This window comes from Gobio gobio (assembly GCF_949357685.1).
Source record: "Gobio gobio genome assembly, chromosome: 7".
Lineage (NCBI taxonomy): Eukaryota > Metazoa > Chordata > Actinopteri > Cypriniformes > Gobionidae > Gobio > Gobio gobio.
In genome coordinates, this window is record NC_137103.1 from 8,634,983 (window position 1) to 8,707,071 (window position 72,089).

Here is a 72,089-nt window from a genome sequence, read left to right on the forward strand (position 1 = left end):
TAGGGACAGGTGTGGTGGTATGGGTAAGTTTAAGGGTAGGGTTAGGGACAGGTGTGGTGGTATGGGTAAGTTTAAGGGTAGGGTTAGGTGTAAGGGAAGTGTCAAAAGTGTAATTACAAATATAACTACAGATGTAATTACATGCAGGTATCTTTAAAAATGTAAGTACAATGTAAAGACATGTATGTACACAATAAGTGCATTATATCAAATGATTAATTAAAATGTTAGTACATAGTAGATAAGGCCACCTAATATAAAGTGTGTCCATGGAAAATGGAGCGTAGCTGGAAGAAAACAAAACTAGAGGTATTTCCCATTGCGTGGAAGGATAGTGTTTCGGCCTACAGAAAGACTGCTAGTTCTGCTTACTATGTGCCTTTCTTATAAGAAAACAATTTATTTGAAACAGTGGCAAAATGAATGAGTCAAGTCAGCTTTATTTATATAGTGCTTTTTACAATGCCGTTGTTTCAAAGCAGCTTCACAGTGTTAACAGGAAAATAATGCAACAGAATTTGATTTGGCTGTACAGCCACTCTGGAAAAAACAGTAATGTCATCAGCTCAGTTGAGTTCTCATATAGTGTCAATGCTGGTGAATCAGTAATACAATTGAATATTTAGTGTCCCCAACTAAGCAAGCCAAAGGCAAAAGGCAAAAGGCAAAAGAGGCGATGGTGGCAATGAGAAATAAAGCTTAGACATTTTCCAACACCACAGCAGCAATGACTATGAATTTATTTACTTGCAAGATTGATACAGAGAGAAAATTATAACCATGCAAGAATTGTCTAAACTTGTTAAAACATTTAAATAAACAACATGTTAGACCCTATACCAAATAAGCTACTGAAAGAGATACTTCTAGGAAACATCTTCTTCCTAATATTATTAATTCATTCTTGTCATTAGGATACGTCTCAAAAACGTTCAAGCTGGCTGTTAAGCCTCTCATTATAAAAACACAACTTGATCCTAGAGAATTAGTTAACTACAGATCTTGAATCTCCCTTTTCTGTCAACAATACTAGAAAAGGCAGTATCCTCACAACTATGCTCCTTTTTAGAAAGAAATGGTATCTGTGAAGATTTCCAGTCAGGATTTAGACTGTACCATAGTACTGAGACTGCTCTCATCAGAGTTACAAATGATTTGCTCTTATCATCTGATCGTGGTTGTATCTCTCTATTGAACTCTAGTAGTGATAGTATCTCATTTGATACTATCGACCACAACATTCTTTTGAATAGACATGAAAATTATGTTGGCATTAGTGGAATTGCATTGGCATGATTCAAATCATACTTATCTGACCATTATTAATTTGTAGCTTTAAATTATGAGATGATATGTCAATCTCAAGTTCAATGTATGGAGTACCGCAAGGATCAGTACTAGGACTGTTGCTTTTTACCCTGTTCATGCTACCTGCTATCATTATAAACTATGGCGTTAGTTTGCACCCTGATGATACTCAGCTTTATATTTCTTTGTGGCCTAGCGAAACATACCAATTCACAAAACATAACAGAATGTATAGTCAATATAAAATATTGAATGACTAGTAATTTCCTATTACCAAATTAGGAAAAAAAAAAACCAGAGGTTTTAATTATTGGACCGAATGCCTCTGCACGTAATAACCTAGAATACTGTCTAACACTTGATGGATGTTCGTTCAAGTCTTCGTCATCAATTAGGATTGTGGATGTGCTCTTTGATACCAATCTTTCATTTGAAAGCTACATTTATAGAATCTGTTGAACCGCATTAATATATATATATATATATATATATATATATATATATATATATATATATATATATATATATATATATATATATATATATATATATATATATATATATATATATATATATATATACACACACTCTGGGTAACACTTTATTGTAAGGCTTACCATATAAATAACAATGAATTATGCATAATTACAAGTAACTAACCCTAAACCAAAGCCTTACCCTAACCGTAACTCTATAGTAAGATTATAGACAGTATAGTAATTAATATTTCTCAGTACTTATTTGAGTAACTATGTCTCCTTAAAATAAAGTGTAACTATACTTTGTAATAAACTGTTTATACTTATAATCAATGACAATCACAAGTCTTTTTTTTTTTTTTACCTTTATACTGTTTCATTTTATTTATAAAATATTTTAAAGGTGTAATTGGGTTTGTGATTCACCTTAGGACTGGTTGGTTTGGTTCATGGCTTAAAAACTTTATTGAGCAATTTATTGAAAGCCCTAAGGAGAAAATGAATGGGGAAAAAACTTCTGAAACCACAGCTGTTGAAAAAGTAACACACAAATAAGAGCATTAACCCAGGGTGTAGGAGCGTACAGTAGAGCTTTGTCACAGGGTGTTTTGGTGTTAGTTCATGTTTCATGTTTTTAGTTCATGTTTACTGTCATGTTTCTAAGTTTGTCTTCTTCTGTCAGCTTCCTGGTTTTGTCATGTGTTTCATTGTCATGTGACTCCCATGCCCTCACGTGATCTTGTGTCTTGTCCTGTCATTGGTTCATTGTTTAATCACTGTTCACAGGTGTCACTTGTCTTGTCATTAGTGTGTGTATTTAAGCCCTCATGTTTGCCATGTGTCTTTGTCGAGTATTACTATGTGTAACCGCTGTTGGTGAGTGTCTGTCATGTTTTTTAGTCAAGTCTGTTTCAGTTCAAGTCATGTCACATCAAGTCAAAGTCACCATTGGATTCTGTGTGTCACCTTGTAAATAAACTGCACTTGGGTTCTCAACTTGCCTCCAGTGGATCCGTTACAGAATACTTGACCGTCAACCATGAACCCAGCAGTTTCTCTGCTACGTCTACGCCAAGACCAGCGTCCCATTGAGGACTATGTTGTGGACTTTTGTGGACTCTGCCATGAGGTAGATTTTAATGATGTGGCCCTCAAGGACATTTTTAGATTTGGGCTTAATGAACCCATCCGATCACAGATGCCAGGGGGGAAGATCCATTTTACCCTGGCCCAATATATGGACCAGGCCCTTTTGTTGGGCGGCTCTGCCTTTACTGTGGGAACAGTGGATGAGGAGCTCCACTGTCCCACAGTACTCTCCACTCCAGCCCACGTCCAGGCTCCAGCCCACGGCCACGTCCAGGCTCCAGCCCACGGCCACGTCCAGGCCCCAGCCCACGAGCCCGCTCCAGCCCACGAGCCCGCTCCAGCCCACGAGCCCGCTGTCCCGCCCAAGAAAATTTTTTTGGGGGGGGGGCAAGGGGTACATGGAGGCCACGAAGGCCACGCCTCTGTGGCCCCCTGAACCGCCATTACCGCCATGGCCTGTCGAACTGCCGTTACCGCCATGGCCTATCGAACTGCCGTTGCCGCCATGGCCATCCACGGCTCCTGAGGGTCCAGGTCCTCCCACGCCTGAGGGTCCAGGTCCTCCCACGCCTGAGGGTCCAGGTCCTCCCACGCCTGAGGGTCCAGGTCCTCCCACGCCTGAGGGTCCAGGTCCTCCCACGCCTGAGGGTCCAGGTCCTCCCACGCCTGAGGGTCCAGGTCCTCCCACCCCTGCACGGGCCTGGCCCACCATCCCTCCCCCAAGACCGCCCCCCAAGACTTTTTGTTGAGACTCTCTGTTGTTAGGCCATTGGTGTTGTGGTATTGTTTGGGCGTCAGGGGCCGCCCATAGAGGGGGGGATCTGTCACAGGGTGTTTTGGTGTTAGTTCATGTTTCATGTTTTTAGTTCATGTTTACTGTCATGTTTCTAAGTTTGTCTTCTTCTGTCAGCTTCCTGGTTTTGTCATGTGTTTCATTGTCATGTGACTCCCATGCCCTCACGTGATCTTGTGTCTTGTCCTGTCATTGGTTCATTGTTTAACCACTGTTCACAGGTGTCACTTGTCTTGTCATTAGTGTGTGTATTTAAGCCCTCATGTTTGCCATGTGTCTTTGTCGAGTATTACTATGTGTAACTGCTGTTGGTGAGTGTCTGTCATGTTTTTTAGTCAAGTCTGTTTCAGTTCAAGTCATGTCACATCAAGTCAAAGTCACCATTGGATTCTGTGTGTCACCTTGTAAATAAACTGCACTTGGGTTCTCAACTTGCCTCCAGTGGATCCGTTACAAGCTTTTCACACTTGAAGTAAAAACTTCTAAATTATAAGTGTGAAACGTTCCTTTACCCGGGATTAAAAGCAAGGTTTAGAACGACAATAACCTGGGGTTAAGTGCAGTGTGAAAAGCCCTAGTTTGAAGCGTCAGTTGATGAATACCCAGGATTAATTGTTAACCCCGGGATCAATTTAGCCATGTGAATCGTGAAACTGGATAACCCAGGATTCTGTTAAGCCTGAGTTTACAATGACCCAGTTTTGACTATTTCAAGTGTGACAAGCCCTAAAGAGTGGAATTGTAATGCAACCTTGGCATTGAGGCCCAAATTTCCCCATTTTTATTAATGATGTCCTTATACACCACAATTCACCAAGCTTTACAAAGGACAAACGATTGTCAGTGAATAACAAATGTATGGGGTATATATTTGTCCTATTTAGAGTTTGAAGCTGAATATAGAAAGTAATACAGGTTTTGAACAACACAATATTGAGTAAATGATGACTTTTGGGTGAAAATTAGTTAGATTTATTCTGATGGAAATCACTTTTTGCAGGTTTTGCAGGCTTATAGCTTCTATTTATTGTTTAGTTTTGTGGAACTAATTGTATTTAGACTTTATTCCTAAACACTATAGGAAGAAACCTGCTCTTTGACCCTGTTATGGCAGCAGAGGGCGGCTGTGTTACCGCCCCGCTACACCCATATGATAAAGAGTCCTGATGGACTGACTAACACAAGTGTGAACAGCAGTCAGGAAGCAGCAGCCACAGTCATGGAAGTGAAAGGATTAAAGGTACTGTGTGTTTGTGTGTGAAAGAGAGTTTTCTGGTTGTTGATAGTTGTTGACAGCATAGTCCTGATGTCAGACGAATGGGGGATTTTTAAAAAAAAAACAGTCGTAGGAAGACTCTTGAAGTGTGTGAGGTTAATATTTGGGAAAGTTGTTGTAAAACATTGTTTGGGCATTGCATAGGCATTGATTACAGAACACTGAACCTGCAGAAATGTTGTAGAAGTAAATTAATTTGAGTGTTACTGCTGTAAAGGTTTGTTCCTCTATAATGTCAGTCCCACCCAAATGTGTGCCTTTTTCTTCCCAGAGTCACATAACATCTGATGGTCAAAGTGCCACTGTTATTGGAAAGGCAGTGACTGTGGTCATTGTAAATGATGTGTGTGAGATTAGATTAGCTATGTATGTGTCCTGATTCAGCACAAGCTGCATTAACATTTATGGAGTCATAATGTGCTTGTCACTGGCCTGTGCTAAGATTCCTTTTTGTCAAAACATTAATTTAACAACCACTGCCTCCATTAGAGAGGTATCCCTTTGCCCCTTATACTTTATCAGGCTAGATGCTGCCAAATTTGTGAAGCGTTTGACAACTTGAGCCACAAAAATGTTTGAAACTCCATTCAACTTTTTTTCCAGTGTGTAGTAATGCCTTTGGGAATGCAGAATGCACCTGCCATGTTCCAGCACTTCATGTGATTCACGAGACTTACTTGGATGACATTGTGATTAATTCTGACTGTTAAAATGAACATCTGGTAACTGTATCGTGTTTGAATGCCTCTCTCATGCCGAACCTTTGTTTCATTGGCCCTGTGCATTTCTCAATATCTAATAGATATATAAATAACAACGTTTTCAGAATTCTTCAGGCAGTCAGTAAAACAAGGGCAAAAATCAGACATACCAAGAGATTTTTCTTCAGTTGTATTGCCAGAGATGGACATGAGAACTGTGTGATGAAGATGAGAACTTTTGACCTTTTCAAGTCAAGCAGGTTGAGTTAACTAGCATTGCTGTTTCCTTATCTTTGCCAACTGTATGTTTAAAGATATGCTAAATTGCCAAAGGTATTGGGACACCGCTCCAAATCGGAGGCGCACAGTGTGCAGAAGTCGGCAACTTTCTGCAGAGTCAAGAACTTCAGACCTCCAAACTTCGTGTGTCCTTCAGATGAGCTCAAGATCAGTGTGTAGAGCTTCATGGAATGGGTTTCCATGGCCGAGCAGCTCATCCAAGCCTTACATCACCAAGTGCAATGCAAAGTGTGGGATGCAGTGGGGTAAAGTGCGCCGCCACTGGACTCTAGAGCAGTGGATACGTGTTCTCTGGAGTGACTTGGCTTGGCCCCTTAGTTCCAGTGAAAGGAACTCTTAATGCTTCACCAAGACATTTTGGACAATTTCATGCTCCAAACTTTGAAGGAACGGTTTGGGGACGGCCCCTTCCTGTCCCAACATGACTGACCAGAGCACAAAGCGTCTCCATAAAGACATGATGAGTGAGTTTGGTGTGGAGGAACTTGACTGGCCTGCACAGAGTCCTGACCTCAACCCGATAGAACAGCTTTGGGATGGATTAGAGCAGAGACTGAGAGCCAGGCCTTCTCGTCCAACATCAGTGCCTGACCTCACAAATGCACTTCTAGAAGAATCCCCATAAACACACTCCTAAACCTTGAGGAAAGCCTTCCGAGAAGAGCTGAAGCTGTTAGAGCTGCAAAGGGTGGGCCGACTCCATATTAAACCCTATGGATTAAGAATGGGATGTCATTGAAGTTCATGTGCATGTAAAGGCAGGTGTACCAAAACTTTTGGCAATACAGTGTATGTTGTATCGATATGTGTAGACACTTGTTTTTGTTTTAGCTTTTTGTATGTTGGACTTTCTCTATTGTAAAAAGACAAGAAGCATATTACACAATATGGGGTTTACTTTTTTCCTGTGTGTGGAAAAGTGCAGCATTTGTGATTCCATAAATAGTTTTCAACTACAAAACTACCCACTTTTTTTCTTTTCTTTTGTAGAATATTGACCCGGAGAAGCTGTTCACCAAGCTTGAGCGGATCGGGAAGGGGTCGTTTGGAGAGGTCTTCAAAGGCATTAACAATCACACACAACAGTTGGTTGCTATAAAGATCATCGACCTGGAGGAGGCTGAAGATGAAGTGGAGGACATCCAACAGGAGATTACAGTCCTCAGCCAGTGTGACAGTCCCTTCATTACCAAATACTATGGCTCTTATCTGAAGGTGAGTCCCATGCACTGCTAGCGTGGAGCGGTTTAATGTGTGTCAGGCAGCTTGTGGTGACTGTTTAAGCTGTATTATGTAATGTTGTTATGTGACCAAGCAGATGATCACTTCATGCGTGTTGGTGATTTGAACTGCTCTTCAATGGTATTTACACATAAATGTGTATCTGCAAAATGGTTATAAATGTCCTCCCCCACACAAAACTAAGTTCCCTATGAGAGCAGTACAGTGGTTCAGTGGGTAGCACTGTTGCCTCAAAGCTAGAAGGTCCCTGGTTTGAATCTGTGTGGGCTTTGCATGTTCTCGCTGTGTCAACGTGGGTACTCTGGTTTCCCCCACAGTCCAAAGACATGCAAGATAGGTGAATTGGAGAAACAAAAATTGTCCGTAGCATGAGTGAGAGTATTAATGTGAGTGTGTCTGGTGTGTGAGACCTGTGATGTCCCTACCTGCGGCCCAAGATGATGGGATAGGCTCCAGCCTCCCGTGACCCTAGAGAGGATAAGCTGTGATTCTAACTTTGGGCTGTGATATTTTCCTTTTATTCAATCAGTCAATGTAAATAGTTCATGAGGCTCTTCCATATGCCAGGGATCCCATTATTCCTGAATTCCCTTTTTGTGGTCTGATACCCTTTACAGCTAATGGGAACATTTGGACGGATGAGAGACATTTCATAACATTTTAAATTACAGGATTGGTACATAGTCTTAGAGCTTTTAAAAAATCTATGCTGCTTATCAGATAAAAAGACAAGACTCTCAAGTAATAAGTCAGTTCAAGTGGAAATATATGATGTCTCTTCCAGGACACAAAACTATGGATCATCATGGAATATTTAGGAGGGGGCTCAGCTCTGGATTTGGTAAGAATTTTAATTTCCTTAACTTAACAAGGGTTCATACGGTCACCTTGGTATTTAAAAACTAAAATGTGTAATTTAAAACCAGAAATATAAAAAACGTATATATTTTTGCTGTTAACACACCTATCGGACACATCTAATTCATTCAGTCTTTACTAATGAGCTGATGAGTTGAAACAGGTCTGTTGGAAGAGGTAGACATCCAAAATGTGTAGTTATTCTGCAATCAAGACCAGGACAAGTTTGGGAAACTGTGATTTCACTAAGTACAGCATATTCCTGGATCAACATCTTTCAAACTAAAATTCCAATTAATTAATCAGATTTGAGGGACAAGTTTACTCTTTATATCAATTTTAGGCTCACAACATCAGTGTTTTTCACCTATCATTTCCCTCTGATTTTAGGGATAATTTATTGGTAGGGTTAGGTTTAGGGGTACGGATAGGGACCCATGTGTAAATGGCCCCTTCAACCATAAAGGTTCAGCTGACAAAGACCCCTGGTCTAAGGCCCCGTATTTTAAGGTATTTTATATGTTAAACTTTTGTACCGTATCAGTGTTTCGTCCACACGGATCCGGCGTTGTGGAAGCATGAAACTTTTTTAAACTAGGCCCCAAAATGGATAAATCTGAAAACGACACCCATTAGTTTTCGTGTGAGATTTTGCCTCACTTCCTACCATTGCTATACCCCTTCAAGCCACAACTCCACAACGCAACTTCTATCCCTTCTAACAACTCTTCTTCTCCGTTTTAAGTGTATTTCTGTGGCAGAATTAAAGTGCCACATACTGGCCTGGCATGTATACTACATCGTTTTGAGTTGGTTTCAGTGCTCTCATGTGTATGTTTCTTGAAACGAGGGGAAAAAAAGAATGGGTAGGGAAAGCTCTGGCTTCGTGTGGACGGGGCCTAAATTAGTGCTTTTTTCAAACCTGTCCTCTACCATTGCACATTTTGGATGTCCCACTCATCTAACACACCTGATTCAACTCATCAGCTCATTATAGAGACTGCAAGTCCCGAAATGGGTGTGTTGTTGGGGCTCTCCAGGGGAGGTTTGAAAGGCACTGCTCTAAAGAACATATTTTGAGTTTTAGGACTTGAGTTTCCATTTTAGCAGATTCTAGTTCAGATGACATATATGGATGGTGTCTTTTCTATAATGCACTATGACAGGTGTAGCCTACCCTACTCCAGGAGGACTACCTTCCTGCAGTCTTCAATTCAACCCTGCTCCAACACACCTGCATGTTATTAGTTATTAATCCTGAATATCTTAATTAACTGCTTGAGGTGTTTTGATTGAAATTGGAAGTAAACTCTGGAGCAGCAGGGTTGGCTACCCCTAGAAATTAGTCAAGGGCTCAAAGTTGTGTTTGTCCAGAGGTTGGTTAGAGTTGGTTTAGAGTCCTACAAATGTTTATTAAGATTCTCTAACAGGTTCTTTGATCTACAGCTGGGACCTGGAGCTCTTGATGAGTCTCATATTGCCACCATCCTCCGAGAGATCCTGAAGGGTCTGGAATACCTACACTCAGAGAAGAAAATTCACAGAGATATTAAAGGTACCTGTGAATGATCATGCACAGTCATGCAAGTCTATAAGTCCAAGATGGAACTTCTGTTCTGAAAGCTCAAATCAACATGGCGGATGTGTGTTTGTGTGTTCCTCTAGCTGCTAACGTCCTGTTGTCAGAGCAGGGTGAAGTGAAGCTAGCTGATTTTGGTGTGGCTGGGCAGCTCACAGACACGCAGATCAAGAGGAACACATTTGTGGGCACTCCGTTCTGGATGGCACCAGAGGTCATTAAACAGTCAGAGTATGACTCAAAGGTCAGATCCAATCACCATGTAATGCATGTCCCAAAGTTTTAGTCATAGCCAGGCTTGGATTAGCATTTAAGGGGATTTCACACCGGAGGAACCTTTTCATAGTCTTTTCATCTGGAAGTTGGCGTGTTCGCACCACAGGAACTGGGAATGATTTTATTTCTAGGAACTTATTTTGGGGGACTAAAATAGCTCCTACATCAGAGTAGGGTCTAACCCATCACTATAGGAACTACCAGTGATATAAGTGTACACCAAACGCACACGAAACACCAGCACCCGCCATTTTTTTACACACACAGATTATAGCTAAGCGAAACATGATTATGTATTTCTGCTCAGCTAGCAACATTGGACTTCAATCACACGCCGAATGTTTCATATACTCATGGCCGTAGCCAGCTATGAGGTCACCGAGGTCCGGACCTCTGTATTTTCACGAGGTCTATATAATAAATGTTGTGAAATATATGCCTAATGTAGTATTAACACTACTTTACTTTAGTGCTGCAAGGATATAGCACAGCACCAAGTGCTTCTCATCGGAGCTGCCTCACCGCTCGTCAATGTCAAAATATTATATTTGAGATGACCAATCAAATCAAAGTAGGCGGGCTTTACATTCACAGAAGATGCTTAGTGCAAATTCCAGCTCAATGCTTCTTAATTTAAATTAATTTAACTAGTCTAAGGAAATTATTAATAAAACATAGGGTCAACTGATATTTAGCCTATATGTTTTCTTTCTTTACGGACACAGAGGAAAATGAAAAGACTACAGTCAAAGCTCAGCTTTAGGGGGGTATTGACAAATAATCTACTGCCCACTGGTTTTGAAAACTATTTCTTATGAATTTTTTGGCCTTCAAACGTCTTAAAAATGCACACACGTAGAGCAGAGAAATAAACATTTTCTCGGGGTAGCTACGGAGATGGAGAATGGGAGCGCTGTGAGCTCAGGCACTGGTATTCTCAGCGCTGTCAAAATAAAAGTCACAACAACAAGAGTGGCCAAAGGCCTCTTTAGACCAGAGGTAGCCAACCCTGCTCCTGGAGGGATTACCTTCCTGCAGACTTCAGTTCAACCCAGCTCCAACACACCTGCCTGTTATTTCCTAGTAGTACTGAAGACCTTGATTGGTTGGTTCAGGTGTGTTTGATTGGGGTTGAGGCTAAACTCTGCCTGTTCGTAGATCATCTGTTCTCAACAAGGTTCACAATTTGTGTACCATTGTGTATCTGGTCCACGCCCCAGAAATGCTGCACTGTACAGCACTATTTGTATTATTGTTAATGATATTAAGAGTTCATGATTTCCAGTTATAAGCCTCATTTGTAGCTTATTCTGTCCCAGATCCGCCCCCTTAGATAATGAGAATGACATGTAGCATAGTCAGGCACATGTAATGTATAGTTCATTCAGGTGTGTGCGTGTTTTGCAGGCAGATATCTGGTCATTGGGCATAACTGCAATTGAGCTGGCAAAAGGAGAGCCACCCCACTCTGATCTTCATCCCATGAAGGTGCTATTTCTCATCCCTAAGGAAAATTCACCCACACTGGAAGGAAACTACAATAAAGCTCTCAAAGAGTTTGTAGATGTCTGTCTCAATAAAGACCCCAACTTTGTAAGTGGTGCCAAACTAGATCACAGGGGTATCCTATCCTGTTTCTGTTTCTCTGCAGAGTTTAGCTCCGACCTGCTCCAACAGACCTGCCTGGATTTTTCCAGGGACTAGCTGATTCAAGTGTATTTGGACCTAAACTCTGCTGGAAGGTGGCCCTCCAGGAGCAAGATTGGGCATTCCTGATATAGCAGGGTTCTTCAAATCCGGCACTGGAGGGCTACTGCTCTGCAGAGTTAAGCTCAAACCATGATCAATCTCACCTACCTGTTATGTTCTAGTAAGGCGGGCCACACACTTGAAGATTTTAAGCCCGATTTTGGCCCTGATTTGCTACCCCTAACGATCTGTGGGGTGTGGCCTGATTCAAGGCTTCTCGCAACCAACCTTTTGTTCAAAAAATTGTGTGGTGTCATTACAATCATTTTACTGTTCCTGATCCCACATGATCCTAAATCTTGATCGGGCAGCCTCTGACGTGATACCCGCGATAGCCAATGAGAGCGAGCAAGCTTCACTTACCGGATGAGGTGTGCTTATATTGCTGAAACTTAGCAGCCACAAACATGCCACGAAAGTAGAGTATTGAGAAAGAAGATCACCCATATTATTATTTTCTTTGTTTTTCTTCCTGTAAAACAAGATTCACCCCAGGGGAACCAGCTGACCACATCAATCGTCCTCCAATTGTCTTTCAAGTCACGTTTGATCTCGTGAGTCTCCGTGAGATCTCATCTCACTGTGGAAATGTTACAGGAGTGTGGTCTCGCAGACCGGACGAATCTTCTAGTGTGAGCATTCAGAGAATTATAATGATGAAAATTGGTGCCCTTATGTCTGTGGTCTCTCACAGTTTTAAAATCGGTTTAGATTTGAAAATCGTCTAGGGTGTCCCAGGCATAACTCTGAAGACCTTGATTAGTTTGCTCAAGTGTCTTTGATTAGGGTTGGAGATAAACTCTGCAGAGCAGTGGCCCAACAGGGCCAGATTTGAGTAACCCTGCTATATAGTCTCTGGATTTCTGCATCTGTAGAAGGGATGGGAAACTGTGTCCCATGAGGGCCATTGTCCTGCCGAGTTGGGCTCCAAACCTAATCTAACACATCTGCCTATAAATGTCAAGTAATCCTAAAGTAGTTTAGGTGTGTTTGATTAGGATTGGAGCTAAACTCTGCAGGACAGTTACCCTTGAGGGCCAGAGAAGCCCAACCCTATAGTCATGTATAATCAAAAGACAATGTTTGTGTTGTCTCTGCCAGAGGCCAACAGCTAAAGAGCTTTTGAAACACAAATTTATTCGATATGCCAAGAAGCCATCATACCTGGCAGATCTCATAGACAAGTACAAGAGATGGAAAGTAAAACAGGCCCGTGATGAGTCCAGCTCAGATTCAGACTCGTAAGCATGAAACGTGCATCGGCACATTCAGTTATAATATTATCATTATTTATTCACTGAGAAAATATTGTGTGTACATGTTCTCAGAGATGATGGTGAAGCATCTGGAGAATCTGTGAATGACGACTGGATCTTCAACACTATCACAGACAAAGAGCCCAAACCGAAACCTAACGAAGTCATGAATGAAGAACTCAACCACAAAGAGGTGAGGAATCAGATGCACCAGGGTCTTTGCATTTGATACAAAATACCAAAGCAGGAGTTGTTTTAAAGACATCAAGTACACTTATCAAGCAAAAGATGTTTGTTGGGTTTTGAAATGATAAAAGATACCCCAGGTTTCACAGACTAGTCTAGTCTAGTCCTCGACTAAAATGCATGTTTGAGCTGTTTTAACTGAAAGCAACTCCATTGTTTTGTCTTGAGATGCACACCAGAAATTTGTTTTGTTTTTCTAGGGCACATTTATAAAAGCTGCTTAAATTTCCTAATTGAACTAAGGCCTAATCCTAGCTTAGTCTAAGCCCTGTCTGTGAAACGGACCATAGTGTTTGTGGTTGTCAGATGTTAGTGGACCAGTGATTGGTCTGCTAGAGCACCTTCGTGAACTAGAAAACCGACGTCATGCACTAAAAATAGTGAAAAAACCTGCTGATTTATGAGCAGAAATTATGAACAAAGTCAAGTTAGTGAAAAGAAAAGCTCCTGCATCCATAGTACACACAGATCTCTCTCTCATCATTTAGGTTCAAGACAGTGTAAAAAGGTCTCCGTCCAAGAGCATGTCCTCCATTATGTCCCCTTTGTTTGCAGAGGTAAGAATTTGATTCTGATGAACGCTCCAACTTTGTTTTCGTCATTGGCTGGCTTATATGTAGAAAATGTAGTGGGAGTTAGGGTTAGATTTAAATCATAAAGCAAATGAATATCAGTGCATATTGATCAATGTTGTATCAATCACACATATCAAACATAGTGTCAGCCCAGGTCCGGCCCACATCTGGTCCATGTGGACTCCAAGTGTACCAGATGTGGGCCGACACTATGTTGCTGTGTGGGTCACAGGATGAATGTGTGTGTTGTTCTGTCAGCTGAAGCGAGGTGTTTCTAAGCCGGCGGTGTTAGAGGAGCTGAGGCGGGCCATGCTCCTGGCGGAAGAGTCGTGTCCCGGGATCACTGACTCTATGGTGACGGGGGTGGTTCAGAGGTTAAAGAGGTATTCACAGCACCTGCCCACACTGCCCATCACATGTGTGATTTGGGGTGAGTTGTCTGATGTGTGTTTTCTGCCTGACAGGTTTTCCTTTCATCATTGACTCTGCATGAAGACTCTTTCTCTGTGGGTGTGACATTCTTTATAATGATGTTGTAGCAGAGTGTGTGTAATTATGTGGTTTCTGATTAAGCCATTTACAATATCAGGCCCTGTTTAGGTATTAAAGGGATAGTTCACCCAAAAATGAAAATTAGCCCATAATTTACTCACCCTCAAGTCATCCTAGGTGTATATGACATTCTTCTTTCAGACGAATACAATCTGAGTTATATTACAAAAGTCCAGGCTAATCCAAGCATTAGAATTTGATTCATAGTTGCTCTGTTTTTGAAGTCCATAAAAAGTGCATCTGTCCGTCATATAACTGCTCCACACGGCTCTGGGGTGTTAATAAAGGCCTTCTGAAGCGAATCGATGCGTTTGTGTAAGAAAAATATTCATATTTAAAACTTTATCAAGTAAAGTCCCAGCCGACCGCCTTCCGTGGAAAAGGTTTGAATGTTGAAAGTGAAACTCAAGATGTGTTCGTGACGTCATGACCTGATCGCGTTAGTCTTTCCATCGGCAGGGGAACTTTCAACACTTTTTCCATAAATTGAACAGGGAAGGCGATCGGTCGAAAGTTTACTTGATAAAGTTTTAAATATGGATATTTGTCTTACACAAACGCATCGATTTGCTTCAGAAGGCCTTTATTAACACCCCAGAGCCGCGTGGAGCAGTTATATGACGGACAGATGCACTTTTTATGGACTTCAAAAACAGAGCAACTATTACTGCTATAATAACGCTTGGATTAGCCTGGACTTGTGTAATATAACTCAGATTGTGTTCGTCTGAAAGAAGAATGTTATACACACCTAGGATGACTTGAGGGTGAGTCAATTATGGGGTGATTTTCATTTTTGGGTGAACTATCCCTTTAAGATCGATTGGATCGACTAAATACAGGTGTAAACGTGGTCTAAAACATTTTGAGCTTGTCCACTTTCGACCACTTCCAGAAGTACCTGAAAACACATTTGACCAGATTGTTTTCAAAAGACCGTCTACTCTCCGTCTACTGACCTATAACGCTAACATTATGGGACACACGCTAGCCAGACGGGATTTCAACTTTATCGGCTGGAGACCCAAGTTTGGTTTGAAGATGAAAAACGTCACAAGCACAATGTTCTCTCTCCATTCCTGATTTCTAACACACACACACAGTGTTCGGCTGGTCTTGCGTCTGTCAGAGCTGATGCTCTCCGTGTTTTTCCATCGTCTCCAGTCGTGTTCATATGTAAATTGCGTGAGCTTATTTTGATGATTACATCAAAAGATCAAGATCAAGCCCATACATTTACCCGCCCATAGACCCTCCCCTCGAAGAAATCAGGACAGAAGTGGTTGAAAGTGGACAAAAGAGATTAAAACATCAGGTGTAAATGGGAATCTGCCTCCCTCGTTGAGATCCGATTGACCAAACACATCTTAATACCAGCTGTAAACAGAGCCGCAGGTACTTGCTGTATGTACATGAGTGAAGAATGTGGACTGGACCATAAGTTTTCCTTTCTGTGGTGATATTTCCTATAGAGGGCTGCAGTGATGGCGTGTTTTTGTTGGTCAACCTGGAAGTTATCCCTTGACAAAAACCCCATTGGCTGTTGGATTATTACAGAAAATAAGCTCTGAGACAAACAAAAGTTCATGATTCTTACACATTTTGTTCATCATGATAATCGTCACAAATTAACACGACTTTTTATGAATTTTGAAGTATAATTTCAGAAGTAAAAAGCTAAATGTAAGCTATAAACAAACTACAGCATGATCACATGACTTCAACATCACCACCATTAAGCGAACTCGATTGCAGGTTTTGGCCTACAAATACACGTCATTCTCATCAGTTCTCTATTGAAACAGGATGTCGGTGTGGGTCGAGATATATAAAATTGTCATTTTTATTTAAAAAGCCATAAGATTCAACTATTTTTTTTAGTAAGTTTAATGTAATTTTAGTTGAAATTACTTACATTTTTAAGTGCTATCAACTTAGATGTTTAAGGCAGCAACTTTTTCAGCCTTTTATCGAGTCAGGTGATCATGTCAGGGGGAGGGGCTTCTCATTCTAAAGAGAATTTGATTGGACTAAACTAGATGCACCCGAAATGAGTGGCCATATCCAGTGCAAAATGAACATCTATACCTATTTCCTGGAAGAGTGTAAATATTTAATTTTATTTACCTGTTAAAAATAAACAATTGTCAACGTACTGATTGTTCAAAGCTCAGAGACATGAACTAAAAGCTACACATTTTGTTCTCAAGGGGTTTGTGTGTACATCTGCTGTTTTTTTTACACAGAGCTGTAATGGTGCAATAATGAAATAACTGTTGACTATAATATTAAAAACGACATATAAACAGATTTGTATTCCTTTAAATTGTAATTTCCTTTGTTCCTGTACAAAACTGATTTCTATGCTGTAGCTGGTCGTGATTTATTTTAAATATCCTAAAAGTTCATGCTTGTTAGTGTGTCAATATCTTTGCAAAATGCTGTAGACTGTAGACTTTGCAAAAGACTGTAGACGGATTGTTAGGGTCAGAAACACTAATCTTCATTTTTATAGACAGTGTTTAACATTTTTGTGACAGGAAGGCTCCTGAAGACTCATGTTAGTTATTGTTCAGAAAACCAATGGTATATTAAAGTGTCATGTGAGGGGGCGAGTCACAAACACACGCACGCACGCACGCACGCACGCACGCACACACACACACACAGTATATAATTGAATTATTGTAAAATATGTTGGATGTTTTTTAAAGGGTGTGTCTAATAATGCTATTTCATGCATTCTGACTTAATGCTGCGTTCCAGGCATGTTTTTGAGCCCGTAAATTACAACTTAAAACCACGACTCAAAACTTTGTAGCGTTCCAGGCAAAGTCACGCCAAACTGCCTGAGCGGTAGGAGTTGTGGTAGCTAGATGTAAACAAACCCTACGGGGTTTATGCTCATTTACAATAATTTCTATCGCCAAAGGTGCTTACTCCTGCTTATCTGAGGGAAATGGAGGAGAAAAACGGCGCTTAAAGGGATAGTTCACCCAAAAATGAAAACTAGCCCATAATTTACTCACCCTCAAGTCATCCTAGGTGTATATGACATTCTTCTTTCAGACGAATAAAATCTGAGTTATATTACAAAAGTCCAGGCTAATCCAAGCGTTATTATAGCAGTAAAAGTTGCTCTGTTTTTGAAGTCCATAAAAAGTGCATCTGTCCGTCATATAACTGCTCCACGCGGCTCTGGGGTGTTAATAAAGGCCTTCTGAAGCAAATCGACGCGTTTGTGTAAGACAAATATCCATATTTAAAACTTTATCAAGTAAACTTTCGGCCGACGCCTTCCCTGTTCAATTTATGGATAAAGTGTTGAAAGTTCCCCTGCCGATGGAAAGACTAACACGATCAGGTCATGACGTCACGAACACATCTTGAGTTTCACTTTCAACATTCAACACTTTTCCACGGAAATCCATCGGCTGGAACTTTACTTGATAAAGTTTTAAACAAGAATATTTTTTTTACACAAACGCATCGATTTGCTTCAGAAGGCCTTTATTAACACCCCAGAGCCGTGTGGAGCAGTTATATGACGGACAGATGCACTTTTTATGGACTTCAAAAACAGAGCAACTATGAATCAAATTCTAATTCTTGGATTAGCCTGGACTTTTGTAATATAACTCAGATTTTATTCGTCTGAAAGAAGAATGTCATATACATTTAGGATGACTTGAGGGTGAGTAAATTATGGGCTAATTTTCATTTTTGGGTGAACTATCCCTTTAAAGCAAGAGAAGCTGTTATACCTTTTATTTTACACTATTCGTGTACGACTTTCATAAACACTGCATCCATAGGGGCCGCCATTGTTGTTTCGCAGGCTATGTGATGTCAGAGCTCGCAACTGGGAGTACATCGATCTAGTACGAGTTCACGGGTTTGACTGCCGTTCCAGTGCACTTTCACGGGTAGAAGGTTGGAAAAACACGGATTACGGGTTGCCTGGAACGTGGCATTATTTCCACTATTAAAGAGTTGATTGTCATGCTAAACATGGCAAAAAACCCCCAAAAAACAAACGAGTTGGACGTATGATGGAGTATTTATGTGCCAAATACACTCCTTCAGGAGCTGTCAATCTCAGCTTATATAGTGTTTTGACATCGACAACCCAAGTGCATTTTACCTCAAACTTGTGACTAGTTAACTTTCTAAAGTAGCAATCGCTTCTCAGGTCGACATTAACACACTGACAAAATTATATTCTGAATTAAAAATATTTTTATACCACTTTTTAATGTGTGATTGTGTAAAGGTGTTCACGAGATACCAACCTTTCGGGAACTTGCTTTCAACGTCGAACACTCGTTCATGACGGCGGTGTGTGTGTGTGTGTGTGGGGGGGGCTCGCGTGTAGCCTATGTGAGAGAGAGAGCGTGAGTGAGGGAAAGGAAATGCAGCTGAATGCAGCTCTATGAAAGACATTGATAAAGACGAAAACTAAGGACAAGTAATATATAATTTTATTTTAGTTAGTTTTGCCAAAAACACACATTACAGATTTGGTTAGTTATCGTTTTTTTTTGTAATGCCTCGTTTTTATTTTTATTTCAGTTAAAGTCGGCATGAAACGGAAGTTGAGATCGTCTTTTTCTCCTTATTGTGACGTATATCCGAGTGAAACAGCTTCTGAAATTAGAAAAAAATGTAGGACGGGGCTTGATTTCGTCCTTCGGGAATTGATTGGATCGTTGGAAGTGGGGCGTTGCTAACAATATTTGAAGTTTGCACTCAGTTGTGGAAAAAAAACTCGATCTATCTCTTAAATAAATGTGTTTTCTCTCTAAATCTTTTCTACATATGTTACTGAGCATATTTCCTCACATTTCGCTGGTTTATGCGACAGATTTCACTTATTTTAAGCCTTTTATGGCTTTATTTCTGTAAAACTTTTTTCTCAGCTCTCCCTTATAAAGGGGGCGCCGTAAGCGCGTTCACACCAAGGGGGTAATCCAGTCCCCGGAAAGCATACCTTCCATAGGGGCAGCCATTGCTAACCAAGCCATCACCTGTTGTTAGCATCCCATTGACTCCCATTCATTTTGGCCTCACTTTGACAGCGAATATCTTTACATCTGAGGCATTTAAAGACTCCATTTGTCCATTGTTCATTTCTAAACAAACACGACAATGTATAAAAGGTTCCATTACCTTGTATCTTTCACTATCGCCCCGTAGAAGCCGTTTTTGTAAAACATAGGCTAAAGATTGCGTCATAACCACGCGACTGTGTCGTGCTGTTGAGCAAATTAGCGTATAGACCCGAGGAGAAGCTCGTAGGCAATCTTTTACTGTCTATGCAGCAATCGGGGGGACGTGGAGGCATAAACGCTGATAGAGATGTCGCAAATCCTGCTTCATTCATCAAAAGTTGCTCCTGCTCACCCTCTCTGTCTCTGCACGATTCGGTGATTCAGATTTCACTTTGCACAACTACTAGAAGACTTACCACTGTCGGACAGGCTGATCACGTCACATCTGCGTCCTCAAGCTCAGTCTGAGGCTGCAGTGCATCAGCCATCAGGAAGTGATGCTTCTACCTGACTTCAATTCTCTCCGTTGAAGTCTATGGGGTCGCTCTGTCCATTTCTTTTACTGTCTATGGTTCACACATGCTGCATTCCTAAGTGCGAGCCGTCACGACAAGTTGTTCTTCCGACTATATTGAGTAATTTTTTACATAAAAAAAGCTTTTATTTCTTATATATTTCTCTCTTTTTGCCTCAAGTCCTTCTTGAAGAAGGTATTGTGTACACCGAGAAAAATGCACCTAACCACCATATTGCTACGATCAGTGACATGTTTCTGAGAGGCGGTGCAGAAGCGAGACAAGGGGCGATAACCCCGCCCTCACGCCATAGCACATGACCGGGAGAGAAGAGAGGTCGTTTCATGGGGGAGGGAAAGTTAACATATTTGATTAAAGATTATAAGGGTAAATTAATTTTAAAAAAAATAATGAAGTGCACAGATAAATCAGTTATAGTAAACACTACAATATTAAATATAAAAATACGAATTGTAAAATTTGATTTCATGCCGCCTTTAACGACAACCCACCTAGTTTTCGTTTTTTCGTTAACGATTATAACCATTGGTAACGACGAGACGAGATGAATCCTCTGTTTCTTGCAGTAGCGCGTCCGGTCTGCAACTCTGAAAGTGGCCAGAGTTCACACCAACGCAACGAGACGCAGTGCATCATCTTGATAGCACAACGCCTCTTTGTACTTCTGTCCAACTTCTGCCTTTTCGGCTATTTTTTTTTAGCTGTATATATATCATTTGTTGCGTGTAAATATGAATGAGGATACGGTTATTGATAAATCAAATTGTTATTCTTATTATCATTTTGGGGTAGCTTCAGCCCCCCTAAAATAGGCCTAACGACATCCCTGCCAACCAGAGCAAGAGCGCGTCCATCAACGAGCTTTGTTCAGGTTACGTCGGCGGCGCTGCCATTTTGTTTTTAGACCCTGAAATCAACACCATCACTAAAGAAGTGTTTCTGGTGTGAGGGAAAGATCATCTCGTTCAGCTTCCCAAATAACCCAGGGTTAAGGAAACAGTGGATGCAGTTTGTGAGTCCGGAGTTCTGCAAGTGTGTGTGTGTTTGTTCTCAATCATGAGTGGAAACTGCAGCGGTGAGTGAAACTGATCAAAAGTGTGTTTTGTTGATAATCGGTGCTCAAGTGCATATAATGTGAACAACACCAACGTATAGAGAATCCAAGTTATCCAGGCATAATGCCATGATGTAGTGTGTGTGTGTGTATGTGGCTCCGCCCACTGCACGCCTCGGGTGTTTTCTGAAAGAATCGGTACAGTGTGTCAGTCTTTTATAAACCTGATAAACTAAAGACTCTTCTGAGAAGGATCAACACTACTCTATAGATACTCAAGATTAACATGAAACTCTGTGTGTGTGTGTTATGTACCATTTAAAAGGTCCATCACGTCCATTCTGTAGAAACCCATTAGAAGCTTAATTTAGAAGTAAACAATCCCAGACAGCAACAGTGTTCACATGTACCAGATGTGGGCTGGATCATCTGGGCATGGGATTTTTGTAGTCCTTTCTGTATCTCCAATGGTTCAGCACTTCTGATCGCACCTGAGTGATGATGATGATGATGATGATGATGATGATGATGTAACAGAAAGTCCTATGGGATTATAGGACTATAAATTTGAACAAAAGTTCAAATCACACTAACACACAACTGCTGTGATCCCACTTAGAGCATCATTTAGAGAACAGCTGAACCAATCCAAACGGCAACTGAGCAAATTCACACAATTTTAATTCTTACATCAAAAAAACAAGATCAAAATTTGTCACTCTATATACAGATATTACATACAATGTTTATACACTTATTACATAATTTTTACACAAGAAAAATATACATAAAAATGTAAACTTTTGTATACAAAAAAATACCTTAGACAAATTAAAGACCGATAACAAAAGGTGACTAGACTATCCTATGAGTTGTAAAAACGGTTCTACAGTACATTCAGTGAGTACAGGAATCAGTCAGCCATCCTAACGCAGAGTGCAAGCGGTTTCTGTCAGGGGGTTTCTCCGTGCGGCCGACCCGCACAGGACACACAGTAGTAACACAGTAAAAAAAAACATGGACTGCACACACACACACACGAAAAGGTGGGGAGGATAACCAAAGACGACTCTTGTTCGCAAGTATCAGGCTTTTGCACAAGTGACTGAAAAGCCTGTGGAACAAACAGGTGAAAGTGCATCTGAACACAGGAAGTTTAAGAAAACGAACAATGCTTTGTCACCGCAGACCAATCTTGAGATTCAACAGATCTCATCCATCAAAACTCCAGCGGAGCGAATGTGTGGAGAACCGTTTGAGTTTATCCTGGTTTAGCAAATGAATTCGATGTACGTAACAGCAGCTTTAGGAACCGTTCTCTTCAATGATAATTGGTTTTACTTCAGTCTGCTGGGTTTTCATGAAAGAGACCCATTATCTTTTGGACTAGTGAGATTGAATCAAAGTAATGGCCGTGGTTTTACGTCTTCCACTGACTGTTACTTTTTAATAGCTATCAAAAATACTGTTGCACAAGTCTCTCCGTCCGAATAAATGACACAGATACACAACAACAACCAATAAAAATGATTCATCACGAGAGTTTTGATAGCCATTAAAACTACCAAACATTATGCCACTAAATGCTTCAGCTCCACCAAGTATTTTCCTTTTTTTTTTTGTATCTCCTTTCGCCACTCATAAACCCAATCTAGAGAGGTTTCTATTCTATAAATAGATTTAAATACTTAAGAATATACGAGATCATCGTTCAGTGTCTAAAATCTACCAAAAACCTTGGTTTTTACGGTCGTAACTTGAAATCTGCAGGGAGCATTGGTCCCACGTGGCGTAAGGCTGACTGAGTTTGAACCTGACACATCTGTGGAAGTCTGGAGAAGAAGCATCAGGTCGCACGAGCCATTCTCCCGAGAAATTGCACCAAATGTCCACACAACAAACGCAGGATCATTTCCGTTGACATCCATCCACCCTCCCGCCATCTCGACTGTACTCTGAAACCTTGCCACCAAGGGCTCTTGTGTTAGAAAGACCAAACAAGGCTCTAAACTGATTAAGCACCATGAAGAAGAACTAACGTTGTAACCCATATATTTGGCAAAAAAAATAACCTCAAAGTGTCATTATTCCGATTACTCTTTGAATGAGTTCAATTGTCAGTGTTTTTACAAGGTTGAGACCTTGGCTGTTAATCAAACATGAATGAACCGGCTGGAGGAGAATGAGATCCAGCTGTTGGGAGTGAGCCACACCTGAAGACTCAGCTGAGGAGATTATTGCTTCAGTTAGCCTTGTGATGTGAGCGGTCCAGGCCCGGTCGGCTGAGCGTGTGCAAAAACCCATGAACGAATCATACAGATTTGTGTCCTGATTACAAGTCGTATGGTAGATTCTCTTGAGACCACATCAAGCTTAGACCGGCCCTGATATCTGAGAGACAGGAGGTTTGTTGGCTGTTCATTCTGGGCTACTGTCTGAAATCTGGCTGACGGTTGTACAATGACAGTGTTGCTGTGCTCATTTAGGCTTCGTCTCTTTTTTAGACCTGGTATTCACATCTTGGGTGACCCGAACACACTTTCAGAGACGCAAAAATCGCGTTACACTAATCCATCCTGGACAACAGAGAAGCACCTTCTCATGCAATGCTTATTCACTGGGACAAAATGTTCGGCATTAACCAAAACGAAGACCATTATTCTGTATTGTGACGTATATCAGAGTGAAACGGCTTTTTGAAGGGGCGGAACTTGATTTTGTCCATTGGGAATTGATAGCGGTCGTGTTTGATTGCGGTGATCTTTTGTGAGTGACAGATTGCCCCACCTTCTCACCATTGCACACATCACCAGAGAAGAACTGATGTATGCAAGGGGGAAAAGTTTACATTCTTTTATTAAATTATTGATAAAAATGATGTGCATGGATAAACCATTTATAATAAACATTCCATGAAAAAATAAAAATGGTCGATTTTGATTACATGGTGACTGAAACATTTGGAAAAGCTTATACAAAAAAAAAAAAAAAAAAGCATGAGACCTTACCTAAATTCTTATATCAACATTCAAGTACATTTGAGAGCATTAAACTGCGTTCACACTAGCAGCAACTTAAGCCCCGTTTCCACCGAAATTACCCGGAACAATTTGTACCAGGAACTTTTTTTACAGGAACATATGTATTGGTTTACTAAAGATGTAATTAACAAAACGGCGGAAAAGAGACGAGCACTGATACTAAAGCGTATTCTGAAAGCTCGTAAAGCTAGATTTAAAATAAGACAGCGTATGTTATTATCAGCGATTACGGACTTTGACCATCAGACAGAAAGAGCAAGACTGATATTGACTGAACGCAGAACGAACCTCGCAAAAGACTTTTAAAAATGCCGGTTGAAATAAAAATGCTGCGTGAGCTCAACCAATCAGCATGTTCAGCAGCACAAGTCCCACCCCCGAAAGTTCCCGAACTTTGAAAAAGCACTGCCTCGTGAGCAGGGCCGTTCGGACGGGGAAACATTTACCCAGAACTTCATTTAGACCCCGAAACACACCGAGTACCAGCCCAGAGTTCCTATAGTTCCTGGGGAAAGTTCCCGACTGGTTGTCTAGTAACATCTTGGTGACATTCACGGATGTTGCTCCATGTTGTAGACAACAAATCAGTTTTCTTGCCTCTACAAACAAACATTTTGTATGGAAAAGTCTAAATATAAATGGAATCAGCACATAAAATGCCTAATATTGAAGATGAACGAGAAACAGCGAGTGCTCTTTGCCATTGAGGCTATTTATCTGCAGCAAAAGGTCAAATGCTGCTCTATCTAGGACAGGGGTGTCCAATCCTGCTCCTGGAGGGCCACTGTCCTGCAGAGTTCAGCTCCAACCCCAATGAAACACCCCTGAACCCGCTGATCAAGGTCTTACTAGGCATACTAGAAACTAGGGATGGCTCGATACCACAATTTTGGCTTCAGTACGGTACCACAATCTAATACCGAAAGTAAAATCGATTATTAAATCGATACCATACAGGGTCTGAATTTTGATGCGGGTATTGCGCATAATTTTACTCACTCTCGCAAGTTTTGGGTTTATGAAGTGGGAAATTACCGCAAATGTTTATTATTTAATTAATCAACAAAGATTGTCACATCAATCAGTCATTTGGAAACTTTCTTGTAAGTAATTTCAGCATTACTGCGCATCTCCATTCTCTCAAAATGAGCAAATTGCTTCTGGCATCAAAAGACATCGCACCTGCACTATAAAAGCAATCTGTGCGCTCAGATTCAACACTTTCGCTTCCGTTGCGGGACAGCTGACGGAAATCACTGCCCACGTCTTTTTAAACCTCGCCAATTTGAACATGCAAGCGATTTTATAGCATATTGTAATACATATGGGATGGGAGCTCTTTAAGAGAGAGAGTTTTCTTTGCACTCATACCAACAACAAACACACAAGGCAAGCCTAAAGAGCTCGCGCATTCCAAATTAAATTGTTTTTACTTAGTCAAATACACACAAAATTATGTCAAAAATGTCCATCTTTAGTGAGTAGTCACAAACACAGTTGGTTATGTCTTTCGCGGATGTAAATAGTGCAATAGTAGGCTATGCGTGCAAATATTATGAGGTCTAAACGTCACTGGTTGAAATGAACGCTGGAGATTTCTTTATATTTAAACGATACGATCTTATGTATGTGTGAATCAGTGTTGAAAGAAAATAAATGTCTAAATTAGATCGTTTGAATGATGCACTCACCTGTCGATCTCTTAATGTCTTACAAGTCAGGAATTAAGTGACCGATGCTTGGCAAGGTTTGATGGTTCTTCATTAGTTTTATAAGCAAAGTAATTCCAAATTTCACGTCTACTCCTCTCTTTATTAATGAGTTTTGTGCGTGTTGAGTGAGATTCAACTGCTGTGTTCATTTTGTTCTGTTGCCACATTTGCCGGTTTCACGTCATTTTGGGTAGCGCGCTGCCACCTAGCGGTGAACTTCGGAACAGCAGCATATACCGAAATGAGCAAAATCATGATATCGTACCGTTTGAAATAATATATATACCGGTAATTTGCCAGTACCGGTATACCGCGCATCCCTACTAGAAACTTCCAGCAGGTGTGTTGAGGCAACTGGAGCTAAACTCTCCGGGACAGTGGCCCTCCAGGACCGAGTTTGGACACCCCTGATCTAGGCTCACGAAACCATTCAGGCTCAGCGTAAGCATGGCGAGTCCCACCGTACATACACAGAGAAAGATCATAAACTATAGGACAGTTACTGACTGTTAAAATGAGCTTCATCTCGCCTCAACACTGAAGAGAGACGGATCACGTGCCTTCACTACTATTGGTTGATCCGGAAAGTCGCTGATCATTTGCATGAAGTTGATATATCTCAACTTTGTTGCATCGCAGGACATGCCTACATCCTGTCACTGTCGCTCGTGTCACAGGAAATGACCAGCGAAATGAATGGATCGTGTCGCTGCTAGTGTGAACGCAGCTTGAGTGTGTCAATCTTTCGCTTCATTAAAAAGACCAAAAAGTCACAGGAGATTCATGCTAATGTGTAAAAGAGAATTCCTTAGCCGAGTACTTGTGATCAGATCACCTGAGACAGATGCCAATACCATGTATAAACCAGAGTCTCGCCCTGCTTTTCCTCCAGCCAACACACACAAGCACCTTCCTAAAGCCCTAAGTATACTTCGGCCGTCCGCGCACTGTCCGTGTGACGCAATTATGATCATCAGCCCCTTTTTTCTGACTGCGCAGATGGTACATGTACAACCACTTGAGCACTTGAAAACTAAGCCCACTAGATAGTGTGCATGCACTGAACGTGTCTTTTAACGCACAAGGCCAAACGAGTACACTTTGAAAGGCTCGCGCTCTCGACTGTGTGTGAGACGGAGCAGAATGTGGAAAACTAAAGTATACCCGGGCCGTAACACAGGACACCTGCTTCTCTCATTCGAGAAATAACTAATGGAATCAGTAATGACAGAATATGAATCACTAGCCTTAGTACGACAGACCGTCACCCCTTTTCCACCGACTCAGTGCTGGTGCACGGCACCATTTTGCATGTTTCCACTGAAAAAAGGTGGTTTTGGTCCTTAGCTCCTAAACCTGCTGGTCTCGTTTGAAAAACTTATAGCATTATGAGCCTGTGGAGTGCCACTGGATGGCAAGACTCCCATTCAAAATGTAGATGACATTCCTATGTTCCTATGACTCTGGATGTGAAAACAAGGAGTAAACTAAGACAGTAATGCACATGAGCAGGTAATGTTGTCAGTTAGATCATCGTTTTGCTCTCAAGTTAGTAGAAATATGGGTCTGAGGCGGCTCCGCAGGTCACCCAACTGAGCACCGGCTCCAGCACTAGCACCATTTGGTGAAAAGGGGGTGTGTGAGGGCAGAACACAATCCTTGGGTCAGTACAACAATAAACATAGGATGGGCACTGTTGACTGACCAAGCAGAGATACGCGTCCTGAAAGACTCAAATCTGCTGCTGGTCTATGGTGCCAGTCACAGAGCTGTTGGTGACAGGGCATAAGAGTTAGTTCACCCAAAAGAGAAACCCCAAAGCCCATATGACTGACTTTTTGTCGAACACAAAAGAGGTTTTCAAGAATGTTCGTGCTGCTCTTCTCCATGCAATTCAAGTAAATGGAAGCTGGGCCATTCAAGCTCCAAAAATGCTAATGTCTCAAAAGTCTTCTGACGTCATAAGAAAGCTTTGTGTTGGGAATTTAAATCATTAAGGGCTGTTCAGACCAATTTGATTTATCAGACCAATTTGTCTGTTAAGACCAACTTTCCATATCTGATTCAAGAGATCTGGTTCCTCTGCTATTCAGTCGCCTGGTTTCCATAACAGATTTGTGCAAAACCGTTGCGATATTTTCTAAATGTCGATAAAAAGCGATCGTGAAAAGACCGTGTTTCCATTAACTGATGTTATGTGACTAAAACATAATTTTTCTCCTCTCGCGATAAGTCATTCCAAACATCACGGATGTTGGTAGGTTTACGTATATTGACTCTTGGTCATGACCCATGGTATCACTTTTTAACACAGTGTAATTTCTCGAAAAGCAGGGAACTCCATTGCTTTCAGTGGCACATCGGTGGCATCAATACACACATGATAGGCATGGGAATTGTATCATCATGATTAAATTATATATAGGGGACTAATTATGCCATTGAGATATGTTGGGGCGTCGTTTTCAATTTAACCAGCCAGCATAATTTTATTTACATGCATATTTTTTAATTACACGATTTAGTCATGTTTGAACATGTAACTCAATCCCTACCCGTTTTTGTAGATTATTTAATTTAAAACACAACTAAAAATCACAATTTATTCAAAAAGGTACAAATATTCCAAGTGTTCAGGGACCGAACGATTGAGGTGTGTGGGGAACGGACACAAAAGTGATCACCGTCGCCTTCAAGATCAGATCCCGTGCACATTAAAATATTGCAGCCAGAATAAGTCTTACATCAGCTTTGATTGTGAAATGGCATTGGCTCTCGTGTCTCGTGAGCGATTGGTTCATGCTGAAGTTTGGGTGTATCTTTTGAATGGGATATGACTGCGTGCGTTCACAGAGCAGGATCATCTTCAGTTATTAAAACCTTGAGTTCCACTCTGTTCTTCATATAAAGATATCGTATGGCTTCAGAAGACAACACAAGTTGTTTGGGTAATACTTTCATACTGTTTTTGGTCAGTTTTTTGCAATAAATACCTTGTATAATATTATAAATACTGCACTTTTATTTGGCTGTTACGTGTTTTATATTGTTGAGAAGTGGGTAGGTATAGGGTATTATACAATTATTTCTTCTTTTACAAATGCAAAGAATTAAATCTGACAACAAGGCAAACAACTGAAAGCAATGGATTACACTGTTCCTTGAAAAATTACGCTGAAAAGGTCCTGGCCATAGACTGTAAAAAAAAAAAAGACGACGCACCTTCACTCTCTTCCATTGAAGTAAGTGAAGCCGCCAGTGTCCAAATATGGCGCTGACATCTTGGGTCATGAGTCTGCGCAGTAGCAACTTATCAAGGTTATGGAAGTGTTGGAATTAAAAGTTAAAGCTCCAATCTCCTAAGTTCCCCAAAAAATGTCCGCTGGTGCCTCAGTAGCTACATCGCTCAGAGAAGCCGTCATTCATAACGTCCCACCCCTGTTTTTATAGCATCAAATGACTAACTAAAATCAAGCTTATTTAAAGAAACGAACACTTGAACTAACATCAGCGTGATAAAAACTGTCTAAAATGGCAGAAACCATCTTGAAAAAAATGTATTTGAAGTGTAATTTGATTGTTTAGTTTGTCTATGTCCCATAACATTTCATGGAGAGGGCGGGGTTTATGACCTATACTGCATCCAGCCACCTGGGGGCGATCGAAGCGTTTTGGCTTCACTTTTCGGGGACTCGTATGGCACACTTGGTCCTGACCAAGTGTCAATATGTAACGAGTTGGGAGTGAAAACGTGTTTTGCATACGCCCTCGGCTGTCACGTCATAACTTGCCGCTTGAACGTGCAGAAATGGCTTTTTTGGAGCTTGACGGACCTTGGTCACGATTTAATTTTCCTTTCATGGAAAAGAGCAAAGAGTGAACATGGTTAAAAATGTCTTTGTCATCATTTACTCATCTAAATGACTTTCGTTCATCTGTGGAACAAAGTTTCCATTTTGTGTGAACCTATTTCTTAAAAAGGTGAGATGGAATGGTCTCTCTACCCAAACTCAGTTGCTCTGAGGGAATGGGGGAGTGGCAGCAGTGGCACTAGTGATGGTAAAGCCTGTAGGTGGCGCTGTCGAGCTATGGCTGGGCTGCAGGTCTTTGGGGATCCCACTGTGGGAAGCCAGTTGGTGGCCAAAGGCTGCACTAAATTGTGGGAGCTGTAGTTTAGGTTGGGTGTGGGTGAGGAGGTCACGTGATGAGGGCGAGGATGGCGGTGAGGTGAGGCCGGTCAGGCCCGTTTGGGGAAGAGCGGAGAGAGCGGCGGTGGGCTGCAGGATTGTGGAGTGGGACGTGGAGGGCGGGGTGGAAAGAGCGGTGGAGAGCAGGTGAGTTTCAGCAGTGAGGAGGTTACCGAACTGAGCCGGGTCTGTGAGCGAGAGAGGGAGGTTATTCCAGGAGGTGCGCGGAGGCCCTGGCGCTCCACTCAAAGGCACCTCCAGCAAGAGAGGCGAGTCGGTTTGATAAGAGGCACCATGTGGGGGTGAGATGTGATCCCTGTAGGGCGATGGCACATGCTCGCTGCTGTAATGACTACCTGGTGGGGAGGAGTCGGGTTTGGGAGCTCGGGAAAACGTTCGTTCTGTTAATCCCCCATTGGAACTAGTAGAGGGTGCGGCGGTACTGCTCTGGGTTGGCTGGGGAGGAGGGGATGTTGGGAAATGATGGTCTGTTGGGGCATGGAGGAGGTTCCCCTCCAACTCTAGATTATGAAAAGTCTCCGAAGTCAATCGGCTGTTCAGAAGGTCTCCAATGCCAGTCGCTGTGACGCCTGATCCCGAGAACACGGCCATGGTGCGGTGGTCTACCCCGTCCGCTGGGGTCAGTTCACCCATTGAGGACAAACACACCAGAGAGTCGGGATACGACCCCATCGCCTGCAGGGCTCTGACTAGCTCCTCTGCCTCCTCTGTGGTGGGCAACAACTCTCCATTCTTACCTGGATCCACAAAGACAACTCAGACAAAGTGCAAACAAGCCAAATAACAAGAAGATTTGTACATTTTCTGAAGAAAACATGTGATTGAAAAACTGTAGTCTGTGTGATTGCTTGCTGGCCCAAGTCAAAAGAGGCCACCCTCAAGTCTCTACGATATTCTGTTGTCATATAATCGCGTGTGACCATACCCTCAAAAAGGTCGAAATCCTGAAGATCATCGGGTAGTCTGGGCAGCACGTCGGAGAAATCTTCCTGATTCAGCTCAAGATCATTGGGAATGTCAGGCATTTCATTTGTGATGTCATCAGGAAGCTCATCTGCACTGAGTTCAGGGGTCGACGGACTCCTGCAAGAGCGACAGCGGAGAGTGAATGCAAGCGGAGAATAAAGTTAGTTAATTTCTTGTTGAAACAGGTCAGAAACATGCTCGTGTTGTTGCTGTGGTGGTAACAACCCTCAGTTCACAAAGGGTTGATAGAGTTCCCTTCATGTTTGTCCTTAAAGCTACACTGTGTAACTTTTTTTAGTTTATTCTTAGCTATAAACACTTAGTTCTTTCAAAAATATATGTGCTCATTAATGTATATTTACTTTTTTCAAGTAATAAAGTATTCTCGTAAGTTTATAATATGCCATTGAAAACACATACGGGTGAGGGGTTCGAATGCGGGTCGCCATGTTGCCCCTCCATCTTGAAAGTACATTAGACAAAGAGGGACATACCCGTAAATTCAAGCTTCGCCTTTGGCGTTTTAACACTCGATGGCACGTGTCGAATGTGGACGAGGTCGAACAGGAAGCCATGTTAATCTTGGACTAAATCGGCCACCGTAGGAGTTAAAACGAAATCGGAATTGAGAGGAACAGAAACTAATATTCACTGGATGGTCATATACCTTTAAACCGCTAGATGGGGGAAAATATCACACAGTGTAGCTTTAAACCGTATAAGTTATTATTCAGGTAGCTAGCAATTAATGCAGTTACAGAATGTCTTTAATTTCCTTTCATGACAGTAGTTGTCCTAATCTATTGGCTGTTATAGTATCCTTGTGACAATGATATCACCCAATTTAAATGTTATTTTTAATGTGATGACCAACTCAGTTGTCTCAGTTGTTTCATAGACTGGTTAATGATAGTTGCAGTGCACTGAAGTTTATCATTGAATTTTTAACCAAGAATGTGTTCGTTATCAGGTCTTGAAACCAGCTTGTATCGTAAACCTACTGATCTTATTACACTTCTACATTGTACATCTTATCATCATGCGTCATAAAACGTTGTTTAGCTATCTCTCAATTTAGTCACATACGTCATATTTGTAGTAGAGATGACTATCAACATCAAGCGACTGATATCTAGTGAAGCGTGCAGTGTGACGTACATTAAAATGTTACAGTCAATTGCAAACTGAGTATCACTAGTGCTACACTAAAATCCCATATTTTAGATCAGATTTAAGACCTCCTAATAAAATGTAATGCCTAGAAGAACAATACAAATATTTAAAGACTTTTTAATGGCTAATTTTAGACTTTGGCATTAAAAAATATCAAACTATCAAAAAAGTATAAGATAATAATAAAAATACCTGAATGGCAGTATATACAGCAATTTCCCATGGTATCAAAAATGTCATAGAATATCGATATTTTTCAAGGTATCGCATCAAAGATAGAAATTCTAGTATCATGACAACACTATAATGCAGCAACAAACTTTTCATTCATTACTTTATAGGGATGTAATGATTCATTCGGAGCCGGTTGAAAATCGATACAAATGTGTGACGATTCGAGTCGTTGAGATGTTAAACGAATCGCGAATCACGTTTTACACAGCAGGGACTAGAGCCCGACCGATTTATCAGTGGGCCGATATTAGGCATTTTCCAAACTATCTGTATCGGCATTTATGATGGCCGATAAATGAATATATAAAAAACATTTTTTTAAACCCGGATGAAACACCGCTCAACCACATTATGAGTGTTGGCGTTTCATAGTTTGTCCACCAGATGGCACTCTACAACTCGCAGGTTGGCAACACCAGCTGATCCAGCGGAGTCATGCTGCGCGGAGATCATCCGTGAAGTGCATGGTAAGCTGGCACTAAACATGCACATTGCTAGTTCTCTTAACTCAAATAAGTTTTACAAAATTTGTGACTGCCAAGTCCAGTTTTGCGGTTACATGTAAAGTTAAGCCAAGAGTGAAACGGAATTAGCTAGTAAAATATAGTGTGACAGTTTCACAGCGTGAGACGTATCATCTCTCCCCTGCCCGTTATTTTGAAAAGGTATGTTTTACAATATTTAGCAGTATGACGTTGTCCATTACTAAATTATGTCTTATCATAGATTTTAGCTAACCACACAGCTAGCTAATGCCATGGCTATCAGTGAAAGACTGCTAACATTAATGCGCTTGGGAATAACAACAAACATATTCTGCCTAAATAAAGTAATGATTACTGTATTTATATAAATAGTATATTTGTAGTTCCAGTCCCTGCATTGTAAGTGAACGAAAGTGCGTTGCAGCATTAACAAGTCACATAATGGCTTATATACTATATATTTTGCAGTTTTTATTTATCAGAACTTAACTGAACTTCCAGTCTTTCTCAAAGTTATATTTATGAAGCTTACCACGTCTATTAATACTGGTATATTTGATTTTTTGTTTTGTTTTTGTTATTGTGTTTTCATCCAAAGGACTTTAAGTTTCACATATTAAGTTTGTATTTTTAATACATTTTATTTATCAGAAGTTGAATATATTTTTATGTTCCTCTGTTCTGCTGTGACAAAACAAACAAGTTTATTTTTAAGCTGCATTATCATATTATTTTAGAGAATGAATAACTACAAATAACTAATGTAAGGGATTTTTTTTTTCGCGTTTCTGTTTATATATTATATATATATATATATCTCGGCCGATATATCATAATATCGGATTTTTAAATCACCAAATATTTGTATCGGTATCGGCCTAAAAAATCCTTTATCGGTCAGCAGGGACGCTGAAACCATATACTGTGACCTCGCTTTACAGGCAACAAGCAAGTTGTAGCTAGCGTTACAGACTGTGCGAGCACACTGGTGTGAAATCAGTGAATGTTTACAGTTCATACATATGGAAGTTGTGCGCAAGCGCATCCGTGGGCACGCACCATCAAACAGAAGCATGGCGCCGGCAAGCAAAGTTTAGGGCGACGCATTCAAATCTGAGGTGTGGCGGCATTTTGACTTTCCAAAGACTAATAATCACCACAGTGAGAGGCTCCAGTCACCTCCGTCTGCATGTAAAAGATAATGGGCCAAACCACACTGAAACCACTTAAAACCACTCCTAAGTTTTCTCCTGTTTATGTTTTTCAGTTAGGGAGAGAGGTAAGAGTTATTGTCTTTCTTTTTAACTTTCTTTGTTAGGGAATTTAGTTCACTTAATACCCTTTAGTAAGAGACTGTTTTGTTTGTTATTTTGGCCTTGCCCTCTCCTGACGATTTGGTTTATTTACATTTGCTTTATGTTTTCTGTTCCTTATGTTAATCCTGAATTTATGTTAACCCCTTAATAAAACACTGGTTAACTAGATTCCTGTTCTGATCTTTTGTTGATCTTTTTGTGATCTTATGGAACCTTTTTACTAAAAACAACAAGTGAAATAAGAGTGAAAAGAACTGGGATAGTGGACAAGGAGATTCCTCAACGTTTATTTATTCATTTAAGTAATTATAAGTTTCATTTTTCTTTTGTTACTCCCTCCCTAAACCCCTAGATTTGGGGTGGCCGTAACAAATGGGGGCGATTGCCACAGAGATCACAAGCATCAGTGTTTTCACAGCGAAAGATACAAGGCTGTTTTCAGCCGTAGTAAATGGATCCCAGGCTCTTCCTCATCAAGAAATGGATCAGCACGAGGATGTATCCCACAGACTGAAGGAGAAATCCGTGTTGCAGAACCAGGTGTTGTATTTATTTTAGTGCTGGGAATCGATTAAAAAAAGTAACTAATTAATCCCATTTTTTCTTTATTCAAGTTTTTAATATTTTAAGTTTTTTAATATTTTGATATTGTAATAATTTCAGTTACTCTCCAAATTAATGTATAAACAATTTAAAGACAGCATATTTTAAATATGTGTTGTATTGTCATATTTTTTATGAATGAAGGCCAGTATCACTGATGCTAAAGTCTCTATGAAACATTAATGACGTTACATTACAGTATAACTGAACGCTCCCAATCTCAACATTTATTAGGCTTTAAAAAAAACAACTTTTAATTTAAGTGAACTTAAAACAATCTTTACATAAACCCAAAATAATAAATGTTATTTTTACCCATGGCCTTCCCTGTTATACATATACAGAAATGTAATAGTTATCTAACACCTTTCTTAACTGCATAAATAATAAATGAATGATGAACATTAATGACAGACATCATCAGTGCTCCTGTCACTTTAAGAGCGGCCAATCCCGCGCATCTCATTTCCTCACAACTCTTTAAGTTCATTTAAGACGTTATTTAACTAATTTAAGGCTCCTAATATGAGGATACTCAATTATCTGTGTTGTTATTGTTTGTTCATGAGCAAAAGAGAACTCGTTGTGAGCAGATGACTGACACGAGTCTGTCTGTGCGTCGAGTGTGTGTGTGTCAGAGTGTCCCTCGATTAGCACACACAGGACGTTGACATACAGCGCGTTCTCTTGTGTCTTGTCGCGCTTGGAAGCTTTAACATGAATAGGAGCGTGATCATGTAACGCTGGGCAAAAATGGATATAAAAACGGACGCTGTGTTATTTGCGTTAAATATTTTTAATGCGTTAAGCTGAAAAAATGTATCGCCCGCGTTTACGCGTTAATTTGCCCAGCCCTAATTTATTTTACTATCTTGCTCTAAATGTGTACATGGATTTTTTTTTCAATAATTTGTTGATTCTTATGGCATATACACGTATACTCTGATTATCACACACACTCCACATAGTAAAGATAAAAGGATTCCTCTCTGGAGAGGCGTTCAGTTTTTCCCCTCGCAAATTCCTCCATGTAAACAGCGAATCCGCCAATAGCGCAAACACAACTGGCTTTTAAAGGGAATGGGAGATGAGACTCTGATTGGTTTATTGCACGTTATGCCCAAAACACACCCATGACTCATTAAGAGACGAGGTACAACCATTTTGAATCATGCGCCTGGTGCGCAACAACTGTTTTTTTCGTTGTTAAACTAGCAAAAGTGGATTCTGACACGCCCCAAGTGCACCTGCGCCATAAACTTCAGACCATGTGCTCAGATTTTTAAAATAGGGCCCCTTGTGTGTACGCTGAGAAGGTTTGTGCAAAACTGATGCAACACCATGCATCATTCACCCCATTGGAAAACACGGTCTGAACTGTTCAGACCCTCTTCTGGTCTGAATCTCCACGTGAACTCAACCTACTCAGGACTCGACGAGCCAGTCTGGAATACAACACTGGAATCTGTGATGTGTTTTGACATTTTGTAATGCAAGAATGTGATGCGTTTGAAAGTAAGCTGGGCACCTGACATGGGCGTGGTGGGTAGGCAGTGAGAGGGAGGGCATTAGCAAGTTGCCCTGTGGCACAGCTGGGGGAATGGGCTTCTGCGGCCTGCACGGACCTCGTCGTCTCTTCTTCTTGTGTTTCTTAGTCAGTGCGGGTGGCTTGGTCTTCTTACGTGGACGCCGCTGTTGCTGCTGACTGCGTCTGTTGCCATCTCCACGCAGGAAATTATCCTGCAACACACATTTATTTACAATCAAATCTGTTAACACATCCCTTTAATGTTATCCATATGAGGTGTGGCTTCTCACCATTTTCTTTGCATGTTCGTCACAAAGAGGTGTTTGGTGAGTGATGTCAAACACAGGAACGGAGCACTGCTGTCCATCAGCGAACCGTGCCGTGCAACTGGAGAACAGCTGCTGAGAGCGATTCAGTAGGATATCTGCGGTGACATGCTGTCAAGAGCCTAACACACACACATCTGGCAACTGCGTGTTCAAACTGACAACATTTTTACTTAAAGGGTTAGTTCACCCAAAAATGAAAATTCTGTCATTAATGACTTCCCCTCATGTCGTTGGACACCCGTCAGACCTCCGTTCATCTTCAGACACAAATGAAGATATTTTAGTGTAAATCTGATGGCTCTGAAAGGCCTCCATTGGCACAATGCACTTTACACTCTCAAGACCCTTAAAAGGCACTAAAGACGTCGTTACAAAGTCCATCTCACTACAGTGGCTCTACAATAACTTTATAAATCGGCGACAATAGTCTTTGTGCGCAAAAAAACCCTAAATAACGACTTATATAGTGATGACGATTTCAAAACACGGCCTCATGAAGCTTCGAAGCGTTATGAATCAGTGAGTCGATTGAGCAGTTTGAATCGCCAAATTTCAGCAGTTTGGCGGTTTGACACGCGATCCGAATCATGAATCGACTCGCTGATTCATAACGCTTCGAAGCTTCATGAGGCCGTGTTTTGAAATCGTCATCACTATGTAAGTCGTTATTTAGGGTTTTTTTGCGCACAAAAACTATTGTCGCCGATTCATAAAGTTATTGTAGAGCCACTGTAGTGAGATGGACTTTGTAACGACGTCTTTAGTGCCTTTTAAGGGTCTTGAGAGTGAACCGTGCATTGTGTCAATGGAGGCCTTTCAGAGCATCAGATTTACACTAAAATATCTTCATTTGTGTCTGAAGATGAACGGAGGTCTGACGGGTGTCCAACGACATGAGGGTAAGTCATTAATGACAGAATTTTCATTTTTGGGTGAACTAACCCTTTAAAGTATGCGTGTGTTAAAGGATACGTTGAAAACAGTGGCGTGAAAATGGCAACGCTACGTTGCTGCAGTTTTGACCCTTCGTGGTTCCCGTACACGTTGTCCTTTCATACTTTTGTGGTACTGCAGCCCTTGAACTGAAATGTTTTCAGATTAAAACACACATACACAGTTCTGAAATGGCTCTACGCATGTTGAGTGTGTAACGCACCAGGCTGAGGTCTGAGAGCTCTTGCTGAGTTTCTGAATGAGCTGTGCGGTGCAGTCGGGGTCTTTGCTTGCAGCATGGAGCAGAGCTTTCCGGAAGGCGTATCGGTACCTGCTGTGACGGGTGGCGGCCCGGTCCTGTCGGCACAGGTGTTTATACCTCTCCTGCAGGTATGTACATAGCTGTGCCAGGCGTGCCCGACGGGAAAGCGGCTTTTCATTGGAGGAGCTGGCACACACACACACAAGCCAAAACAATAATAAAATGCATCTCTAAAACATTTTTCATCTGCACTCATGAAGTAACTTCATTGTAAATGGCATATTTACTACCTCAGAAGTTGTGAGAAGCAAGTGAGGAGTGAACGTCTCACCTTTGATGGGGGCTTCTTTCCTGAAGTCTCCAGGCCTGAGGCAATAAAGGAACAAGCTCCTCTGTGTCTTCATCTGTACTGTCCTCAGACCAGTCTAGCCCTTCGCAAACACACATGCATGTATAATCAGTTACCAAGGTCATGTTTTCTTTTTCATCATATTTTTAAATTGCAGTTTTTCTGTAATGGCAAAGCGAAATTTTCAGCATCTTTACTCCAGTCCTCAGTGTCACATGATACCTCAGAAATCATTCTGATATGATGATTTGATGCTCAAGAAATATATACAGTATTTAGTTTTATTCAGGATTCTTTGATGACTCTTAAAGGAACTCGCCACTATTGTTGAAAATGGGCTAATTTTCCAACTCCCCTAGAGTTAAACAGTTGAGTTTTGCTGTTGTCAAATCCATTCAGTCGATCTCCGCACTTTTAGCATAGCTTAGCATAGATGATTGAATCTGATTAGACCGTTAGCATCTCGCTCAAAAATGACCAAAGAGTTTTGATATTTTTCCTATTTAAAACTGGACTCTTCTGTAGTTCCATCGTGTACTAAGACCGACGGAAAATGAAAATTTGTGATTTTCTAGGCCGATATGGCAGGAACTAAACTCTCATTCCTGCGTAATAATCAAGAGCTTTGAGCCGTGTCGTGCAGCGGCGCAGTGATATTAAACAGCGCCTGAAAATAGTCCCCAGCGCTCTCTGTGCGAGCCGGTTGTCACGTTGGTTATGTTGACGGAAGTTAGCCTATTTTCAGGCACTGTGTAATATCATTGCGCCACTGCACCCATGGCACGGCAGTTCCTTGATTATTCAATTAATCATTATTCTTGATTATTCATTATCCAAACCAGGACACAGGACAGATTATAGTCTAAAGGTGATGATACATGGGGCAACTGTTTTGAGCAAAATTGCTGGGCAATGTTACAAAGCAATGTTGGGAATGGGCAACAAATTTCTATCTGGATACTTTAGATCGGTCATGGGCCCTGTGTCTTACCTGGTTACCCGTTGACGGCAACATTGCCTAGTAACATTGCTCAAAAAGTTGCCCCGTGTCTCATCACCATAAGACAAGACACCCACTTGAAGTAACTCAACTGTGGCAAAACATGCAGTTAAAGGGTTAGTTCACCCAAAAATGAAAATTCTGTCATTAATTCCTCACCCTCATGTCGTTCGACACCCGTCAGACCTCCGTTCATCTTCAGACACAAATGAAGATATTTTAGTGTAAAGCTGATGCTGAGAAAGGCTTCAGAAAGGCCTCCATTGGCATTCAGTACATTTACACTCCCAAGATCCATAAAAGGCACTTAAAACGTCGTTACAAAGTCCATCTCTTTACAATAATTTTACGATGCGACGACAATAGTTTTTGTGCACAAAAAAAAAATCAAAACAACACCTTTATCCAACTTGTTCTTGTCTTCCGTGTGTGCCTCCACGACGCATGCGCGAGAATATGACGCAGATCCGGCGTTCGGACACATGACCCAGAAGCGATTTGTTTACAAGACGCGCGTATCTAAGCTGTTGGATTCTACATTGATCTGCTTTAGGTCTCGGCGTAGAGCTCAAAATGGGGCTTAAGTGTGTATTTCATGGATTCCCGAACCCCGGATCTACGTCATATTCTCGCGCATGCGTCGTGGAGGCACACACGGAAGACAATAACAAGCTGGATAAAGGCGTTATTTTGATTTTTTTTTGCGCACAAAAACTATTGTCGTCGCATCGTAAAATTATTGTAGAGCCACTGTGGTGAGATGGACTTTGTAACGACGTTTTAAGAGCCTTTTATGGGTCTTGGGAGTGTAAATGTACTGAATGCCAATGGAGGCCTATCTGAAGCCTTTCTCAGCCATCAGCTTTACACTAAAATATCTTCATTTGTGTTCCAAATATGAACGGAGGTCTGACGGGTGTCGAACGACATGAGGGTGAGGAATTAATGACAGAATTTTCATTTTTGGGTGAACTAACCCTTTAATGCATTTTGCATTGTGTAGGACAGTGCTAATGAAGCAAAGAGGTCATACCAAGATGTGGGAACAGGTCTCCGTGCTCTCTCTGCCTCTGAGCGTAGAGCTGCACGAGGTGCTGTAGCCGGAGCAGGCAGACAGGGGGCGCTGTAAAGGCAGTGGGGCGCATGGCCACGGAGCGGGGCTGCGGGCAGTCTGGGGCAGCAGGTGGGCGAGGGGAGAGAGGTCTCCGGCTAACAGGCTGGTGCTGAGCCCCAGCTGACGGGAGCAGACCAGACAACACAGAAGGCCCAGTCTGAGGTGGAGCTGGCTTGCATAGCAGAGTCTGCACTGCCCCATGTTGGGCGTAAGCAGGCCGGTCTGTGTGTTGAGGGGGCTGGACAAGCCTCGCTGAGGGTTGAGGCGGAGGTGGAGCCGGTGGTGGAGGTGGTTGTGGTAAGTGTGGGGAGGTTGGAAGTGTGCAGGGTTCAGTGACGGCGCTAAAGTGCTCGATGTCCGCCTGGCGGTGCTCTGGGTCCCGGGCGGTCACCCTCAGGCCGATCACCGGCCGGCCGGGCAGCTTCCACCTGCTGGAGCTCTTCTGCGCCACACTCTCCTCTCCATCCGTGTCCTCCTCGTAGAAGGCGAAGGGGTCGAGGAGGTCGGTGTCCGAGAGATGCATTGGGGTCAGGCGGGAGCAGGGCGGAGACGGGGGGAGGCCGTCCAGCCCATTCGAGTCTCTCAGAGCTAGAGAAGGAACGGTGATGTTCAGAGCCACGGACTCCACGTGAGCGCGGGCGCGGACCTCCTCCAGAGCGTCCTGCTTCTTCTTACGCTCCTTCTTCGGGATGAAGCCAAGCACCTGTAGGTGGCTGTTACAGTATCTGCCAAAGCAAACCAACAGTGTTTGACTCCAATCACACACCACAGCACATGGAAAATCACATTTTAATCATTAGGTCATAAATCGATAAAAGTCAAATGAAGCTAATGTAATATTGTTGTAATGCATAGGCTTTCGAAAAAGCATTATTAGGCCAGGAACTTTTCCACCAGTTTTATTTTAGTATCACTGATATAAATTTTGATTTTATTTTATTTCTTGCACTTAAATTTTAATTCAAGTTTTGGTAATTTTGGGGTGTTTTTGTCTGTTTTATTAGTTGTTTTTTTTTTTAAATATGTCTATATACATGTATTATTTACTTCACTGTCAGTATATTGGAGCATAGAGACGCTGAAATACTGAATCATGAGCTGCTCGCATGTAAATGAACACACCCTCACACTCCTTGCTAAATGAAGATACACACTGCAGTGTGTGTCAACTCGCTGTCACAGAGAAACTGCAGCTTATATCGCTGTATTGATACAGCAGAAAATGATATTACTAGGGCTGGGTATCGTAAAAAAATGTGATATCGATACCGGTTCCTGAACAATACTTTTTTCGATACCAAATTTGTTTTTCTGTTTTAACAAGATTACAGAACCTCAAAAAAAAACTCAGTTTGTTGTTTTTTATTACAGACTCAAAGACTCATATAGAGGGTACTGGGGGTGGAATATATGCCTCACGCTCAAGCGCACACATAAAAAATAAATAAATAATAATAATCGTTCATTAATCGTAATCGAGGTAAAATGTTCAATTAGTCGAGGTTTTTATTTTTGGTCAAATCGTTACAGCCCTCCCTTGTACACATTCCTAGTGTACTGCATAATATAAAATAAATATATATATAAAGATTTACACAGGCAGCTCAGAGCAGTACAGCAGCATGTAAGTATGAAATTTAATAAATAAATGTAAAAGTAAAACCCTACATAGACTTCACTATAAAATATACATTGATTCTTATTAAAGCTACTGTGTTAAAGTTCTTCAGTCAAGAGCAGCGAGTCTTTTGTTGTTTTATTAATAGTTCACTCAAAAATTAAACTTCTGTCATCGATTACTCGCGCTCAAGTTGTTTTACATCTGAATAAAAGTTCCTTCTTCTGTTGGACATAAAATATATTTTGAAGAATGTAGGAAACCAAACAGTTGCTGGTCCCCTTTGTAGGAAATAATAATATGGATGTCAATGGCTACCATCAGCTGTCTGGTATTCAACGGTCTGTGTTCAACAGGAGAAATAAATACAGATTTGGAACAATAATAGAGTGAGTAAATAATGACAATTTTAGAGGTGAACTGTCCCTTTAAGGACAGCGTGTTCACTATAGGCTGCGCTGCTGTCAATTAAAGACCTGTGTGCATGTAATATACAGAGACACGTGATTTTACTTTCACTTTAGACATAACCTTGTGTGTATTTGACAGTATTAGCGCAGTAAGACGACTACTTAGTTCTGTAATGACGTGTTTGACAGGCTTTTAGGTGCGCACGCTCTGAAAAGCGCATGTTAAAACCGTGCATTAGCACACGAATGAAATGTTTAACCGGCAAGGCTTTAAAACGCATGCAAATAATGAGCTTTGGTGATTGTGAATAACTTAAGTGTGATTTGTGAGTATAACTCTACCACTAACGTGTGATGTGAATGTATTTCGAGTTGTTCAGTATTGGGATGGAGGCAAATGATAGCATGTGTAGAAAAGTAATTAATTAAATGCAAAACCGATAAAGAAAAAAAAACGCAATTCTCAAGCGCGTATTGAACCGTGAATGCCGTACCGAACGGTTCAATATTATATTGAGTATTGTGGCATCCCTAGTGACCTCCTAACCGAACATAGAAATAAAAACAGAATACATAACAAAAATAACAGTTTTTTCTTAGTCTTATTAAATGCAAACAATAAGTGCAACTAGGGCTGCACGATTAACCTTTATCGCATCGATATTGAGGTTTTAACTCCCGCAATAACCTAACCTCAGGAGTCTGAGGTTTTTTCCCCCGCCTCTGACATTTGAGTGACAAACCTATTAGCCAATCAAAATGGTTGAATCTCGAGTTCCTGGCTGGCTGGCCAATTAGAAATGGCAATGGAAACAAGGTTGTATGATGCAATGCACCGGGCGCGGTGGGCGGCTTTCTGTCAGCAGCAAAGCAGCTAACACACAACGTGTTGTGTACCTCGAATTGTGCCAATAGAAAAAGCTTGTAACTGCGCAGAAATGGCCGAAGGCACTTCTTCGGTGACGGGAGAGGAAGCGGAGCACTTGGTTAACAAGAAGGGTGGTACTTCAGCTGTTTGGACTTATTTTGGATTCGCGAAGAACGACGTGGAGCAAAAGAGTGCTAAATGTAAAATATGTCGACGTGCCGTGGCCAGATCCAGAGGAATCTTTGGTATTTAGGTTCAGGTATTTAATAATCACGAAGCATCAAACAATCTCATTACCTCAATCACTATGTATGTAGTCTATTTAACCCTCTGTGTCGTAAAAGTAACAACATATTTTATTCATAATTTTATGTTTTATGCACTTAAAAGTATCGAACGCAAAAATCGAAAATCGCACCGCAATCGCAATATTTGTCAGAAAAACCGCAATTAGGTTTTTTCTCAAAATCGTGCAGCCCTAAGTGCAACCATAATCAAATTACTCTCTCAATATTCAAAGCCCAAACACAGACCAGAGCTAAGAAGTGGTTACAACTACTAAGATAGCTTTGATATGGGGAGACAGACGAGGAGCTCCCGTTTACTTTCGCTTTCAAGCTCGGTCATGGAGATATCGCGAGACAGCTTTTCCCTCAGCGAGAAATCTTATCACATTTTAACCTCGCGAGATCTCTTATTTTTTTGGAATTTGATCATTTTACACGGCACACCTGTCCACACTGCTCTACACAGCACACACTCCCAAACCGCCACCCTCTGCTCGATTCCCTCTTACCGTCGCTCCTCTGCTTTGGGGATGGGGTTGGTGCATCGCTGACTGTTGTACTTCGCCACATACTCGCACTGTTTGAACGGAGCGGTTTTGTCCTCCAGAACATGACGAATGCAGAAGGCGTATCCGTTCAATCTGCGCTGCTTGCAGAGTTTGGGGCTGTAGGAGCACAGCGGCTTATTATCCACCTCTGAGAAATGGATGTGTTTACCTTCGTACATCACGTGACTCTGGTCCCTGAGAACATCAGCTGATCAGAGACAGAAGAGAGTCTACATTACACCACATGAATGACACAGTTCACAAATACAAGCCATATACTTCACAGAGCCTGACTGTAAATGTTACGTAATATCCTTTATATGCTTTAATCTTGACCAAGCACTAACAGTATAACAGTAGGCCCTTGTGTCTCGGTTTAATATTTGAACTAAATGTCAACCCAGAGTCACAGCTAGTTGATGTGGTCATAGGTTAACTACAGACCAAAACAAACAGGCATGTGACAAAGCGATAACAGAGATTAATATTATATCCTCAGCTTGGTTTTGACATAACTGTATTATGATTGACAGGATGGTTCAGCTTGCATGTGACAGATGTATTTTGTTGTCAAAAGAAAATAATGTATGTGGTGGCACAAAGTACTTAGATGTGTAAACAAATGTATAATAACACTGAATGATTAGCATATTTAATGGATCATGTGATGAACATGGTAAACAAAGGTATTTGGCGAAGAAAACCACGGAAATACTAGGTACATGGTTTTATTGACACACTGAATTAATGAATTAAAACGCTTCTACTTCGGTTTCATCTTCCCTTTAATTTCATACATAACAAATGATCGATTCTGTAAATAAACATCGCTGTCATCAAATCGATATGCTAAATAATTCCCAAAGCATCACATTCAGCCAGTATTTGGACATCTGTGCCACTGTTAAAGCAAATGTGTATTATTTATCGGTTTAAAATTTAGTTTGAGGCTGTGGCTGTCAAAATCACACATTATTTTGATATTTCTCTCGTTAGCTCCAATGCTAAAAACAAACCCAGAAAGCAGAAACATTGATGTGATACTGCGCTATTTTTAAATTTAAAACGCTAAAAATAGAAATGTAACCTCACGCAAACGCACATTTTGTTATCTGATTTTATTAAATACGTAGAGTTTTGGTATATTGATCGCTGTAAAAGTGGCTATAAAACAATGGCGGTTGAGGCCCGTTAAATCAGGCCGAAAGAGCGGGGCGCTACAGCCGATTAAGCATGAAAAGTCTCTTAATCTAAACTCCTTTGCAAATTAATCTCTAAGAAACTTATACAATTATTGCAGCATCTTTTTATCAAGGATAAGCGATCGCCACACAATACGGCTGGCTGAATATACATTCCAAGTCAATGTAAACATTGGCCTACAGTAGCTACTAAGCCTCGGTGCTCGAGTAAAGCGGTGACGGGGTCAGAGCGCTCATGCGTCGGGTAGATCTGTAATCGAGTCCGCTTACCTTCAGTGGGTTCAGCCTCTACGGGGTCTCACTCCGGACAGACTGTATAAACGCCACGGATCATCAACTGCACCGAATATTCATCGGAATTCCTTATGCTACGGAATATTATTCCCTGCTGAGGTGGTGAACCGTTAAAGCGACCACTAATGCACTTTCAATATTATGATATCTACTGCTCTCATTGAGCAGATCTGCGGGGGTTTAGAGTTCAGTGCTCGGCAGACTCACAGCACCTCTAGCGGCACTGAGGGGACAAGACCGCTGATCCACTACCATGATCGACCTTTACAGTCCTGCTACAACGATCAACTACAAGACACCATACACTTGTCAAATGCCATTTATATAGAGATTGTATTGCTTTAACCTCATCCCAGACCTAGACATATTGTACAAAACATATTGTAAAATATTAAAATTTGTCATAAAATATTTTTATTACAGGTTTAAAACATTAAAGGCACAATATGTAAGATTTTTAGATTAAAATATCCAAAAACCACTAGTACAATGTTATATATTGTGTTGACTTGTGTACTCACCTTATCCCAAATGTTTCCAAGAATGTTTAAATCCAGAGAAATAAGCGGAAACCTGGAAACACCAAAGACGCTTTAATATATGATGTGTTTTATTAGACAGGTGAGCAACTGTTTGGATCATTCATGGACCGAAACTAATGATTGTTCTCCAGCTCAACACAGTTACTGTGCGTTCACACCGCCGCCGGCGAGAGCGTCAAAGTGGCCGGAAGTCATTCATTCTCAATGGGAGCCCGGCGGCGAGCTCCGGCGAGAGCGGCGCGGCGCGTCTTGGACGATTTGGGCGTCAAGGAGAGTTGAAGTCAGGTCAACTTTATGGTAATGAGCTATGACGCGGTTCGGCGGCAGCCGGCGGCAACCAATGGGAATGTAGAAGTGCTCCGCTTGAGATGATTCTAGAGAACGCAGTGCTGTAAACTTCGGTTCCGACCACATTAGTTCCCAAGCAAAATAGAGGAGGTTGATCACTGCTGGTGCGGCGGGTTTGATAAGAAGACGTGCAACATTATTTATCCACCACACAAATGGCTTTTAATTGGTTTATTTCGTTAGCAAACATGTAACTATAATTGTTAAGTTCTTTCCATCGATCTGCTTTTTTTAAACTTTCACATTTAAATGATTTCATGAGGTTATATTATACGGTTATACCCTACCTGTGTCTGCACAAACGCAGATCAACATGAGTGTTTGCTTTGCAGCCCCTTTAAATGCCGTTTCAAAAAAGACCAAGCATTCGATCTACGTCAGAGCGGCAGCGCGTCCACGAATCTTTCTACAGCGTCGAAGTTTGACGCTCTCGCCGGCGGCGGTGTGAACGCACAGTTAGTCTTATTGTTTGAATCTGGTTTTCTTGAGTACCATGTTTTACCATGTCTAATATCGATCTCTCACTGCAGTGTGAACAAGTGTCTAGTAGCATTATAACTATAGGCTGTAAAACATATGGATGTAGTGTCCGTGACATCACCCGTAGGTTTCTGAAGAGCAAAGACAACCAAAAATGGGCAAAGAGGTGGGACGTGGGTGGAGCTGAGGTGGCTGGTTGCTGAAACCACGCCCGCCTAGCTCGACCATAGTGGAAATCCACCTGTCACTCAAGTGACCACGCCCTTAATTATGCAAAACTTTAAGGCTTAACTCTTTCCCAGCCATACACAGAATTTCCGTTATTTGTGAGAAAACGCTTCCCTGCCAAACACAGAATTTTCCGGGTTTCCTTGTTTTCACTGTTATACGCTATAGGGGGCGCTATTACGCATCTTCTGAATGAGTACTGAATCTCCTGATCAAAACACAGGCGAAGAAGACGCAAAATAAAAAGTGTTCGTATGTAAGCAGATGCACATGTAAAATAACGTGATCATCAACATTAAACATCATATAAATCAAAACGGCCTGATGTTACTGAATGTTGACCCAGGACGAGCTACAGGACTGTGCAAGCATTAAGGCCCTGTTATACTCGCGCCTGGCTCCGCAGCGCGAGCTCCGCAAACTGAGCGCGCTCCTCCCCCAAACGGACGAGGCGTTTATAGTCGACGCGCGCGCCGTTGTAGTATTCTGTGAAACGACAGGGGGCGACTTGAAGTAATTGTTCTTAAATCCGTCGAAAGCACGAGCGAAGAAGTAGTTTACCGGTCCGGAACAGGTGAACATGGCGTCCCGCAAGCCGTTCGTGGAACATAAACGAACCCACATGAGCCCCGTAACTTTACAAGAGAGACTGGCCGTCACACTACGTGTTCTTGCGTCTGGCAGTAACCAAAAATGTGTTGCCTACAGTTACAAGTTGGGCTCGACCACAGTTTCGTTGATCGTAGTACAAGTACATTCCCCCAAATTTTGCAGATGGCTTTTATACCAATATATATATATATATATATATATATATATATATATATATATATATATATATATATATATATATATATATATATATATATATATATATATATATATATATATATATATATATATTAGTTCACAGTGCATTACCTGAAGATGACAACTAATTTCTGATTTTGTTTGTACATTCTGAAATTAACACTAAACAAGCACAATAAATGCTGCAGAAAGTGTCTTGAAAACTCATGTACTAAATGAAGCCTCTTTGTACAGTTACTTTTTATAAAACATGCCTTATTTTATCAAAGGTTCTATTTCAGTTAGTGTAGGCTCATTTTGAAAATGTAAGCAGTTACTTAAGACAAGTGCAAACTGGGTGCTTAACGCAAATGTATTCTAAAGTCCTATTCACAAAAGGAATGGATGGTTGGACGGATGGATGGCCATCAATGCAAACTTTCCATGAATTCTGTGCCATCTGGCTGTCGCGATGATCCCTCATGGAATGGTCATAAATGTGCCGGGACTGACGCACCAGCTCGGACAAAGTCGCCTCAAAATCGTACATCTTCGGATGCGGAGGTGCGCGCGGAGTTACAAAAAATGCGCTGCGCACCGCCAGGCGAAATGGGGTCTTGCGGAGCCAACGCGCGAGACCGCCCCCTCCGCGTTGACGTCATTTTTGCCGAGCAAAAATTGATATATTGCATGCTCAGATATTCATACAACAAAATATTATATGGGCCATTACATTTTTGTGAAAATGATCAAAAACCCTGGCGGTGACTGGCAACTTTTCTTTAAACGCTGGCGGGGAAAGAGTTAATATAATATAATAAAAAAAGATTTAATATGACTTCTGACCTGTAATGTTGCCTGAATCATGATCATGCACTGTTTGTTCGTTGGCCAGAGGAGAACTGAGCGACTGAGTCTGGTTTCTCCAAAGGTTTATTTCTCCATTCTGTCACCTGATGGAGTTTGGGTTCCTTGCCACCATCGCCTCTTTTGCCTTGGGCTTCTGGCTTGCTTAGTTGGGGACACTAAATATTCAGCTATATTTCTGATCCGCCCGCATTGACACTTTATGAGAACTGAACTGAGCTGATGACATTACTGTTTTCTCCAGAGTGGCTGTACAGCCGAATCAAATTCTGTTGCATAATTTTCCTGTTAACACTGTGAAGCTGCTTTGAAACAATCTGCATTGTAAAAAGCACTATATAAATAAAGCTGACTTGACAATGTTATCTCATATTTCGCTCTTAACAGTCTATAAATAAACGCATTCTATCTCTTTAAGCAGAACTATTGTTGCAATCACGGCCGAAAACAATAACAGCATTCAATCTCCGTCCTTCAGTCCATTAGCTAAAATAATAATATACTAAACCCGCTAGTAGGTGGCGGCAAATCCATAGGTGCGTCTCATTCAGCTCCCTAGTTCAGTAGTCAGGGCACTGATCAGGGATCAGCCCATTGACTTATGTCCTGATCAGTGCCCTGACTACTGAACCAGAGCTGATTGAGACGCACCCATTGTCTTAACGAGTGAGTCATTGAATCATTCAGTCAAATGATTCGTTCAAATAAGCTGACTGATGCTGCGTCCCAATTGACCTACTTATAATATGCCCTGAAGGTATGTACAGTTTTTGTGCAGAAAAAAATACTTTTAAGTGTGTGTAGCAGGATAGTAGGCAAACTTTGGGTCAAGCTACTTCGACACGATTGTGTCTTTAATAGACTGCTCTGTTGCTTAGTTATGTGCGTCCTGTCAACGTTTAAATTGCCCTGTCAATCATCTTGTCACAGTTAAATCCTCCACATTCAATTTAATTTACCGTTTCGGAGAGAAATGTTGATCTGCCAGTCATGCAGAGATTATTAATCACCCTTTATCTAAACCTCTTAACCATCGCCATCCGCCATGTTTGTAGTTTAAAATTGGGATATTTAAAAGATGCTTAAAATGACTTCCATGATTTTGAAATGACATGAACAAATTATGTTTGTTTAACTTGATTGATTTATGTGGAACCGATGTACAACATTAAATCATGTAAATCCAACACACTTTTCCTTTAGTGAATTACTTTACTTGAGTAAAAGTTAGAAAGTACTACATTTTAACGTAATTAACACATTACATACATTTATGTTCAAACATAATTTTTAAAGTGGATTTTGCATAATAGGTGCCCTTTAAATAGAATAAAAATAATTTACTACTATAAAATCAATTTCTCATTTGCAAGCATGCTGCTATTTGGGGAAAACAGCACTTTTGCTTGTGTGAGAACAGGTGAAACACAACAAAGGCCGTTTCTGTTTCCATGACACACTCCATTATTGTGTGAAAATGCACACTCCTAAACCTAAACTCTAAACTCCTAAACCCCCCCCCCCCCCCCCAAAGGTTTCTGTACTTGTTCACTGAAAGAGAGCGGTGTCATTAAAAAGCTTGAGATAAAATATGAGACCCCAAGAAATCAAGTTTAAAAAAAAAAAAATTTAATAGCCTAAGTATATTTGGGATCAGGGTTATTAGTTTTGAAGGGGGTGGATATACAATTCCTCTTGTATTATATACTGAATTGGAAATCATATTTTGTTGAAAGAGAATTGTCTGTTTGAACTTTATTCTTAGTAATTTTCTTCTGCTCTTCTCATGATAGCTGTGAGACATCTGTGTCTAATGGTGCGCTCAAGTCGTGTCGTAAAGATCGAACTATTTACGAGTTGAATGCAGATGAACGCCATCATAAGGTCGTAAATACCAGTGGGAAGCTCGGGATTTTCATTAAGGCTAAGCCCTGATCTTTACAAGTTGGGGGCATGTCAGTGAGAAACATGGCTGAAAAGCACAATACTTAAAGGTGTTTAGCAGTGATATTGACTGCGTCCGACAACCTAGGCAGTGACTCATTGCCTCGCTGTCTTATCAGACAATGGCTTGTAAGGCAGCGTTTAAGCATGAAGGCACCTCATTTAACTAATTTAGACTTCTTAGGCAGTGTAACCGTTTAATGATCTACAGCAAAGTAGAGAGAGCTTTGGTGAGAACTAAACTAATACTTTTCCCAGCTCAACTGTCACAGAATGGAAAGCACAAGATTGTGGGATATCAAAGGCAGCGAAGGATACAAATATACTGCCTTCAAAAATCGATGTCTCAGGAGACAGGAAGTGAAGCTAACATTAGATTCAGGCCTTGGTGCCTTCCTGCCTTGAAATGTGTCCTCCGAAGGCAGCATTTTCCAGGTTTTGGACACAGCAACAGTTAGGCTTTTCTATTTACAGCGATAGCATATGATAGCATTATATAATATAACAATATAACAATAAAGTTTACAGTGCTTCATAAATTAATAAAAAATATAAAAACACACCTGATGCACATTCCTTGTTCTTCATTTTCTGGAAGTAGATTTTAAAAACCTTGCTGTATTTTTGTGTAATTAATTACGATGAAAGTGACTTGAATGCACATGATGGCGTAAACACGACTTCCCAGGAGGACTTGTGCTGCCTTCACCTGCTATCGGAAATGTCCTACTTCCCACTTCAGAAGTCGGGATTGCGAGCTTGTTGCTGCATTAAAGTGCTTTGTTGTCGGAATGAACAGGAATCATGAGGTTTATTCATGACTATTTATTGGGAAAATCTTATTAAAACCAAAATTATATGTAGTGTCACATGAACTGACAACCATAAACATTTACAATGCTGTCCAGATAGTCCGCTTTCTGACGATTCTGTATAATTTCGGTCAAATGCAGGCTGTTATCGCTGTGTGTAAAACATACAATACGCTTCAAATGATTACTCGTATTTGTAAATCTATGCACTACATTAATGACAAGACAAGACGATCTAGCTGTTTTAGTTTTGGGGAAAAAACGAATAAATCATACCTGTCACAGCAGTAGTTCTCAGTTTATGGCATGCCCATCTCGGGAATTTGGGTATCAAAATTATTTCCGAACTTCCCAGTGGTAAACACGACATCAGAGGGCGTTCATGCATTTTTCCCCTGGGAAACTCGTATTTACGATAATTCCAATAGCATGTGAACACACCATTAGATCACGAAGGTCAACAATGCATATGCACAACACACATGCATACTAGTGTGTGTTTATAGGATTTATAGCACAATTTGCCACAATGTTAAACTATGACAGTGAGTCGTGTGTAGAGGTTTGCATCAGTGCTCGTGTTCTGTTCCAGTGAAGTCCTGACAAAACCTCAGCCTTGAAGGAAAGCGATATTGCAGATGTTATGCCTGTAGGGGTTGTTTATTATTTTCTAGAGGCATGTGACCATGACAAAGGAATAGCCTCCAGAGTTCAAAAGCGTCCCAGATGAGAGGAAGAGTCCTTCTGGGAATCATGAGTCGACTGTGACATTTACTAAAGTCTCTTACTAGGACAACGTGTGTCAAAGATAATGAGCTCGTGTAAAGAACAGAATGCCCCGTTCGGATGTCCCTAAAGTTATCTGTCCTGTTAAACTATCAGAATCTGGAGGAATGACGTCAATTATTATCCATATGATAAGCCGTATCCGCAGTGCGTCCGAGGCCGGATCTCTCTGTCAAAGGATTGAACTAGAACTTTTTGTGACCTTTAGAAAGGGATTCAGGGGCTCATCCTGCAGTGCCCGATTTACACTCTAGAGGGCGAAGGAGAGAAATACACAAAAGAGGAGAGACTATACTCACTGCAGAGCCATTACCTCCATCTCTTGACCTACTGTGGGCGGCATCCCCTGACCACACCCATAACCCTACATCTCCACCCATTAAACAGGTTCAGCTCCACCCTTGAGCTCCAGATGCTCTGCAGCGAGCACTATACTTGGGATTCACAGAATAGTTCTGTTACTGATGTCCATACAATACACATCTTTTAGAATAATGATATAAAGCACATTTCTCAGCATGGAGGCAGTTTGAACATCCTCAGAAGATGAGGGACGTGTGTGTCTAAGCTGGTAGAAGGAGTGATTCTCGTCTCTGTGCTGAACTCATTGACCTGGAACTGGGCTGTTGTGAGAGGTTGGCAGGATATTGCTGAGCAGGGCTGCCAACTCACGCAACTGACTCTGTTCTCACGCTCTCGTGCCACACATCCATTTCCTCAAGCAGAGGACACTGACAACACACAACCAACAAGACAGAGACTTTCCTTCAGTTTTATTACAAAATTCAAACAATACCGTTTGGCTCTCTTTAAAGGATTAGTTTCCTGATATTTTACTCACCCCCATCTCATCCAAGATGTTTCTTGTCTTTCTTTCTCCAGTCGAAATTAAGTTTTTGAGGAAAACATTCCAGGATTTTTCTCCCCATCATAGACTTCCATGGCAACCAACGGTTTAAGGTGCAAATCAGTGCAGTTTCAAAGGAAGGGCTTCAGAGGCTCTGATCCCAGACGAGGAATAGGGTCTGATCTAGACAAACCATCGGACATTTTCAAGATAAAATAACAATGTATATACACTTTTTAAACACAAATGCGTGACTTCAGTGTTGTGATTATTCAAGACGTATCAAGTCGATGGAAGTACCGACCCAGTGCCGAAAAACTCCATCTCATGGTCTCCTCCAACTTCAAAATCGTCTGACATCGTTGTTTTACCTTTATTTTTGTAAATGGCGTTTGATTTAGTCTTTGTACACTCAAAAAAATTATTCAGGCCCTTCATAGATATGACACATTTCAATTCAGTTCACTTTACTTAAACATATCTAATTTTGTCTCAACTTAATTTAATTGTGTTCAATCAACCTTATATCTTTAAAACTGAAGTTAACTTAATTCATTTGTGTTAAAACTACATGAACTATTTGTGTTGACAAAACTAACAGGGCAGTGGATCTGTAGTTCCCAGCATGCTTTGCAAGGGACTCCATTAGGAAAGTAAATGAACCCTCTGGGGTACTTCATTTATGGGTCACACTCAGGACCTTCGGGTCAAAAATGACCCAGAGGACGGGATTAAGATAAAAAAGATTTGAGTAAAATCAATGAAATATATTTTTGATATACATATATTCTGGTGACTTTATTGGTACTTGGTATATGAACACCCAAAAAAAATTGGGGACAGGACTTGAAAAGTCTAAGTGGTCGTAGAAAAAATAGTCACACTCAGGAATGACCCCATAGGAAATGAATGGGAAATTGGCAACAATATGAAAATACAGAGTTTTTTTGTGCATACAATCTACAAATCAGCCAGGATGCAGAAAAAAAAGGACTCAACAGTGAAGGGGTGAATCTCTAAAACATCAAGAGTGCAAAACAGACAAAAAAACTCACACACACACACACACACACACACACACACACACACACACACACACACACACACACACACACACACACACACACACACACACACACACACACACACACACACACACACACACACACACTTATACAACCAAACACACACACACACACACACACACACACACACTTATACAACCAAACACACACACACACACACACACACTTATACAACCAAACACACACACACACACACACACACACTTATACAACCAAACACACACACACACACACACACACACACAAATGAACGCGTGCCATTCCAAAAGCTAATTGTGTTTTTGTCTGTGTGTGTGTGTGTGTGTGTGTGTTTTTGTCTGTTTTGCACTCTTGATGTTTTAGAGATTCACCCCTTCACTGTTGAGTCCTTTTTTCTGCATCCTGGCTGATTTGTAGATTGTCATTTTTGACCCAAAGTACCCCAGAGGGTTAAAGTGTTATTTTATGTGTTTTTCTGTAAAGGGAAAGATGTGGTTAGTTAATGTTAGTGTTTAATGTTCAGTTATGTTCAAAAACAACACAGAAGTCGAGCATTCATGTTTAAAAAGTTTTTTTTTTTTTAATGACCTATGGTTTGTCCAGATCAGACCCTATTCCTCGTCTGATGGTGCAGAGGCTCTGAAGCCCTTCCTCTGAAACTGCAGTGATTTGGACCTTCAACCGTTGATTCCCATTGAAGTCCATTATGTGGAGGAAAATCCTGGAATGTTTTCCTCAAAAAACATAATTTCTTTTAGACTGAAGACAGAAAGACATGAACATCTTGGATGAGATGGGGTGAGTAAAATTTCAGGACATTTTCATTTTAAAGTGAACTAATCCTTTAATATGGATAGATAGACAGACAGACAGACAGACAGACAGACAGACAGACAGACAGACAGACAGACAGACAGACAGACAGACAGACAGACAGACAGACAGACAGATAGATAGATAGATAGATAGATAGATAGATAGATAGATAGATAGATAGATAGATAGATAGATAGATAGATAGATAGATAGATAGATAGATAGATAGATAGATAGATAGATAGATAGATAGATACACAGACAGACAGACAGACAGACAGACAGACAGACAGACAGACAGACAGACAGACAGACAGACAGACAGACAGACAGATAGATAGATAGATAGATAGATAGATAGATAGATAGATAGATAGATAGATAGATAGATAGATAGATAGATAGATAGATAGATAGATAGATAGATAGATAGATAGATAGATAGATAGATAGATAGATAGATAGATAGATAGATAGATAGATAGATAGAACACCTTGTAATCAATGTACAGGTAATGTTAAAATTAGCAGGAACGACCATAGCTTGTTAGTTAGTTAGAAAACTTCACTCATGAGAGGAGCATTTTGCTAAATATAGGCCAAAGCACTATATTACATATTCATATATCATTAAAAAACCTTTATAACATTATTATAAAAACACCTTATATTAATTGTATTCAAATCAGTTGTTGATTTTAACCTTTCAGTACAGAAATGTACCAGCTAACAGGGTTCCCTGCATAGTTGCAGCATTACTTGAGAGATTTTTTTATCCAAATGAATCGATATTGAATCAAACTGAATCAAGAAGCTTATGAATCGAATTGTGAAATGTGTCAATTCTCTGAAAGAGTTTCTTAGTGAAATTCTGTTAAGTTGCCAAATGTTTTGACAATCACAGTATACTTCTTGTGATCATGCAAGGTTTTTTTGTTTTGTTTTTGTAAATACATAATTCTCACTCCAAGCTGAAATCAAAAGTTCAGTTTCTGTTTGCCTGTTTGATCCAGTTGTCCATTGTGTTTTATTGATTTGTGCAACTGTGTGTGGCAGAATAACGGACCCTCTCCTGTGGATCTAGCAGTGAAAATGATCTTCCTCTCACAGGGGAACCAGTCCCTCGAGTGACACACACAGGCGTTCCTGGAGTTACAGCATCTCTTCCACTATGGTGACTCAAGCCTGTGTGTGTTTTTTATTGAGACCTGCCCGGAAAAACACACACAGACTTATGCCATCATAGGGGACGAGATGTTGTAACTCCAGGAACGCCTGCTGAGTTACCGGCTCCACCCTGGTTTCCTGCACTGCCGGCCCCGCCATGGGCCATCCTGCCCATTGCCAGCCATGACTCCCAGTGCCTGCCCTCCCAGGATGGACTCTTTCTGGTGCAAAGTCGCACCTTCATGGGAGGGGCGAGTTATGTCACAAGGATGTTCTGTTTTGACTTATATAGTTTTAATTGTGTTCAGTTTCTGTTGGCCGGTTTGACCCAGTTTTCCAGTGTGTTTCATTGATTGATCCTTTCACCTGCTGTCTTGTTAATTACTCATTGTGTGTTAGTCATATGAGCTGTGTCTCGTTTCTTTGATTCGTTCATTGTGCATTAAGCCCTGTGTGGTTCACTTCACTTATCGTTATTGTTGTGTTTACGTGGTTGTTCTGTCCCGTGTTCTATGTATCTTGCGTTTTGTTAAAATAAAGTCTGAAAACTGCTGAGATTTAGATTCTGTTTCAACATCATTTGCAACGACAATTGACAGTGACAGTTTGAGGTTGCTAAGGTGTTCTGGGTGGATTTAGTATGGCTTTATGCTTAGAGCAGGTTGAGCAGGCAATGCCAGATAATGGTTGATAGGGTGTTCCAAGCTTACTGTTTAAAGCCAAAGTTTCTGTGTGAAATAGTAACACACATGAAACAGAAGTGACGTATATCCGAGTGAAGCGACTTCTGGAACAAGAATTGATTTTGTCTGTGGGGAATTGATTGGATGGTTGTGGTTTGGTGGATCTTATGTGAGTGACAAGTTTCCCCGCCCTCATCATCCGAGAAGAGATGAGATCATGAGCAGAGATGTGGCTGAAAGAGGGCCCAGCTGACAGGGAACATTATCAGGGGCCGTATTCACAAAACATCTTAAGGCTAAAATAGCTCCTAACTGGCCGGTTTAGGAGAAACGCTTAGTGCATCTGAACATCTGGCTCTTAGCTTAAAGGAACACGCCACTTTTTTTGAAAATAGGCTCATTTTCCGTCTCCCCTAGAGTTAAACAGTTGAGCATGACCGTTTTCGAATCCATTCAGCCGATCTCCGGGTCTGGCGATAGCACTTTTAGCATAGCTTAGCATAGATCATTGAATCTGATTAGACCGTTAGCATCTCACTCAAAAAATGACCAAAGACTTTAGATGTTTTTCCTATTTAAAACTTGACTCTTCTGTAGTTCTCTAGTACTAAGACCGACGGAAAATAAAAAGTTGTGATTTTCTAGGCTGATATGGCAGGAACTATACTCTCATTCCTGCGTAATAATCAAGAGCTTTGAGCCATGCCATGAGTGCAATGATATTGCACAGCGCCTAGTCACGATGTAACAGCAGAAGAGTCAAGTTTTAAATAGGAAAATATATTGAAACTCTTTGCTCATTTTTGGAGAATAGAGCCGGCGTTCTGACACATGATCCGGAAGCGAGGAGCTTTGTTTACAAGCAGAGGAAGACGCGCCATATCTAAGCTGTTGAATTCTACATTGATTGTGCTTTAGGTCTTGGCGTAGTGCTCAAAATGGTGCTAAAGTGTGCATTTCATGGATGCCCGAACTGTGCTCGACGTCATATTCTCGCACATGCGTCGTGGTGCTTCGTGAGTTCATGTCTGAGGCCCAGAATAAAGTTGAATAAAGTCGTTATTTCGATTTTTTGTTTGCGCACAAAAACTAGTCGGTTCATAAAATTACTGTAGAACCACTGTAGTGAGATGGACTTTATAACAATGTCTTTTGTAGCTTTTATGGGTCTTGTGAGTGCAAAATACATTGTGCCAATGGAGGCCTTTCTGAGACACCGGATTTCAACAAAAATATCTTCATTTGTGTTCCGAAGATGAACTGAGGTCTGACGGGTGTCGAACGACATGAGGGTGAGGAATTAATGACAGAATTACATTTTTTGGGTGAACTAACCCTTTAAGCTCTGGGACCATTTTTGGAATTTCCACCTGGATTTCGCCTCCCCAAATTGAAAAGCGTCCCACATACAGTGGTCTCTAAATACCAATCAATTTCAATTTATCAAAATATCAATTTTTGTGCCCCCCACTTTGGTTATAAAATTCATTTTTGAAAGTGTGTAACTGAGGCGCTGTGTGCTCTAGCACCCTGCAGACAGTTTGGGCTGTTTCTACTAAATTCCAGAAAATAAAAGAAAAAAGATTTTTGTTGTATGCAAGATTTATACAAATGGATCTGAAGGAAGGACCCCCCCCCCCCCCCCCCCCATACCAATATACAGGGGTATAAATGCAATAGGCCATATATGCTGTTGGGGTGACAGCTTAGGACCCAGGACCAATAGTGAAAAATGAAGACCATGAGTCTGGAGTTAGATTAATTAAAGAGAAATTTACTGAAGAACAGTTTGCAGTTTCATCAGCAGAAGCCAGCTTCAAGTCTCACAAGGAGTTTGTAGGCCGCGCTCCCTCTACCAGCCTACCCGCCTCCGCCTATCGTACATACCATTTCTGAACAGTTATACTGTTTTCAAGGTCTAACCACGTCATTACTGCAAGTCGAATTATTCTTATTGGCTCAGAGAATATGCACAGTCACTGTAAATTTCCACGTTCTTCCAGATAAGCACAAAATCATTTATCCATCGATATATCCAAAAAAATCTGAAATGTTTAGTTTGTGTAACATTTTTTGAAGATTACTAGTTTTAGAATGTTCAGAAAACAAACATTTCTTAAAGGGATAGTTCACCAAAATAAGAAAATTCTGCCATCATTTACTCACCCTCAAGTTGTTCCAAACCTGAATGAATTTCTTTCTTCTGCTGAACACAAAATAAGATATTTTTAAGAATATGGGTAACCAAACAGTTGATGGACCCCATTGACTTCAATAGTATTATTTTTAAGTCAGTGGTTTAGTTACCCGTATTCTTTAAAATATCTTCGTTTGTGCAGGAGAAAGAAATTTCCAACTTGAGGGTGAGTAAACAATGACAGAATTTTCATTTTTGGGTGAACTGTCCCTTTAAGAAATAAACTTAAATAAGAACAGCCTATTTTGATTTCATGGTGACTCACACTGGCAGTATATGTTACTTTTGTGTAGGAAGTTAATTCAGATGAATGTGCAGCTGGAAAATCCTCTCATTATGAGGAACTTTTTCCTATTTCACCCATCAGGACAAAAACATTTCTTGAGTCTATCATTGGTAGATTATGAAGCAGTTCTGGGCAGCTGAAGAGCACTTTTGTGTGGATTATTCCTCATGGTCTCCTTCACTGGCTCGTACCCCAGATCCAGGGGTGTGATCCATGTTGACTCACATCTCCCCCAGCACAATGACTGTTATTACTCGTTTAGCTTAAGCAAGGCAAACTTGATTGAACTTTGAATAGATTTCATATTCATATTCAGAACCTAAACTTGAAACAGGCAAGTTTATTTATAGCAGTAAAATATTTGGACATGCTTGTGTGAATATGTGTGTAAGGCCAGTTCACACCGCAACGATAAACGCAGACAGACACTTGTCAGGTTTCATCGGATCAGTGTGTGGAGCATTTTTCGCCGATTGAACATGTTGAATCTACGTTAGAATGTCTGAGAAGTGACGTGGTGTGATCTGGTGACTGTCGGCATGGTCTGCGTCTGTCGGTGTGCTGTGAATTGGCCTTTATGATGAAGATGATGATGATGAGGTAAGCACTCCAATTGCAACATACACTTTAAAGGGCATCTATTATGCCCCTTTTTACAAGATGTAATATCTCAGGTGTCCCCAGAATGTGTCTGAGAAGTTTCAGCTCAAAATACCCCACAGATCATTTATTACACCATGTTGTAAAAGCCCATTTTTGAGAGGAAGGAAAAGCATGCTGTTTTCATGCATGTATCTTTAAATGCAAATGAGCTGCTTCTCCCCGCCCCCCTATCCAGAAGAGGCGGAGCCTGTACAGCTCATGCCTCCGATACTCCGATACTTATGAGTTCACTGCTTTCATTAAAAGGCAATCCACCGCTCTCCACTGAGTTTGTATTGCGTGAGGCTGCCTCCTTGTCATTTCTGACTTGTAACAAAAAACAGAACAATGTCTAAAAGCTGATATGTGACAGGGTGTACAGCAAACAAGCTAATAAACACAGAACTACGTTTTTATAAGCTGTCGACCCAAAAAAACGAGCGTTTAAGGAGACAAAAGTGGATACAGGCATTAAGACGTGACGCTTCAGCAGAAGAATGGGTGAATTTTGGGATCCTGACACTCAGTATGCCTCAGTATACGTATGTGTGCAGTAAACATTATGTCACTGTTAAGTCAAATATCCAAAAGTCAGTTTTATATATTATATTTCCTCTCTCTGATTGCGTTCCCCTCCAGTGGGTGTAGTTCTCAGTGTAATATAACATGTCCGCTCTGTCTCAGTGGCCTGTATCCACTTTTGTCTCCTTAAATGCTCGTTTTTTCGGGTCGACAGCTTATAAAAACGTAGTTCTGTGTTTATTAGCTTGTTTGCTGTACACCCTGTCACATATCAGCTTTTAGACATTGTTCTGTTTTTTGCTATAAGTCAGAAATGACAAGGAGGCGCTTCACGCAATACAAACTCAGTGGAGAGCGGTGGATTGTCCATATATATATATTATATATATATGAATAAAACAGCTTGTGAACAGTGCGCCATTTAAGGGGACAGTTCACACAAAAATGAAAATGACCCCATGATTTCCTCTCCCTCAAGTCATCCCAGGTTTAGATGACATTCTTCTTTCAGACAAACACAATTAGAGTTATATTAAAAAAGTCCTGCTCTTCCAAAAGCTCTTCCGTCCTGCTTTTTAAAGTCCATAAAAGTGCATTTATCCATCACAAAAGTGCATCTATCCATCATAAAAGTGCATCTATCCATCACAAAAGTGCATCTATCCATCATAAAAGTGCATCTATGCATCTATCCATCATAAAAGTTCATCTAGCCATCATAAAAGTGCATCTGTTCATCATAAAAGTGCATCTATCCATCATAAAAGTGCATCTGTCCATCATAAAAGTGCATCTGTTCATCATAAAAGTGCATCTATCCATCATAAAAGAGCATCTGTCCATCATAAAAGTGCATCTGTCCATCATAAAAGTGCATCTGTCCATCATAAAAGTGCATCTATCCGTCATAAAAGTGCTTCTAGCCATCATAAAAGTGCATCTATCCATCATAAAAGTGCATCTGTCCATCATAAAAGTGCATCTATCCATCATAAAAGTGCATCTGTCCATCATAAAAGTGCATCTATCATCATAAAAGAGCATCTGTCCATCATAAAAGTGCATCTGTCCATCATAAAAGTGCATCTGTCCATCATAAAAGTGCATCTAGTCATCATAAAAGTGCATCTGTCCATCATAAAAGTGCATCTGTCCATCATAAAAGTGCATCTAGTCATCATAAAAGTGCATCTAGCCATCATAAAAGTGCATCTGTCCATCAAAAAAGTGCATCTGTCCATCATAAAAGTGCATCTGTCCATCATAAAAGTGCATCTGTCCATCATAAAAGAGCATCTATCCATCATAAAAGTGCATCTGTCCATCATAAAAGTGCATCTGTCCATCATAAAAGTGCATCTAGCCATCATAAAAGTGCATCTAGCTATCATAAAAGTGCATCTGTCCATCATAAAAGTGCATCTAGCATCATAAAAGTGCATCTGTCCATCATAAAAGTGCATCTGTCCATCATAAAAGTGCATCTAGCCATCATAAAAGTGCATCTAGCCATCATAAAAGTGCATCTGTTCATCATAAAAGTGCATCAATCCATCATAAAAGTGCATCTATCCATCATAAAAGTGCATCTATCCATAATAAAAGTGCATCTATCCATCATAAAAGTGCATCTGTCCATCATAAAAGTGGATCTATCCATCATAAAAGTGCATCTATCCATCATAAAAGTGCATCTATCTGTCATAAAAGTGCATCTAGCCATCATAAAAGTGCATCTAGCATCATAAAAGTGCATCTGTCCATCATAAAAGTGCATCTAGCCATCATAAAAGTGCATCTAGCTATCATAAAAGTGCATCTGTCCATCATAAAAGTGCATCTAGCCATCATAAAAGTGCATCTAGCCATCATAAAAGTGCATCTATTCATCATAAAAGTGCATCTATCCATCATAAAAGTGCATCTATCCATCATAAAAGTGCATCTATCTGTCATAAAAGTGCATCTGTCGATCATAAAAGTGCATCTATCATCATAAAAGTGCATCTATCCATCATAAAAGTGCATCTATCCATCATAAAAGAGCATCTATCATCATAAAAGAGCATCTATCATAATAAAAGAGCATCTGTCCATCATAAAAGTGCATATATCTGTCATAAAAGTGCATCTGTCGATCATAAAAGTGCATCTATCATCATAAAAGTGCATCTATCCATCATAAAAGTGCATCTGTCCATCATAAAAGTGCATCTGTCCATCATAAAAGTGCATCTATCCATCATAAAAGTGCATCTGTCCATCATAAAAGTGCATCTGTCCATCATAAAAGTGCATCTATCCATCATAAAAGTGCATCTAGCCATCATAAAAGTGCATCTGTCGATCATAAAAGTGCATCTATCCATCATAAAAGTGCATCTATCCATCATAAAAATGCATCTATCCATCATAAAAGAGCATCTATCATCATAAAAGTGCATCTGTCGATCATAAAAGTGCATCTATCCGTCATAAAAGTGCATCTATCCATCATAAAAGTGCATCTATACATCATAAAAGTGCATCTGTCGATCATAAAAGTGCATCTGTCCATCATAAAAGTGCATCTGTCCATCATAAAAGTGCATATAGCTATCATAAAAGTGCATCTGTCCATCATAAAAGTGCATCTAGTATCATAAAAGTGCATCTGTCCATCATAAAAGTGCATCTGTCCATCATAAAAGAGCATCTAGCCATCATAAAAGTGCATCTGTCCATCATAAAAGTGCATCTAGCCATCATAAAAGTGCATCTGTCCATCATAAAAGTGCATCTAGCCATCATAAAAGTGCATCTGTCCATCATAAAAGTGCATCTGTCCATCATAAAAGAGCATCTATCCATCATAAAAGAGCATCTATCCATCATAAAAGTGCATCTAGCCATCATAAAAGTGCATCTGTCCATCATAAAAGTGCATCTAGTCATCATAAAAGTGCATCTGTCCATCATAAAAGTGCATCTAGCATCATAAAAGTGCATCTGTCCATCATAAAAGTGCATCTAGCCATCATAAAAGTGCATCTAGCTATCATAAAAGTGCATCTGTCCATCATAAAAGTGAATCTAGCCATCATAAAAGTGCATCTAGCCATCATAAAAGTGCATCTATTCATCATAAAAGTGCATCTATCCATCATAAAAGTGCATCTATCCATCATAAAAGTGCATCTATCTGTCATAAAAGTGCATCTGTCGATCATAAAAGTGCATCTATCTGTCATAAAAGTGCATCTATCATCATAAAAGTGCATCTATCCATCATAAAAGAGCATCTATCATCATAAAAGAGCATCTATCATCATAAAAGAGCATCTGTCCATCATAAAAGTGCATCTATCATCATAAAAGTGCATCTATCCATCATAAAAGAGCATCTATCATCATAAAAGAGCATCTGTCCATCATAAAAGTGCATCTATCATCATAAAAGTGCATCTATCCATCATAAAAGTGCATCTATCCATCATAAAAATGCATCTATCCATCATAAAAGAGCATCTATCATCATAAAAGTGCATCTGTCGATCATAAAAGTGCATCTATCCGTCATAAAAGTGCATCTATCCATCATAAAAGTGCATCTATACATCATAAAAGTGCATCTGTCGATCATAAAAGTGCATCTGTCCATCATAAAAGTGCATCTAGCCATCATAAAAGAGCATCTATCATCATAAAAGTGCATCTGTCGATCATAAAAGTGCATCTATCCGTCATAAAAGTGCATCTATCCATCATAAAAGTGCATCTATACATCATAAAAGTGCATCTGTCGATCATAAAAGTGCACCTGTCCATCATAAAAGTGCATATAGCTATCATAAAAGTGCATCTGTCCATCATAAAAGTGCATCTAGTATCATAAAAGTGCATCTGTCCATCATAAAAGTGCATCTGTCCATCATAAAAGAGCATCTAGCCATCATAAAAGTGCATCTGTCCATCATAAAAGTGCATCTATCCATCATAAAAGTGCATCTAGCCATCATAAAAGTGCATCTGTCCATCATAAAAGAGCATCTATCCATCATAAAAGTGCATCTAGCCATCATAAAAGTGCATCTGTCCATCATAAAAGTGCATCTGTCCATCATAAAAGAGCATCTATCCATCATAAAAGAGCATCTATCCATCATAAAAGTGCATCTAGCCATCATAAAAGTGCATCTGTCCATCATAAAAGTGCATCTGTCCATCATAAAAGTGCATCTAGCCATCATAAAAGTGCATCTGTCCATCATAAAAGTGCATCTGTCCATCATAAAAGAGCATCTATCCATCATAAAAGAGCATCTATCCATCATAAAAGTGCATCTAGCCATCATAAAAGTGCATCTGTCCATCATAAAAGTGCATCTATCATCATAAAAGTGCATCTATCTGTCATAAAAGTGCATCTGTCCATCATAAAAGTGCATCTAGCCATCATAAAAGTGCATCTGTCCATCATAAAAGTGCATCTATCCATCATAAAAGTAAATCTATCATCATAAAAGTGCATCTATCTGTCATTAAAGTGCATCTGTCGATCATAAAAGTGCATCTATCATCATAAAAGTGCATCTATCATCATAAAAGTGCATCTATCCATCATAAAAGTGCATCTATCCATCATAAAAGTGCATCTATCCATCATAAAAGAGCATCTGTCGATCATAAAAGTGCATCTATCCGTCATAAAAGTGCATCTATCCATCATAAAAGTGCATCTATCCATCATAAAAGAGCATCTGTCGATCATAAAAGTGCATCTATCCGTCATAAAAGTGCATCTATCCATCATAAAAGTGCATCTATCCATCATAAAAGTGCATCTATCATCATAAAAGTGCATCTATCCATCATAAAAGTGCATCTATCATCATAAAAGTGCATCTGTCCATCATAAAAGTGCATCTATCCATCATAAAAGTGCATCTGTCCATCATAAAAGTGCATCTGTCCATCATAAAAGTGCATCTAGCTATCATAAAAGTGCATCTGTCCATCATAAAAGTGCATCTAGCATCATAAAAGTGCATCTGTCCATCATAAAAGTGCATCTGTCCATCATAAAAGTGCATCTAGCCATCATAAAAGTGCATCTAGCCATCATAAAAGTGCATCTGTTCATCATAAAAGTGCATCTATCCATCATAAAAGTGCATCTATCCATCATAAAAGTGCATCTGTCCATAATAAAAGTGCATCTATCATCATAAAAGTGCATCTGTCCATCATAAAAGTGCATCTATCCATCATAAAAGTGCATCTAGCTATCATAAAAGTGCATCTGTTCATCATAAAAGTGCATCTATCTGTCATAAAAGTGCATCTAGCATCATAAAAGTGCATCTAGCCATCATAAAAGTGCATCTAGCCATCATAAAAGTGCATCTGTTCATCATAAAAGTGCATCTATCTGTCATAAAAGTGCATCTAGCATCATAAAAGTGCATCTAGCCATCATAAAAGTGCATCTAGCCATCATAAAAGTGCATCTATCCATCATAAAAGTGCATCTGTCGATCATAAAAGTGCATCTATCTGTCATAAAAGTGCATCTATCATCATAAAAGTGCATCTATCCATCATAAAAGTGCATCTATCCATCATAAAAGTGCATCTGTCGATCATAAAAGTGCATCTATCTGTCATAAAAGTGCATCTTACATCATAAAAGTGCATCTAGCATCATAAAAGTGCATCTGTCCATCATAAAAGTGCATCTAGCCATCATAAAAGTGCATCTATCCATCATAAAAGTGCATCTGTCGATCATAAAAGTGCATCTATCTGTCATAAAAGTGCATCTATCATCATAAAAGTGCATCTATCCATCATAAAAGTGCATCTATCCATCATAAAAGTGCATCTATCCATCATAAAAGAGCATCTATCATCATAAAAGTGCATCTGTCCATCATAAAATTGCATCTAGCCATCATAAAAGTGCATCTGTCCATCATAAAAGTGCATCTAGCCATCATAAAAGTGCATCTGTCCATCATAAAAGTGCATCTATCATCATAAAAGTGCATCTATCCATCATAAAAGTGCATCTAGCCATCATAAAAGTGCATCTGTCCATCATAAAAGTGCATCTATCCATCATAAAAGTGCATCTAGCCATCATAAAAGTGCATCTGTCCATCATAAAAGTGCATCTATCATCATAAAAGTGCATCTATCTGTCATAAAAGTGCATCTGTCCATCATAAAAGAGCATCTATCCATCATAAAAGAGCATCTATCCATCATAAAAGTGCATCTAGCCATCATAAAAGTGCATCTGTCCATCATAAAGGTGCATCTATCATCATAAAAGTGCATCTATCTGTCATAAAAGTGCATCTGTCCATCATAAAAGTGCATCTGTCCATCATAAAAGTGCATCTAGCCATCATAAAAGTGCATCTGTCCATCATAAAAGTGCATCTATCCATCATAAAAGTGCATCTATCTGTCATAAAAGTGCATCTATCCATCATAAAAGTGCATCTATCTGTCATAAAAGTGCATCTGTCGATCATAAAAGTGCATCTATCATCATAAAAGTGCATCTATCATCATAAAAGTGCATCTATCCATCATAAAAGTGCATCTAGCCATCATAAAAGTGCATCTGTCCATCATAAAAGTGCATCTATCCATCATAAAAGTGCATCTAGCCATCATAAAAGTGCATCTGTCCATCATAAAAGTGCATCTATCATCATAAAAGTGCATCTATCTGTCATAAAAGTGCATCTGTCCATCATAAAAGAGCATCTATCCATCATAAAAGAGCATCTATCCATCATAAAAGTGCATCTAGCCATCATAAAAGTGCATCTGTCCATCATAAAGGTGCATCTATCATCATAAAAGTGCATCTATCTGTCATAAAAGTGCATCTGTCCATCATAATAGTGCATCTGTCCATCATAAAAGTGCATCTAGCCATCATAAAAGTGCATCTGTCCATCATAAAAGTGCATCTATCCATCATAAAAGTGCATCTATCTGTCATAAAAGTGCATCTATCCATCATAAAAGTGCATCTATCTGTCATAAAAGTGCATCTGTCGATCATAAAAGTGCATCTATCATCATAAAAGTGCATCTATCCATCATAAAAGTGCATCTATCCATCATAAAAGTGCATCTATCCATCATAAAAGTGCATCTATCATCATAAAAGTGCATCTATCCATCATAAAAGTGCATCTATCCATCATAAAAGTGCATCTATCCATCATAAAAGTGCATCTATCATCATAAAAGTGCATCTATCCATCATAAAAGTGCATCTATCATCATAAAAGTGCATCTATCCATCATAAAAGTGCATCTGTCGATCATAAAAGTGCATCTATCATCATAAAAGTGCATCTATCCATCATAAAAGAGCATCTATCATCATAAAAGTGCATCTGTCCATCATAAAAGAGCATCTATCCATCATAAAAGAGCATCTGTCGATCCTAAAAGTGCATCTATCCATCATAAAAGTGCATCTATCCATCATAAAAGTGCATCTATCTGTCATAAAAGTGCATCTATCCATCATAAAAGTGCATCTATCATCATAAAAGTGCATCTATCTGTCATAAAAGTGCATCTATCCATCATAAAAGTGCATCTATCTGTCATAAAAGTGCATCTGTCCATCATAAAAGTGCATCTATCATCATAAAAGTGCATCTATCCATCATAAAAGTGCATCTATCATCATAAAAGTGCATCTATCCATCATAAAAGTGCATCTGTCGATCATAAAAGTGCATCTATCATCATAAAAGTGCATCTATCCATCATAAAAGAGCATCTATCATCATAAAAGTGCATCTGTCGATCATAAAAGTGCATCTGTCCATCATAAAAGAGCATCTATCCATCATAAAAGAGCATCTGTCGATCCTAAAAGTGCATCTATCCATCATAAAAGTGCATCTATCCATCATAAAAGTGCATCTATCTGTCATAAAAGTGCATCTATCCATCATAAAAGTGCATCTATCATCATAAAAGTGCATCTATCCATCATAAAAGTGCATCTATCCATCATAAAAGTGCATCTATCTGTCATAAAAGTGCATCTGTCCATCATAAAAGAGCATCTATCCATCATAAAAGAGCATCTGTCGATCCTAAAAGTGCATCTATCCATCATAAAAGTGCATCTATCCATCATAAAAGTGCATCTATCATCATAAAAGTGCATCTATCTGTCATAAAAGTGCATCTATCATCATAAAAGTGCATCTATCATCATAAAAGTGCATCTATCTGTCATAAAAGTGCATCTATCATCATAAAAGTGCATTTATCTGTCATAAAAGTGCATCTGTCGATCATAAAAGTGCATCTATCATCATAAAAGTGCATCTATCATCATAAAAGTGCATCTATCCATCATAAAAGTGCATTTATCTGTCATAAAAGTGCATCTGTCGATCATAAAAGTGCATCTATCATCATAAAAGTGCATCTATCCATCATAAAAGTGCATCTATCCGTCATAAAAGTGCATCTATCCATCATAAAAGTGCATCTATCATCATAAAAGTGCATCTATCCATCATAAAAGTGCATCTGTCGATCATAAAAGTGCATCTATCATCATAAAAGTGCATCTATCCATCATAAAAGAGCATCTATCATCATAAAAGTGCATCTGTCGATCATAAAAGTGCATCTGTCCATCATAAAAGAGCATCTATCCATCATAAAAGAGCATCTGTCGATCATAAAAGAGCATCTATCCATCATAAAAGTGCATCTAGCCATCATAAAAGTGCATCTGTCCATCATAAAAGTGCATCTGTCCATCATAAAAGTGCATCTATCTGTCATAAAAGTGCATCTGTCCATCATAAAAGTGCATCTGTCCATCATAAAAGTGCATCTAGCCATCATAAAAGTGCATCTGTCCATCATAAAAGTGCATCTATCCATCATAAAAGTGCATCTATCCATCATAAAAGTGCATATATCTGTCATAAAAGTGCATCTGTCGATCATAAAAGTGCATCTATCATCATAAAAGTGCATCTATCCATCATAAAAGTGCATCTGTCCATCATAAAAGTGCATCTGTCCATCATAAAAGTGCATCTATCCATCATAAAAGTGCATCTGTCCATCATAAAAGTGCATCTGTCCATCATAAAAGTGCATCTATCCATCATAAAAGTGCATCTAGCCATCATAAAAGTGCATCTGTCCATCATAAAAGTGCATCTATCCATCATAAAAGTGCATCTATCATCATAAAAGTGCATCTGTGGATCATAAAAGAGCATCTATCATCATAAAAGTGCATCTATCATCATAAAAATGCATCTATCCATCATAAAAGTGCATCTATCCATCATAAAAGAGCATCTGTCGATCATAAAAGTGCATCTATCCGTCATAAAAGTGCATCTATCCATCATAAAAGTGCATCTATCCATCATAAAAGTGCATCTATCCATCATAAAAGAGCATCTATCATCATAAAAGTGCATCTGTCGATCATAAAAGTGCATCTTACATCATAAAAGTGCATCTATCCATCATAAAAGTGCATCTGTCGATCATAAAAGTGCATCTATCATCATAAAAGTGCATCTATCCATCATAAAAGTGCATCTGTCGATCATAAAAGTGCATCTATCCATCATAAAAGAGCATCTTACATCATAAAAGTGCATCTATCCATCATAAAAGTGCATCTGTCGATCATAAAAGTGCATCTGTCGATCATAAAAGTGCATCTTACATCATAAAAGTGCATCTATCCATCATAAAAGTGCATCTGTCGATCATAAAAGTGCATCTATCATCATAAAAGTGCATCTATCCATCATAAAAGAGCATCTATCCATCATAAAAGTGCATCTATCCATCATAAAAGTGCATCTATCCATCATAAAAGAGCATCTATCCATTATAAAAGTGCATCTGTTCATCATAAAAGTGCATCTATCATCATAAAAGTGCATCTATCCATCATAAAAGAGCATCTATCCATCATAAAAGAGCATCTATCCATCATAAAAGTGCATCTATCATCATAAAAGTGCATCTATCCATCATAAAAGTGCATCTGTAACACTTTATAATAACTACACACTATGAAGCATTAGTAAATAGTTCATTCATCATTTATAAAGCATTAATATACATTAATAGGCAGTTTATAAATACAGCTATAAATGCTTTTCTACTTGATTTATAAGCATATCTATAATGTGTTTAATAATTGTATTTTCATACTTTATAAACGATCAATTTACATCTTTATTACATAGACATATAGTAGTTGCTCAATGTGATAATAAACAGAGCCTTTATAATTCCTTTATAAAAGCTTTACAAGGCATAAATCGTCCTCACTTTAGATGAGCTCACAGAAACTACTAAATGTTTTATAACCACCTGAATGAATCATGAATTACAGTGGAAATACATGTTAATAAAGTATTTATTAACACACTGAGTATCTATTACTATATGTCTAAATAATAAGATGTACAAATGTACATTTAAATAGTTTAAAAATCCTTTACTTACACTTTCTAAATGATCTGATGAACCACTGACAAGTCCTAAATAACTGGTTTGTAAATAATGTAATGCTTAATTTAGAAATGCTAAATTTCTCATTTATAAAATATGAAAATACAATTATTAAACACATTATAGATATGCTTATAAATCAAGAATAAAGCATTTATAGCTGTATTTATAAACTGCATATTAATGTCTATTAATGCTTTATAAATGATACATTAATGCTTACTTCATATCGTGTAGTTATTATAAAGTGTTACCAGTGCATCTATCCATCATATAACTGCTCCACATGGCTCCGGGGGAGCATTATTTACACTAAATGAGAGGGTTCCCTGTATAGTTTGCAGAATTATTTTTCTTCCAACTATGGCTATAATCATCGGCAGATATCCTTCTGAATAATAATTCATTCTGAAATGTAGTATCTGTGCATCTCTAGTTTTCACATATTCACATTTTTGCTGTTGACATAGAGACTATAACGGTAGAGTTTGCATTTTCAGGCCCCCAAAACTCAGTTGTCGTGTAAATGAAAGGCCAAAAACACATAAAAAGTTCCCCGTTTCTCGTTGAGAACAGTGTCTGTAAATGACCCCTAAAGCATGTTTATGCATGCGAGAGATCAAAGTGTGTGTCAAGTATCTCTGCATCGGAGGATTTCTGGAAAGTGCTTTGACTCTGAACTAAACAGGAACCATAAGGCGTCTCTGTTCGGTGGGCCGGCCGACGGTGATTTGAGAAGATAGCGCTTTATGATGCTGACCTGCGAGTCACATTCCCCTCCAGGGACACCTACAGGACGGGCCGAGGGGATCGGCCAGCTGCAATAAACCCAAACTCTCCTGCCCTGTCTTCTGAAATAACAGCATCGCCTGAGGTCCTGGAGTCTTCAAGGCAAAACTTCAGACATGAGCAGTAGAGAGATCGTTTAGAAAGTGTGCAGAACAGGCCCAAAAGACAGCGCAAACCATGTAAATACTTTTAAAGACATGAATCATGTTTCAGGGGTTAATTTAGTGCAATAAAAGTGAAGTGACTCAACAACAGATGCATGTGTTTCGCCCATATCCTGCCGAAGCCCTTCATGACGAGCAGGGCACAGCGAAATTATTCACTGCATGTCATCCAGAACATCC

General features: G+C 40.0%; 2 protein-coding genes across 3 annotated transcripts; one reads left to right on the top strand and one right to left on the bottom strand.

The window, feature by feature from the left end:
* Window positions 1-2,826: 2,826 nt before the first annotated feature.
* stk24a (serine/threonine kinase 24a) lies at window positions 2,827-15,804 on the top strand (the record flags this gene model as incomplete). The annotated part of the gene is made up of 13 exons (XM_079821773.1): window positions 2,827-2,916; window positions 4,751-4,909; window positions 5,217-5,279; window positions 6,937-7,161; window positions 7,973-8,029; window positions 9,493-9,601; window positions 9,712-9,869; window positions 11,309-11,494; window positions 12,752-12,891; window positions 12,979-13,099; window positions 13,641-13,709; window positions 13,986-14,157; window positions 15,752-15,804. 13 exons carry the CDS (start codon window positions 2,827-2,829, stop codon window positions 15,802-15,804), a joined length of 1,602 nt encoding a protein of 533 aa, XP_079677899.1.
* Window positions 15,805-21,584: 5,780 nt separating this feature from the next.
* On the bottom strand, window positions 21,585-45,968 carry ino80da (INO80 complex subunit Da). Of its 2 annotated transcripts, none has more exons than XM_079821894.1 (10): window positions 45,922-45,968; window positions 43,866-44,112; window positions 40,093-40,898; window positions 38,042-38,141; window positions 37,672-37,896; window positions 37,488-37,597; window positions 36,477-36,610; window positions 36,187-36,398; window positions 30,807-30,964; window positions 21,585-30,618 (listed from the first exon to the last, which is right to left on the bottom strand). In XM_079821894.1, the coding sequence occupies exons 2-10, from the start codon at window positions 44,081-44,083 to the stop codon at window positions 29,684-29,686; spliced, it is 2,898 nt and encodes a 965-aa protein (XP_079678020.1). In that variant the 5' UTR covers window positions 44,084-44,112; window positions 45,922-45,968; the 3' UTR covers window positions 21,585-29,683. The 2 variants fall into 2 exon arrangements, with proteins under 2 accessions (XP_079678020.1, XP_079678019.1); XM_079821893.1 differs by lacking the exon at window positions 45,922-45,968 and adding an exon at window positions 45,377-45,616.
* Window positions 45,969-72,089: the final 26,121 nt, after the last annotated feature.

What these genes read in the sequence shown, in the direction of transcription:
- ino80da (XM_079821894.1), bottom strand. Translation starts at nt 44,083, where the DNA reads ATGTACGAAGGTAAACACATCCATTTCTCAGAGGTGGATAATAAGCCG. An exon ending in AGACCTGTTCCCACATCTTG is followed by an intron (nt 38,142 to 40,092) that starts GTATGACCTCTT and finishes GTGTTTGCGAAG; the next exon opens with GGCTAGACTGGTCTGAGGAC. An exon ending in AGCTCTCAGACCTCAGCCTG is followed by an intron (nt 37,598 to 37,671) that starts GTGCGTTACACA and finishes AAAACATTTCAG; the next exon opens with TTCAAGGGCTGCAGTACCAC.